Source organism: Eleutherodactylus coqui, chromosome 1 (genome assembly GCF_035609145.1).
Source record: "Eleutherodactylus coqui strain aEleCoq1 chromosome 1, aEleCoq1.hap1, whole genome shotgun sequence".
NCBI classification, from domain to species: Eukaryota; Metazoa; Chordata; class Amphibia; order Anura; family Eleutherodactylidae; genus Eleutherodactylus; species Eleutherodactylus coqui.
In genome coordinates, this window is record NC_089837.1 from 30,463,612 (window position 1) to 30,535,700 (window position 72,089).

The following is a 72,089-nucleotide window of genomic DNA, read 5'->3' on the forward strand; positions in this document are numbered from 1 at the left end:
GAGCAGGCATAAAAATGCAGTTGCTGTTTATGCGCTCGTGTGAAAGAGCCCCAAGGCTATATTTGATTTTCTACGAAAATAGCTGCTTTTGACACCATTTCAGGGTTTGTTATTACTAGATAGAGATTGCACAAGTATCTCTAAAAATTATTATTGCTAGGGTTGCTAAATCCTTTTTTGGATCTGTACAGCAGTTAACTTTTTAGCTACTTAAAAATAACGACATTTAACGGAATATTACTAACTTGATAACACTATTTGGTTACTAATCTTCATCCTCTATGTATATTCATAGCTATCAAATGCTTACTAAAATAAATACGCATACTCAAGTCACATTATTATGACCACTAGTTAATATCCAAAGTAACCTTTGTGCGCAGCACGGATAGCAGCTGGAGAGGCTGGGAATGACTCAATAAGGTGCTGATAGGTGGTGGTAGGTAAATGAAGCCATGCTGACTGCAGTGCATCCCACTATCCTGAAGCGTGAATGTTGGAGTATCCATAGAGCAAACACAATGATCATTGTGGTCCCATAAATACTCAATTGGGTTCAAGTCTTGAAAATTAGGGAACCAGAGAAGTATTTGGAAGTCTTGGTTATGCTTTTCCAACCACTGTTGGACATTTCTAGCCATGTGATATGCTTCTTTTGTCTTGCTGGAAGATGCTATCTACCCCAGAGAAGACAAACAGCATGGGCGTACGTGATCTGCAAGGATGGAATCATAACTAAATTGGTTCAGAATGCCTTCCACATGGATGAGTGGGCCCAGAGAATGCTACAAAATAATTCCCCAGACCATAATTCTGCTGCCAACAGTGTGTGTTCTTCCATCAATGGTTGTAGGATGTTTGTTATCTGATGGTTCTCGCCTGACATGCCAACATCCATCCATACAATGAAGCAGACAAAATGAATGATCGGAGAAGGTAGTTCTTTACTAGAGATGAGCGAGCGTACTTGTCCGAGCTTGATGCTCGTTCGAGTATTAGGGTACTCGAGATGTTCGATACTTGAGACGAGCACCACACGGTGTTCGAGTCACTTCCATTTTCTTCCCAGAAATGTTTGCGCCGTCTTCTGGCCAATAGAAACACAGGGAAGGCATTACAACTTCCTCCTGTAAAGTTCCAGCCCTATCCCATACCCCTGCAGTGAGTGGCTGGGGAGATCAGGTGACACCCGAGTATCTAAACTGGGGCCGGCCGCGGCTCGCCACAGAAGCACGCTGAGAGACATTAGGTAAAGTGCCGTCCTGCTGTAGCTGCTATAGGGAGAGTGTTAGGCTGTTATCTTCGTCTCCAAGAACCCCAACGGTCCTTCTTAGGGCCACATCTGACCGTGTGCAGTACTGTTGAGGCTGTTTTTAGCAGTTTTGCACATTTTTTTTTTTTTGTATATCGGGCGTGCAAACCATAGCATCCTCAGTCTGCAGTCATTTTACTGAGTATAGGGGCAGTACTGGTGAGGCAGGGACAGTGGTACGGGGAAAGAGATATACTGGCTATATAGGCAGTGGGCTTTTTCAAAAAAATTGGAAAAAAAAATCTTTCGGCTGCCTGTGACCGTGTTCAGTTTACTGCATGTTTGCTGGGGGTAGTAGTCGCTCATTAATACCCAGCCTTGCGCACAATTTTTTCTGGCTGCACTGTGCTTTCAATAACCACAGTCATCCTCCAACAGGGAAATCCATATACAGGCTATATAGGCAGTGGGCTTTTTCCCAAAAATTGGAAAAAAATACTATATTTGGGCTGCCTGTGACCGTCTTCAGTTTACTGCGTGTCTGCTGGGGGTAGTAGTCGCTGATTATTACCCAGCCAAGCCTGTGACCGTCTTCAGTTTACTGCGTGTCTGCTGGGGGTAGTAGTCGCTCATTATTACCCAGCTAAGCGTTATAGCAGGCTTGCGCATAATTGTTTCCTGGCTCTGCTGTGTCCATTACATGATCGCTGTCATCCCGCCAGAGGGAAACAGTATACATATATACGCTGCATACGGTGTCTGTCTGGTTTTTCACCTCACCATTTTAAAAAATTGAAGCAAAATACTTAAAGGAGATGTCCCGCGCCGAAACGGGTTTTTTTTTTTTTAAACCCCCCCCCCGTTCGGCGCGAGACAACCCCGATGCAGGGGTTAAAAAAACCACCCGCACAGCGCTTACCTGAATCCCGGCGGTCCGGTGACTTCAATACTTACCGCTGAAGATGGCCGCCGGGATCCTCTATCTTCGTGGACCGCAGCTCTTCTGTGCGGTCCACTGCCGATTCCAGCCTCCTGATTGGCTGGAATCGGCACGTGACGGGGCGGAGCTACACGGAGCTACACGGAGCCCCATAGAGAACAGCAGAAGACCCGGACTGCGCAAGCGCGGCTAATTTGGCCATCGGAGGCCAAAAATTAGTCGGCACCATGGAGACCAGGACGCTAGCAACGGAGCAGGTAAGTAAAAAACTTTTTATAACTTCTGTATGGCTCATAATTAATGCACAATGTATATTACAAAGTGCATTATTATGGCCATACAGAAGTGTATAACCCCACTTGCTGCCTCGGGACATCTCCTTTAAGGCCTACTACTGGCCTTTGGCCACTTGACTGGTTCTGCCCTGTGAATTCCAGTAGCTCAGTCATACGCACCTAGGTCTCACTACAGGCTTGCGCATAATTGTTACTCGGGCCTGTCTTGACTGCTACTATTACTGGAATGGAACTAAGACTGTGCTCCCCCTATACCGCTGCTAGTGATATGTTACTGGGGCCTGTCTAGACTGCTACTACTACTGAAATGGAACTAATACTGTGCTCCCCCTATACTGCTGCTTTGGAATTGTTACTGGGGCCTGTCTTGACTGCTACTATTACTGAAATGAGCGGTTGGGCAGCATGTTACCCAGGAGAAGTGTCAGCGGAGTGTGATGCAGGCAGTGATTGTGCTTGGTTGGAGGTAGTGTGGTGCTTAGCTAAGGTATGCCTTGCTAATGAGGGCTTTTCAGAAATAAAAATTGTTGGGGGGGGGGGGCACTCTTGCCGCTATTGTGGCTTAATAGTGGGACCTGGGAACTTGAGATGCAGCCCAACATGTAGCCCCTCGCCTGCCCTATCCGTTTCTGTGTCGTTCCCATCACTTTCTTGAATTTCCCAGATTTTCACAAATGAAAACCTTAGCAGAGTATAGGTCCCATACAAAAATGCTCGGGTCGCCCATTGACTTCAATGGGGTTCATTACTCGAAACGAACCCTCTAGCGTCGCGGGGAGTTCGACTCGAGTAACTAGCACCCGAGCATTTTGGTGCTCGCTCATCTCTATTCTTTACCAATCAGCAGTGGTACAATTCTGATACTGCAATGCAAATTGAAGCTTTTTATTCCGAAACATCCTTGTTAGCGTAGATCCAGTGACCATCTGTCTGCCTCAGAGCTGGGTCCATAGGGGCCGAAGATAGGTGAATGTATTATTTTGCTTTTTTATTTATCTTATAATTACATGACCCCTTTAATGAAACCAAACCTCTGCAGTATAATACAGGATCAAGTATATATACAGTGACTTTACCAGCAGAGTAGTAAGTGCAGCTCTGGAGTATATTGCAGGATGTAACTCAGGATCAGTGCAGGATAAGTAATGTATGTACACAGTTACTCCACCAGCAGAATAGTGAGTGCAGCACTGCAGTATAATACAGGGTATAACTCAGGATCAGTACAGGATAAGTAATGTATGTACACAGGGACTCCAGCAGCAGAATAGTGAGTACAGCTCTGGAGTATAATACAGGATATAACTCAGGATCAGTACAGGATAAGTAATGTATGTACACAGTTACTCCACCAGCAGAATAGTGAGTGCAGCACTGCAGTATAATACAGGATATAACTCAGGATCAGTACAGGATAAGTAATGTATGTACACAGGGACTCCAGCAGCAGAATAGTGAGTACAGCTCTGGAGTATAATACAGGATATAACTCAGGATCAGTACAGGATAAGTAACATATATATACATTGACTCCACCAGTAGAATAGTGAGTGCAGCTCTGGAGTATAATACATGATGTAAGTTGGGGTCAGTGCAGGATAAGTAATGTCATATATTTAGAAACTGATGCAAGCAGTGAACATATCATTTTACTGTTTCCTTCTGTGTTTTAGCTGTAAATTGATACATTTATGTTATCTGATACATTGCCTATGTAGGCCGTTCCAGTTCAGAGTCTCTGTGATGTCATCTGTATTTCCAATGTAAATATGTCCACATTTAAATAAATGACAAAAAGTTGGTCATAAAACCTTTGGTACAAACTCTGTGCTCTCAGATCCTCAGGAAAAGGAGACATGTCTGATTCTACAGAGGGTTACACTGATGTCCAGTATCTGTGTCTCCTGGTCCTGGCACTGATTACTTTCATAGCTGGACTGGTGATACATTCATTTATTATAGGAGTCAATGTCACTGACTGGTGGAAAGGAAGATCAGTGACTCCTGTTGACCACATTGTAACTTCTCTTGGGATTTCAAGGATGGGCACTCAGTGTGCTAATATTCTATATTTTTTTATGGACACATTCTTGCGGAGCAGCCTGCATGCACAATTAAATCTGTTTTTTATAGGCCCAATTTTTGATCTCTTTTCTCATACCAATATTTGGCTAACATCTCTGCTCTCCATTGTCCTCTGCCTGAAGATCTCCAACTTCCACACCAGACTGTTCCTTTATCTGAGGGGGGTGATAGTACACTGGACTGTTTATCTCATTGGAGCCTCCATACTTCTCTCTGCTGTAAATAGTTTGATAACCTTGTTGTTGGCTATCACTGAGATCTCCAGTAGTGAAACACACAATACAACCATGACTAATCTAGTCACAGATTGCATGTATACTAATTCTGTATACCATGCTACTATTGTAGTCTTCTTCCCATTTCTTTCCTATTGCATCTCTTCAGTCCTCCTCTTCACCTCGTTGTATCATCATATAAAAAAGATGAAGATGAGCAGTAATTTATCCATCAATTTAGAGACATATTACTCAGTGATGAAATTAGTATCCTTCACTTTTCTGTGTAACACTATGTACATCATTGGCCATTTTGCTAGTCCCTTTTATTATTACTTTCATTGTGTGATCCTTATTTGGCTTCATGTTGTCATGGAATTTTTCCCAGTTCTACATTCCTCCTACCTGATCTACAGAACAACTAAACTCAGGAGTCAGATGTCCAAGGTCCTTCAGAGTGTAACTGATTTCTTATTTCAAAGGAAAGATACAGAAACCAGAGAGAACATAGAAGTAGTAGCTCTATGAGGCTAATATACAAAGATTGGCCATCAAAGTTGGACACCCACCAGAACTAAAGGAAACAGGGCTTGTACACTTGCACCTCCACCGGTTTGGTGGCATTCTTAGAAGCATATGATTATATCTATACTCCTTTCCAGTTCGCCTAAGATACAATAGTAAGAGTTATCACGTGTACATCAGATGTGCATAGTGTCCGTTTGGAGTGGGCTTGAGAGCCACAGTTGAATTTTATTAATGCAATCATTGTGATGCACATATGGTGTATGGAAAACCTATACATTATTTTTTGGTTGGGTGTGGGGGAGGAGTAGCAAATGTATCATTCTTTTTTGGAGATTTTTTTTCTGGGGTCCACCATGCATCACAAGTAATGATTGACCGAATAACAATAAAAGTTATATAGCACCAACATATTTAGCAGCACTGTACATTTTATAAGGCAGCATAGAAAATAAATGATACATTATGGATTAGCATACTAAATAACAATTCAAGTGATTAGTGATTTAGCAGCCTAAATGTTCTTATACACGGGGCAATTAATGTCTCAATTCCCACTGGACACAGTGAGTCCAGTTGATAATTGACCTGTGTACACGCAGCCGCTGACAGGACACTGAGCGAGAAATCTCCCTTCTTGGAGTCACTTGGGTTTTAGTAAAACTAAAAACCAAGCAACTATTGGCCCGTGTAAACAGGAGCCGCTCAATGCTTGAGCATTTCCCATTTACTGTGAATTTGGGGTGGGGGGTGGGGGGGTGGAATGATTCTTGACCGCTCTGCCTCCATTCATTTGAACATCTTAACACTTCTCTGTAAGCACAGCAACTATAGCTGGGTGGTAGTCCATTGGACGGCTCTCAGGCACTTAAAGGTATCTTTTAGTTAGCTGCTGGTCTCTGTTTTGAGAGCATAAAATAAGTACTGGTGTAAATTATTAAGCTTCATATGTATATTGTGTCTGTAGTGTTCTACTGATTCTTACTGTTTATTCATTTTACTATAAACATAGCTGCTTTCTCTTTTTTTTTGAATCAAGTTTTTTATTACGATTTTTGGTTTTCCATATTGTTTTCAGAACATACAAATCAGTCAAACATTTCTTTTTTAAGCTTGTACGTACAACGTTTAACGTTTGTCCTTGCTGCAACAGCTAAGAACTAATACAGTAAGGCGGTAAAACAGTAATCTACGGGAGGGTCTCTCGTGCCGGGTCAACCAGGTCTTCCTAATTTCTATAAGGGATTCTAGACTCCTCCAGCAGAGGCCAGGTGAGTCGTGCGTTTCCAGTAAGTCCCGGGCAGTGTCTTACTGACAGCTGCCCGTCCCTTCCATGTTAGCCCTGGTTGGTGGCCCGAGCGACGGCTCCCGTCTACAGCATCCTCGGTAGTAATATAGACACGACTTGGGCTGTTAAGTAACTTGGCACTTGCTACATCAGTTCACTGCCCCAGTATGTCAAACAAATTAAACATGTAAGGGGGGGGGAGGTGGGTATGGGGGGAATGGGTGCAGGAGATACATACCAAGGAAGAACAGAGAGAAAGACGAAAAAAAAAGGGGGGAGGGGGGGGAAGAGATAGGAAGGGGGGGGGCGGGTTAGTAAAGGAGGGATAGTCTGGTTACCGGTAGTGCTCCCGGAAGGCTGTATACCAAGCTCTTGTTCACCCGGTTCATTCTCTTCCCTCCGCTCCGGCTCCCCTCAGCGGGAGGGCGCGGATGTGTTTCCGTGTTCAACGCCCCGGGGTCCTTCTCGTCCGTCCCTGCCAGAGCTTCCTTTGCTAAAAGGAATTATCGACTATATCTTTGTAATGTGGTTTGTTCCCCACAGGGGAGCTTTCTGTAAGCTTAGTGGTCCTTCCTGGCCTCTCTCCTGGGGTGCCAGGTTGAAATAAAGTCTTCATTAGTCCCCCTGTTCCAGCTTGTTAGCTCTTCCATACAGCATATCATAGCTGCTTTCTCTGTGCCGTTTCATGGTTTGGTATAACTAGATGTAATGTGTGCAAATAATTGTAAAAATTGTAAATAATATCACTAAGGTCACTGAATCCTTTTCAGATACTTACAGTAGTGACACTTTATCTCTTTAAGGCCTCGTCCAGATTAATGTTGTTTTTCACTGCTAGGCAGCGCTCAAAACATGAATCTATAGGAACCAATAGGTTCCTATAGAAGCATTCACCTGGACGATTGTTAGATGCGCTAAATTAGAGCATCTAACAAAGTTAGGACGTGTTGCTATAATGTCAGCATGGCAGTTCCATGCTGTGCAAAAAGATAGGACCTGTCCTATCTTTGGTGCACAATGTGCAGGACTTTGCATTGACTCCTATGGGAACAGGAGTTTATGGAAACTCCTGAGCAGGAAAATAGATTCCACACTGCTTACAGCAGGACATCTAAAACCTGCTGCCCAGAAGCACATTTTAAATGTCCCGCTGCAAACTCCTGTTAGTCCCCGCAAGGCTGAGGAAACTTCCTGAGGGTTCCGTTAATCCCTGCGAGGACTAACAGGAATTTACAATGCGACTTTTAAAATGTGCTTCTGGGCAACACCTTTTAAATGCCCTGCTGTAAGCAGCGGGGTATTCCTCCTGCCCCCTTGCTGGGCAATTCCCCAGCAGTGGGGGTAAGTAGGGGACTCCCTACACCACTCTCCCCAAGGGAATTTGCTATAGCTGGGGGAGAAAGGGGCTGCATTAGAGGGCTTCCCCTGAGAGCATGGGATGAGGGAGCGGGGCTAGAGGGATCTGCTCTCTGGCCCTGTCCCTCTAGCCCTGCCCCCTCTATCTTTGCTATGGGGAATCTCTGTGAAAATCCCTATAGCCCTGCCTTTCTCTATAGCACCACTATCTGTCTCTGCGCTATGGGGATCCCCAGAGCAGGGAGAGAGAGACAGGCTATGGGTTAATCCCCTGTAGCCCAGCTCTCTATCTCCCTGCTATTGGGAAGTCCTGAAACCCTGTGGAGTTTCATCTGTCTCCTGCTGGAGCAGCTGCCCATTCACACAATTTTTAGCGCAGTATAGGTACGCTTTTTTGCGCACCTATACTGTGCTAAAACAGCGCTCATCTGAGCGAGGCCTAAAAGTAAAGAAATATTATTTGATATTACTAAGGTGATGATGTTCTAAGGAATGCCCTTTGAAGTCAAGTGATTGGTTAGTAATCTTCTTCCTCTTATGTACTTTCATAAGTATAAAATGCTTCATAAAGCTAATACATTTATATCAATAGAGATTGTTGTTTGTCAGGTCAGTTGTACACAATATCAGGTTCTTAAAATGCTTAATTTTCGTCAGTCAAAGTGAGTAAATATGAAAATACAAGCAAGGTGTCAACATATGTAGTAACACAACTGGACCACAAACTTGTCTACTGAAAGCCGCCACTTCCAGAAGCAAATATACCCACCTGAGCCCTTTGATTTCTGCCCAACAAACAACTAAAAAGGAAACACCAAAATTAAACCTCTGTGCAGCTGGATAAATGAGGGAGTCACTAATGATCCAAACTTGGAATTGTACTAAGCATGTATAACGCAAAGAACAATCACAACAGGACAAACATAAAAACTATATTAGCTTATTAATGCTATCTATACCCATCTCCGACATCCGCCTCAGAGGCTGCCCCTGTAGGAAAGGAATGTGTGTCAAACTCAGATAAATGTACCCCAGTCTTACGCAAACCAGCCTTGAACACTGCCTTAAGTTGGTAACACATACAACAAAAAGTCATGAATGTGAACCAATAATTCAGAACCCACTCCCCTCTGCAAAAGCTGGTGGGCTATAAATTATTTTAAAGTTAGACATTGCTTTATATCTCATTAAAGGTTTATGAGAAGTATCATGATCAATTCTTGACTCTAAAACTACCATATTGTTCAAAATTGGACACCCAAACTGTTTGGTGACACCAATTCCTCAATTTGCAGAGCAACAAAAAAAACTATGGAAAATGTTGTCCTAAATATAATGCTTCCATTCTCTAAAACAAAAAGCAGATGAAGCTCATCCAATCTGGAGCTTTGCTAATGAAAATCAAACCCGTCTTCTACAGTGCTTTCTGATCCTGTCTTCCTTCCAACTAATAAATGTTTATTAGCCATTGCAGCCAGTGCATGCACAACCCAAAAGTGTGATGAATAATCCAAACTCCAGTCTTAATGTATTTCAGAACTAGATGAGTACTCCGAAATCAAAATTCTGCAGTGCAATACACGATGCACGTAATGTTTTTATCCAGTGACTCTACCAGCAGAATACTGAGTGCAGCTCTGGAGTATAATGCAGAGGGTAATTCAAAACCAAGAGAAGATAAATAATTACATATTTGCAAAGTGACTTTACGAGTAGAGATGAGCGAGCACCAAAATGCTCGGGTGCTCGTTACTCGAGTCGAACTTCCCGCGATGCTCGAGGGTTCGTTTCGAGTGACGAACCCCATTGAAGTCAATGGGCGACTCAAGCATTTTTGTATATGGCCGATGCTCGCTAAGGTTTTCATTTGTGAAAATCTGGGAAATTCAAGAAAGTGATGGGAACGACACAGAAACGGATAGGGCAGGCGAGGGGCTACATGTTGGGCTGCATCTCAAGTTCCCAGGTCCCACTATTAAACCACAATAGCGGCAAGAGTGCCCCCCCCCCAACAATTGTTACTTCTGACAAACCCTCATTAGCAAGGCATACCTTAGCTAAGCACCACACTAACTCCAACAAAGCACAATCGCTGCCTGCATGACACTCCACTGCCACTTCTCCTGGGTTACATGCTGCCCAACCTCCCCGCTTGACCCAGTGTCCACAGCGCACACCAAAGTGTCCCTGCGCAGCCTTCAGCTGCCCTCATGCCACACGCTGGCCTCATAGCAACACCACCCTCATGTCTATTTATAAGTGCGTCTGCCATGAGGAGAAACCGGAGGCACACACTGCAGAGGGTTGGCAGGGCCAGGCAGCGACCCTCTTTAAAAGGGGCGGGGCGATAGCCCACAATGCTGTACAGAAGCAATGAGAACTCCAATCCTGTGCCACCTCCGTCAGGAGCTGCAAACGTGGGCATAGCAATGGGGAATCCATGGGCCACACAGTAATCATTCTGTCAAGGTGTCGCATAGCTCAATCCACACTGCAAGGGGAAAGCCGTCTGCGCTCTGCCCCCTACCCAAGTCAGTCAGTGCCTTTGTGCCAGACAGGTCAAACACCGCAATGGGAACAACAGCATAGGTGGGTCCTAGGAAACCCAAGACATCAACCAAAAATTGATCTGAGCGGCCAAACATGGCAGACTTGCACCGCGCCCACGGCATAGGCCTCGGCCCACAGATTCAGCAATCCTAGGCTGGAAGCGGACTTTCACTGCACCCAGGACATAGGCCTCTGCACAAACCCTCAGCAATCGCATGCCTACAGCGGACTCCAATGCTAGCGTAGTTGTGCACATCTCATTAGCGCTGTATTGCTCCTGTAGTTTGTCCCAATGCAGTGCCCTGGATAGTAGAGCTAACGTCAGATTAAATACAGGTGGGCTTCGGCCCACCCTGCATGCCCCAGTCAGACTGGGGTTCTTTTTAAATAGACACAGACAGGTACAACTCCGTGTGGACCGACAGCATGGGTGGGTCCCAGGAAGCCACCGGCGTTACATAAATAAATCCCATTGCATTGCCCAGCACGGCTGAGGTAACGTCAGATTTAACGCAGGTAGGCTTTGGCCCACACTGCATGCCCCAGTCAGACTGTTTTTTTTTTTTATAAGTAGACACAGGCAGGTACAACTGCCTATTGTGAAGTCCGTGTGGACCCAAAGCATGGGTGGCTCCCTGGAACCCACCAGCGATACATAAACAAATCCCATTGCAGTGCCCAGCACAGCTGAGGTAACGTCAGATTAAATGCAGGTGGGCTTCTGCCCACACTGCATGCCCCAGTCTGACCGGGGTTTTTAATACATAGACACAGGCAGGTACAAATCCGTAATGTGAAGTCCCTGTGGAGCCACAGCATAGGTGGCTCCCTGGAACCCACCAGCGGTACATAAATGTATCCCATTGCAGTGCCCTGCTCAGCAGAGCTAACGTCGGATACAATACAGGTGGGCCTCAGCCCACAGTGCATGCCCCAGTCAGACTGGTAATATGTACCATAACAGTAACCGCGTTGGTGGGAATGTGGTCGCGACTGCGGACCTAGTAGCGCGGTTTTATTTAGTTGGTTTTCGGAATGTGGCCAGGATTAAGTGGGCCTTGGCAGGGGGATGGTGGGGGGGCTCTCTTGTTGAGCCGTTAAAGGTGAAATTCTTGGACTGCCACCAGACGGACCAATGCAAAGGTATTTGCCAAGAATGTTTTCATTGTTGGAGGAGGAGGGGGATGTTTTTGAGGCACTACGTGTCCTCTTTACGTGTCCGTGGTTATATGCACCTTAACAGTAACCACGTTGGTGGGAAATGGCCTCGCCGCCATCATGTCTTTGGGAAGCCTCCGTTTCCACACCCCAGTGACATAGCATTAGCAGCGGTATAGGCAGAGCCCAGAATTAGTAACATTTCAGCGGTAGCATTGGGGACAGGCCCCAGTAACATATCACTAGCAGCAGTATAGGGGGAGCACAGAATTAGTAACATTTCAGCGGTAGCATTAGGGACAGGCCCCAGTAACATATCACTAGCAGCAGTATAGGGGGAGCACAGTATTAGTTCCATTTCAGTAGTAGTAGTAGCAGTCTGGACAGGCCCCAGTAACATATCACTAGCAGCAGTATAGGGGGAGCACAGTATTAGTTCCATTTCAGTAGTAGTAGCAGTCTGGACAGGCCCCAGTATCATATCACTAGCAGCAGTATAGGGGAAGCACAGTATTAGTTCCATTTCAGTAGTAGTTGCAGTCTAGACAGGCCCCAGTAACATATCACTAGCAGCAGTATAGGGGGAGCACGTCCTCTAGGCCTACCCCTACCCCTCAGCATGGTGTATTACGAGTAGAGCAGAAACAGAATGCTGTAATTTAATGTGCCGCTTATTGGCCTGTGGTTGGAGGCTGACTTCGCTTACGGAGCGCACAGTAGAGCCAGGAAACAATTATGCGCAAGCCTGTAGTGAGACCTAGGTGCGTATGACTGAGCTACTGGAATTCACAGCGAAGAACCAGTCAAGTGGCCAAAGGCCAGTGGTAGGCCTTAAGTATTTTGCTTCAATTTTTTTAAATGGTGAGGTGAGAAACCAGACAGACACCGTATGCAGCGTATATATGTATACTGTTTCCCTCTGGCGGGATGACGGCGATCATGTAACGGACACAGCAGAGCCAGGAAACAATTATGCGCAAGCCTGCTGTAACGCTTAGCTGGGTAATAATGAGCGACTACTAGTACCCCTAGCAGACACGCAGTAAACTGAAGACGGTCACAGGCAGCCCAAATATTGGGGTTTTTTTTCCAATTTTTGGGAAAAAGCACACTGCCTATATAGCCTGTATATGGATTTCCCTGTTGGAGGATGACTGTGGTTATTGAAAGCACAGTGCAGCCAGAAAAAATTATGCGCAAGGCTGCAGTAACACCTAGCTGGGTAATAAGTGAGCGACTACTACCCCCAGCAGACACGGAGTAAACTGAAGACGGTCACAGGCAGCCCAAAGATTTTTTTTTCCAATTTTTTTTGAAAAAGCCCACTGCCTATATAGCCAGTATACCTCTTTCCCTGTACCACTGTCCCTGCCTCACCAGTACTGCCCCTATACTCAGTAAAATGACTGCAAACTGAGGACGCTATGGTCTGCACACTCGATATACAAAAAAAAAAGTGCAACACTGCTAAAAGCAGCCTCAACAGTACTGCACACGGTCAGATGTGGCCCTAAGAAGGACCGTTGGGGTTCTTGAAGACGAATATAACAGCCTAACACTCTCCCTATAGCAGCTACAGCAAGACGGCACTTTCCCTAATGTCTCTCAGCGTGCATCTGTGGCGAGCCGCGGCCGGCCCCAGTTTAGATACTCGGGTGTCACCTGATCTCCCCAGCCACTCACTGCAGGGGGGTGGGATAGGGCTGGAACTTCACAGGAGGAAGTTGTAATGCCTTCCCTGTGTTACTATTGGCCAGAAAACGGCGCAAAATTTTCTGGGAAGAAAATGAAAGTGACTCGAACACCGCGTGGTGCTCGTCTCGAGTAACGAGCATCTCGAGTACCCTAATACTCGAACGAGTATCAAGCTCGGACGAGTACGCTCACTCATCTCTATTTACGAGTGAAAATGCATTTTCTGTTGTGCTAACTGTAAAATGATTTTCATGTTTGGTAATCTGCTTTGCAGGCGTAGACATTTGAATAAATGATAAAAAGTTTATCATCAAATCTTTGATAAAGCCTCATTGTGTTATCAGGATCCTCACTCAGAGAGACAGCGTATTCTACAGAGAATGACTCTAGCATCCTGTATCTAGGTCTCCTGGTCCCGGCACCGATTGTTCTCATAGCTGGAATGGGGATATATCCAATTATTATTCATAGTCAATGTCACCAACAGGTGGAAAGGAAAATCAGTGACTCCTGTTGGCCACATGCTAACGTTTCTAGTAATTTCAAGAATGTGCACTCAGTATGCTAATACTCTATTTTTTTTCTTTTTGGAGAGAATCTTCCTGAGAAGCTTCGATTCACATGTAATTCTGCTTATCATAAGCTGAGTTTATTATTTATTTTCTTACCATTTTTTGTCTAACTTCTCTGCTTTCCATTGTCTTCTGCCTAAAGATTTCCAAGTTCCACCCTAGCCTGTTCTTGTATCTGAGGAGGATAATATAACAGAGGACTAATTATATCATTCGAAACTCCGTAGTTCTCTCTGCTGTAAATAGATTGATAAAGATGTTGTTGGCTAGCAGTGATGAAAGATATAATACAGCGATGAATGGCATGTTCATTAATTCTGTATACCAAGCAACTACTGAATATCCTCCCATTTATTTTCTCTTGCATCTCCTCAGTCCTCCTCTTCAACTCGTTGTATCATCACAGTACAAAGATGAAGATGAGCAGTAATTTATCCATCAGTTTGGGGACATATTACTCATCATTGAAATTTGTAGTCTAGTCTAGTCAGCAGCTCTGTCTGCTGAGCCATCCAGCCCTTGGACAGCTCCCCAGCTGAACCTTAGCCTTGTTCTTGTGTTCCTCATCAAGTCCCTGTTTGGCTCCACCCTACTTGCTAAATGGACATGCCACAAAAGCCTGTCCCTTCCACCAGTTCCTTGTGTGATTATTGTGCCCCACTGCCTTGATGAAGCTTCATTTCCTAAACCTGCTCCTCTCCTGTAAACTGTGAGTACCTGTTGACTGCCTCTGGCTTCTTCCCGGCCACTTTCTTGTCCCACATGGCTACTACACCCGCACCTCCAATCTAGCACCAGAAACACTACAAGTCTTCACTTTCCTGTACTACACTATGTACTTCATTAAAACTTTTACTGATCCCATATTTTACTATTTTTAAGGTGTCTACCTTCCGTGGCTTTACATTGTCTTGGACTTTCTCCCAGTTTTACATTCCTCCAGTCTGAGCTACAGAACAGCCAAACTTAGGAGTCAGATGTCCAAAGCTCTTCAGAATGTAACTGATTTCTTATTCCAAAGAAAAGATACAGAAACCAGAGAGAACAAGAAATAGCAGCTCTATGAAGCAAATATATAGGATGGGTTATCAGTATACTGTATGATAATTAGAGGTCCAGAACCAGCACTGATCAGCACAATGGTTGTGACTGTGATCGGAACTAAAGTTCAGTGTATTCAAGTAAAAGTGGTAAATGGAGCTGAGCTGCATAGTACTGTGCCTAGAAAGTCTTTAGAATGCTTGCTGGTGCCCCTTCACTCTGCTCACTGATGGTCCCAGAAGTTGAACTCCCACTAGGGCCATAGAGAAAATAATGGCCATATAATCTGGACCTTAGCACACAGTCAAATCTGTTCAATTACCTCACCTGGTCCACAGCATGCTTGGAAAGGATTCAGAAAACAAACGTAATGCAAAGAAATGGAAGAAGAAAGATCTTAATTTCAGCCTGAACTTCATTAAAACCTCCTTCTTTATTCGTACTTCTTTAAAATCCAGAGCATAGTATACTTCTCAACATGGTGAGCTGCTATGCATATGGCATACCCTTCAATAAACCCACAGTCCCACTTAATCTACTACAAACATCCATTAAAAAAATCCAATCACAGATTAACAGAGAAAAAGCACAATTTTTAAACCTTAGAGCTTTATTTCTCAATCCACAAATGTGATGAAATCCTATATAATATTCAACTCATTTGGAGCCCTACTTTTTAATCCCCAAATCCATCTTGCCTTTCTGTTACAAAGTTTTTGTGATGATCACCTCCTTTAATTGGTCTCCTAATTTTTTTTATTCCTTGAAAAAAAACCTCCATCAGTTAGCCTGCATGTTGTTCTGACATTTTTTGGAAATTGCTGGCCTCCACACCCCTCCGTGATTACCCACATCAGATAGATGCCAACATATTGCAAATTGCAATGCTTACTTGTGATCAAATATACCAAAGTGGAATTACAATTCATGTGTGCTCTGATATTATACTTCTTACCAGTAACTACAAAAGCTATCTGATTTATGTGCAAATTGATAAATTTACTAGTTTTATGGCCACATGGAAATAAACCATGCACTGTCAACTAACTTATTACCCAAGTGTCTGAAATAAAGAGATTCTGAGAAATCGTCCAAACAGGTTGAATACTATACAGGATTTGAGAACAAACATGCAATATTTCATATCTCGAAACTCTGATGTGATGGGCAAAATCAGATTTACATAATGTGTTGTAAAACTTTAATTTTAATGATTACAATGATACCAAGTTTATGTGGATTTTTTTTTTATTCTTTACTACTTTTGCAAATCTAAACATGTTTTTAAAGAAAAACTATTGAATCTGCATTGCCCCATTTTAAGACCCATAACTTTTATTTTTCTAGTAACGGAGCTTTGTGAGGAGTTGACGTTTTTATTGGTACCATTCTGAGGTGCATGTGACTTTTGGATTGCTTTTATTATGTTTTTGGGGAAAAGAATAAAAGTAATATAGCAATTTTAGCATTGCTTTTTAAAATTATTTTTAACAGAGTTCACTATGCGAAAATGCAAAAATAGAAGTCAGATGTGTACCTATCTAGCAACTCCACCGGACCACAAACTTGTCTACTATTAGCCACCACTTCCAGCAGCAACTCCACTCACCTGAACCCTTTAATACCCTGCCAATAAAAATCTGAACAGAAAATGCCCAAATCAGACGAAAGAGGGTAATGTGTTGCTCACAGTGAAGCTTAATGAAACAAGGATTATCCAACTATCCTAATTTAGGGTCACTGGGCATCTATAATACAAAAGGACAATCATAACAATAGGTCAGGATGAACATTAAAACTATATGGACCCAACGTACATCCAAGGTTGCCAACCATCCAGAAATTCCTGGACAGTCTGTAAAATTAAGGCACTTATTCCAGTGTTTTCGAAAAAAAGATAGAGGCATGCCTCATTTTTCTGAGGCTATTGGTACTTTAGCTGGTTGTTTTGACTGTATCTCATCATTTTATAACTCATAGTAAATGTTTGTAATGAATTCATGAGTTTATGATCAATACATATTAGAGATGAGCGAGCAACAAAATGCTCGTGTGCTCGTTGCTCGAGTCGAGCTTTCCGCGATGCTCGAGGGTTCGTTTCGAGTAACGAACCCCATTGAAGTCAATGGGCGACTCGAGCATTTTTGTATATGACTGATGCTCGCTCAGGTTTTTATTTGTGAAAATCTGGAAAACCTACGAAAGTGATGGAAACGACACAGAAACGGATAGGGCAGGCAACGCAAGGGAAAAAACATCTGCACTCTGCACCCTACCCAAGTCTGTCAGTGTTTTGGGGACAGACAGGTACAACTCCGCTATGGCAAGTCTGTGTGCACCCACAGCATGGGTGGCTAGCAGGAACACACAGACGGTACATAAAGAAATCCCATTGCAGTGCCCCGGATAGCTGTGGTAACGTGAGAAGGAATACATGTTGGCTGCGGCCCACACGCCATGCCCTAGACATTCTGTTTTTTTTCAAAAGTGCCAGGCAGGTACGACTCCGCTGTGGCAAGTCTATGTGCACCCGCAGCATGGGTGGCTAGCAGGAACACACAGACGGTACATAAAGAAATTCCATTGCAGTGCCCCGGATAGCTGAGGTTACGTGAGAGGGAATACATGTTGGCTGCGGCCCACACGCCATGCCCTAGACATTCTGGGTTTTTTTTAAAAGTGCAGGCAGGTACAACTCCGCTGTGGCAAGTCTGTGTGCACCCGCAGCATCGGTGGCTAGCAGGAACACAGACGGTACAGAAAGAAATCCCATTGCAGTGCCCCGTATAGCTGAGGTTACGTGAGGGGAAATACATGTTGGCTGCGGCCCACACGCCATGCCCTAGACATTCTGTTTTTTTTTTTTAAAGTGCCAGGCAGGTACAACTCCGCTGTGGCAAGTCTGTGTGCACCCGCAGCATGGCTGGCTAGCGGGAACACAGATGGTACATAAAGAAATCCCATTGCAGTGCCCGGGATAGCTGAGGTTACGTGAGGGGAAATACATGTTGGCTGCGGCCCACACGCTATGCCCTAGACATTCTGGTTTTTTTTTAAAGTGCCAGGCAGGTACAACTCCGCTGTGGCAAGTCTGTGTGCACCCGCAGCATGGCTGGCTAGCAGGAACACAGACGGTAGAGAAAGAAATCCCATTGCAGTGCCCCGGATAGCTGAGGTTACGTGAGAGGAAATACATGTTGGCTGCGGCCCACACGCTATGCCCTAGACATTCGTTTTGTTTTTTAAAGTGCCAGGCAGGTACAACTCCACTGTGGCAAGTCTGTGTGCACCCGCAGCATGGCTGGCTAGCAGGAACACAGACGGTAGAGAAAGAAATCCCATTGCAGTGCCCCGGATAGCTGAGGTTACGTGAGAGGAAATACATGTTGGCTGCGGCCCACACGCTATGCCCTAGACATTCTGTTTTTTTTTAAAAAGTGCCAGGCAGGTACAACTCCGCTATGGCAAGTCTGTGTGCACCCGCATCATGGGTGGCTAGCAGGAACACACAGACGGTACATAAAGAAATCCCATTGCAGTGCCCCGGATAGCTGAGGTTACGTGAGAGGAAATACATGTTGGCTGCGGCCCACAATCTATGCCCTAGTCAGTCGGGTTTTTTGGTGGGGCCAGATAGGTAGAACACTGCGATGAGAAGACTTAGTGCACCCATAGTATACACAGACACCTGTAATATTCCAGTAGCAAAGGTATAAGCTGACCCCAGTAACAGTTATGTTGCAGAAGTCTAGGGAGACCCCAGTAACATTTCTGTAGTAACAGTATAGACAGACCCCAGTAACATTTCATTAGCAGAAGTATAGGCAGACCCCAGTAACGTTTCTGTAGCAACAGTATAGGCAGACCCCTGTAACATTTATGTAACAGCAGTATTGGCACACCCCTTTAACATTTATGTAGCAGCAGTATTGGCACACCCCTGTAACATTTCAGTAGCAGCAGTATATGCATACCGCTGTAACATTTCAGTAGCAGCAATATATGCAGACCCCTGTAACATTTCAGTAGCAGCAGTACAGGCAGAGCCCAGTATTTGTAACATTGCAGTAGTAACATTATAGACAGACCCCAGTAACATTTCTGTTGTAACATCATAGACAGAGCCGAGTAACATTTCTGTAGTAACAGTATAGGTAGACCCAAGTAACGTTTCTGTAGCAGCAGTATAGGCAGACCCCTGTAACATTTATGTAGCAGCAGTATTGGCACACCCCTATAACATTTATGTAGCAGCAGTATTGGCACACCCCTGTAACATTTCAGTAGCAGCAGTATATGTTGACCCCTGTAACAATTCAGTAGCAGCAGTACAGGCAGAGCCCAGTATTTATAACATTTCAGTAGTAACATTATAGACAGACCCCAGTAACATTTCTGTTGTAACAGCATAGACAGAGCCGAGTAACATTTCTGTAGTAATAGTATAGGTAGACCCAAGTAACGTTTCTGTAGCAGCAGTATAGGCAGACCCCTGTAACATTTATGTAGCAGCAGTATTGGCACACCCCTGTAACATTTATGTAGCAGCAGTATTGGCACACCCCTGTAACTTTTCAGTAGCAGCAGTATATGCAGACCCCTGTAACATTTCAGTAGCAGCAGTATAGGCAAACCCCACTACCATGTCTGTTGTTAAAGTATAGGCAGACCCCAGTAACATTTTTGTAGCAGAAGTATACGCAGACCCCTGTATCATTTCAGTAGTAACACTATAGACAGATGCCAGTAACAGTTCTGTAGCAGAAGTATAGGCAGACCCCAGTAACATTTTTGTAGCAGAAGTAACACTATAGACAGATGCCAGTAACAGTTCTGTAGCAGAAGTATAGGCAGACCCCTGTAACATTCAAGTGGCAGCGGTATAGGCAGACCCCTGTAACATGTAAGTGGCAGCAGTATAGGCAAACCCCTGTAACTTTCTTATAGCAGAAGTATAGGCAGGCAGGCAGACCATCTTTTTACAGTGCTCCCTCCGACTCAGTCTTGACTGGGGAGTGTTGACGCAGTCTTGCTGGGGAGCCATAAAGCTGGCAAAGGCCTTGGAGAGTGTTCCCCTGCCTGCGCTGAACATGCTGCCTGATCTCCACGCCTCCCCTGCTATTTGGCCCTAGGAACTGCGCCTTCTGCCGCTAGCGCTGTCAGATGGGAAGTTTACAATCAGTTTGTCCACTAGGGCCCTGTGGTATTGCATGATTCTCGAACCCCTTTCCTCTTCGGGAATGAGAGTGGAAAGGTTCTCCTTATAACGGGGGTCGAGAAGGGTGTATACCCAGTAATCCATAGTGACCAGAATGCGTTTAACGCGAGGGTCACGAGAAAGGCAGCCTACATGAAGTCAGCCATGTGTGCCAGGGTACCAGTACTCAAGACATGGCTGTCCTCACTAGGAAGATCACTTTCAGGATCCTCCTCCTCCTCCTCGTCCACAGGCCATACAAGCTGAAAAGATGGGAGGCAAGCAGCATGGGTACCCTCTGCAGTGGGCCCAGCTGTCTCTTCCCCTTCCTCTCCTCCTCCTCCAAAATGCGCTGAGATATAGACATGAGGGTGCTCTGACTGGACTTACAGGATGTAATCAAGCGACATACTCTCTTCCCCCGTCTCCTGTTCCGACCGCAAAGCGTCAGCCTTTATGCTTTGCAGCAAACGTCTAAGCCGGCATAGCAGAGGAATGGTGACGCTAATGATTGCAGCATCACCGCTCACCATCTGGGAAGACTCCTCAAAGTTTCTGGGGACCTGGCAGATGTCTGCCATCCAGGCCCACTCCTCGGTAAAGAATTGAAGAGGCTGAGTGTAGAATTCCACCGTGTGGGCACGTCGCACAGCAGCCGCTGCTCTGGCAGATTAAACCGATGTTGCAGGGACCGCAGGGTGGCAGCGTCTGTGGTGGACTTGCGGAAATGTGCGCAGACGCGGCACACCTTGCTGAGCAGGTCTAACAAGTGTGGGTAGTTTTTCAAAAAATGCTGAACCACCAGATTGGAAACGTGGGCCGGGCATGGCACGTGTGTGAGGCTGCCGAGCTGCAGAGCCGCCACCAGGTTACGGCCGTTGTCACACACGACCATGCCCAGTTGGAGGCTCAGCGGCGAAAGCCAGATGTCGGTCTGCTCAGTCAGACCCTGCAACAGCTCAGGGGCCATGTGCCTCTTGTCACCTAGGCTAAGTAGTTTCAGCACGGCCTGCTGACGCTTGCCCACGGCTGTGCTGCCGCATCGCGCCACACTGACTGCTGGCGATGTGCTGCTCACACTTCTTAATTGAGAGGTAGAGGTTGCGTAGGAAGAGGAGGGGGAGGGTTTACAGGAGGTGGCATACACTGCCGCAGATATCAGAACCGAGGAAGGACCCGCAATTCTGGGTGTGAGTGGGACGTGTGCAGTCCCAGGCTCTGACTCGGTCCCAGCCTCCACCAAATTCACCCAATGTGCCGTCAGGGAGATATAGTGGCCTTCCTGCCAGTACTTGTCCACGTGTCCGTGGTTAAGTGGACCTTCCCAGTAACCGCGTTGGTGAGGGCAAGATTGAGGTTGTGGGAGACGTGCTGGTGTAGGACTGGGACGGTACACCGGGTAAAATAGTGGCGACTGGGGACCGCCGCCGCCATCATGTTTTTGAAATCCTCCGTTTCCACAAGCCTGTACGGCAGCATCTCCAGACTGATCAATTTCGCAATGTGCACGTTTAAAGCTTGAGCGTGCGTGTGCGTGGCGGCGTATTTGCGCTTGCGCTAGCCACAGCTGGATGCTGCGCTGAGAGACATTGCTGGATGGGGCCGAGGACAGTGGAGGTGAGGGTTTGGGTGCAGGCCGGGAGGCGCTTGTGCCTGTGTCCTGATAGGGGGGTTGGATCTGAGTGGCAGGATGGGGCACAGGGGGAGAGGCAGTGATGCGATCCGGAGGCGATGAACGGCCTTTGTCCCACCTTGTGGGGTGCTTTTGGAAACTTTCCAAAAGTTGGGCATCGGTCACGACAAACTCCTCAGCTGAGAGAGGAACCATTTTTTCCCAATCAAGGCAGGGGCCCGAGAACATTTCCTGGGAGTCTGTCTGCTCATCAGAATGTGTCATTTTCATGGAGTGAGGAGGCTGGGAGGAAGGAGGAGCAGCAGCGAGAGGATTCAGAGTTGCAGCAGTGGACGGCATAGAAGACTGGGTGGTCGATACATTGCTGGATGCATTTTCTGTCATCCACGACAGGACCTGCTCACACTGCTCATTTTGTAATAAAGGTCTACCACGTGGACCCAAAAATTGTGATATAAAGCTGGGGATCCCAGAAACTGTCCTCTCTCCTAATCCCGCAGCAGCCGGTTGTGATTGACCTGGACCAGGAGCTCGGCCTGTGCCCACACCCTTACTTTGACCTCCGCATCCTCGTCCGCGTCCACGGCCACATCCTCTAGGCCTGCCCCTACCCCTCAGCATGCTGTATTACCAACAGAGCAGACACAGAGTGGTCTGAATAATTATGCAATTAGTGGAGTGCAGTTGGAGGCTGACAGCGGTTATGTTAGGCACATTGCAGTCCGCAAAAAATTATACGCTAGGCTGCAAAAAGGCCGAGCTGGGTAATAGTGAGCCACTTAAACTCCCAGCGTCCATGCAGTAAAATGCACACGGTCACAGGTAGCCCTAAGAAGGGGCTTTTTTTCAATTTTTTTTGAAAACGTAAACAGCCTAGATAGCGTGTATTTGTCTTTCCCTCTATCAGTGGCTGTGGGCGTACGCTGTGCGTGAAGTTGACGGGACGCACAGAGCAGTGTAAAAAATTAGGCAATTATTGGCCTGCACTTGGAGGGTCACAGCGGTTATGTAACGCGCACTGTAGGTCGAAAAAATTATACGCTGGGCTACACAAAGGACTAGCTGGCTAATAGTGAGCCACTACAACAGTAATACACACGGTCACAGGTAGCCCTAAGAAGGAGTTTTTTTTCAGAGTTTTTTGAAGAAACCAGCAGCCTAGATAGCGTGTATATGTCTTTCCCTCTATTAGCAGCTGTTGGCGTACGCTGTGCGTGAAGTTGAGGAGACGCACAGAGCGTTGTAAATAATTAGGCAATTATTGGCCTGCACTTGGAGGGTCACAGCGGTTATGTAACGCACACTGTAGGCTGAAAAAAATATATGCTGGGCTGCAGAAAGGCCTAGCTGACTAATAGTGAGCCACTACAACAGTAATGCACACGGTCACAGGTAGCCCTAAGGAGGAGCTTTTCTGGGATACTTGTTGACAGGATTCCACACTACCACTGTCCCTGCCTGACCAGTACTGCCCCTATACTCTGTATAATTGGCTGCAGACTGAGAATGCTATAGTCTTCATAGCCCAAGATGAAAAAAAAAAAAATTGCAAAACTGCTCCCAGCAGCCACAACAGTAATGCACACGGTCAGATGTGGCCCTTAGAAGACCGTTGGGGTTCTTAAAGATGCCAACACTCTAACTATAGCACCAGCAGCACCCTCCCTAATCTCTGCCGGCGTGTTTCTGAGGCGAGCAGAGGGCGGGGCTGCTTTATATACTCGGCGGTCACTTGATCTCGCCAGCCACTCACTGCAGGGTGGTGGGCTAGGGCTGGCACGTCACAGGAGGAAGTTGTAATGCCTTCTCTGCATGTCTATTGGCCAGAAAATGGTGCAAAACATGCAGGGAAGGAATTGGAATTGACTCGAGTACCGCGTGGTGCTCGTCTCGAGTAACGAGCATCTCGAGTACGCTAATACTCGAGCGAGCATCAAGCTCGGACGAGTACGTTCGCTCATCTCAAATAAACATGTATCACTCATAATCTTTATCATTCATTATGGCTTTCCAATGTGTCCGTAAAAATGTCAACTGTCTGTAATTTTTGGATAAGTTGTGCAGAAAAAAAAAAAAAATCTTGTTGACAATCCTGCTTCTTTCTCCACTGCTTCTTAATGATTTTTCACCCATCCTCAACAGATCAGCCTTAGAGGTTGCTCCTATATCAATGAAACGTGTGGCAATCTCAGAGAAATTTATCCCAATCTTATGTGAACATGCTTTGAACACTGCTTCGAATTGGTAATACAAAATGGTCTTGACCAAAAGGCTGCGAGTAAGGTGCGAGCCTTTAATGGACATGCACATACACAAGAGTTTTCAAGTTTTATTGATAATGCTGGCATTCATATATCTAGCTACGGGTTGAATTTTTCCTGCATTGGCTGCAGCTGGCCACATAGCTCTCTCATCACTTCAACATTTGGATACCCAAATAGGACAAAGAGCATCTCACCTTCAGTGCACCTGGCCTTGACTGAGCTAGCTTCACTCCCTTTTCTGCAGCATATTCTGTATCGAATTCGCAACATGTCAATGGAAGGCCATAACTGTTAACCAAAAAAATGTGTACCCGCTCCCCTCCCTATCTGCTGCACATTTACATCCTGGAGGTTTGTGTTCTATATAGAGTGGGATCAGGTGTTCGATTCCACTCCATACAATGTGGGTGCCAGCTGTTAATTACAGCAGACACGTGCCTGCAAGAGCTCTGAACAGCAGCATGGCTGATTGGAGCTGCCCACCCTTTAAATGCCACCTTAATTCTTACAGTTGCATTGAAATGCCTCGATTGATGTTTGGGCGGCCTCGGGGGCTGCCATGCAAGATTACCTATCAAGCCTTGCCTGCTGGGTCACAATACAACATACGGCAGTAGCAGGCCATCAATAGTTTACAACTGGACAACCCTCTAATGAAACCAAACCAAAACTTTGCAGTATCATTCAGGGTGGAAGTAAACTGTGACTTCACCAGAACAATACAGTGCAGCTCGAAAGTATATTACAGGATGTAGTTCGGGGTAAGTAGTGTATGTATACAGTGATTCAACCAAAAGAATAGTGAGTTCAGCTCTAGAGTATAATACAGGATTGTCAGGTTGTGCTCCTGTGACTTGCAGTTCTATGAGATTCCAGGAGCACATTTTGACAGGTGTGGAATGTTTGAGCTGGCTGAGTGTGGAATTCTCCAGCCAGCCACTCACCACAGCTTTACTGCACATAAATATTAGCCCCTCTGGTTAGAAGTTGCTGGTTTCTTCATTTCCCTTCCAGTATTCTTTGGGTTTCCATTCTTGCATGTTTTTGCTTTGGGTGTGAAAAGCGACATGTTATGTGTCCCTGTGCAGGTGGCCGGGCATGAGGTGAACAGTCCTGTTCATGGTGTATTAGTGTGAACAGCCACATTTTTGTTCAGGTAGACATGTGGTGTGAACAATCCTGTTCCATGTGGTATGCATTTCATTGTGTGTTGGTGTGAACTGTATCCTGTTCTGCTTGGATCGTTTTCCATCTAGGGTGAACTAAGCCTTTAGATTCCAGTGTGAGGCTGTCTCTATTGGGACGATCACCTTGCTTGCAGGCTGGACTCATGGGGTAGTTGTATTCTTAGAGCAGGTGCCCATGAGACAACAAGAACCCTTATTGCAAGCTCGTGGGCTTAAGTTGATTGGCCAAAATATGTACCATAGCAATTCCATCTGTTTATGTGTGCATGTATGTTAGGTGTTTTGGGTGTTTGTCAGTCAATGTGTTATGTCTGCTCGCGAGTCTCATTTGCAGTTCACTAGTTCACTTTATTTTGGTGTTTAGCATATGTGCAGTTGTGTGAGTATCTTAGGGTTATGGATCGAGCGCATTCTGTTTGGACATGACAAAGATGTGATTCAGGATCAATATAGGATAAGTAATGTATGTACACAGTGACTCCACCAGCAGAATAGTGAGTGCAGCTCTGGAGCAAAATACAGGATGTAACTCAGGATCAGTACAGGATAAATAATGTATGTACATGGTGACTCCAGCAGCAGAATTGAGTGCAGATCTGGAGTGTAATGCAGAGTAATTTTGGTCTAAGACAAGATAAATAATTATATATTTACCAATTGATTCAACATTTTCATTTTTTTAGCTGTATAATGATCTTTCTATGTTATGTGATCTGCTTTGCAGGTGTAGATCTGCTCTAGCTCACAGTCTGTGATGTTGTCTGCATTTCCATTCTAAATATTGCCATATTTGAATACATGAATAAAGTCTATCATTAAATTTTGATAAAGCCTTGCTGTATTATCAGGATTCTCACAAGCAGGAGAGATGGCTGATTCTACTGAGGGTGACATTGATGCCCAGTATCTGGGTCTCCTGGTATTGGCACTAACTGGTCTCATAGCTGGACTGCTGATACATTCCTTTATTATAGGAGTCAATGTCACCGACTGGTGGAAAGGAAGATCAGTGACTCTTGTTGACCACATTGTGACTTCTGTTGAGATTTCAAGGATGTGCATTCAGTGTGCTGATGTACTATGTTTTTTTATGTACATATTCACCATGAGTAGTCTGGATTTACATGTATCTCTGTTTATTATAAGATCGGTTTATGATTTATTTTCCCATGTCAATTTCTGGTTAACATCTCTGCTCTCCATTGTCCTCTGTCTGAAGATCTCCAACATCCACACCAGACTGTTCCTGTATTTGAGATGGATGATAGCACACAGAACTGTTTACTTCATTGGAGCCTCAATACTTCTCTCTGCTGTAAATAGCTTGATAACATTGTTGTTGGTTATCACTGAGATCTCCAATGGTGAAACATATAATAAAACGACAGATTGTACGTATATTGATTCTATATACCATGCAACTATCGGAATCCTCTTTCCATTTATTTTCTCTTCCACATCCTCAGTCCTCCTCTTCACCTCATTGTATCATCACATAAAAAAGATGAAGAGGAACAGTAATTTATCCATCAGTTTGGAGACATATTACTCAGCATTGAAATTAGTATTCTTCACTTTTCTGTATAACACTATATACTCCATTGGCCATTTTGTTGGTCCCATCTTATACAATTTTTACTGTGTAAAACTTCAATGGCTTTATATTGTCTTGGACTTTCTCCCAGTTCTTCATTCCTCCTACCTGATCTATAGAACAGCTAAACTCAGGAGTCAGATGTCCAAGGTTCTTCAGAGTGTAATGAATTTCTTCTTACAAAGAAAAGATACAGAAACCAGGGAGAACATAGAAGTTTTAGCTCTATGATGCAAATACATAGAATGGGCCATCAAAGTACTGTATGAGCAAAATGGTTGTGACTTTGATTGGACTTGTAAATGGGGCTGAGCTGTATAGTGATGTGCCTCTGTGTTTCTAGAGTTTGAAAACCCACCATGACTGTAGAGAAAATGAGGCTCATACATTGGGAATTCCACCACCCTGTTAAAAAATCAAATCTGTTTAATCAGACCCTCTGAGGCTCTCCTTACCCTCACCGACATCCTCCTTAGATGGAGAGGAACAGGAAGAGGGGTCCTGCTGAGTGTTCGACCATTACAAAAAATTGTGGCTTAGCAAGGGGACTAAATTAGCGAGAGGCCCCACCCAATGGCAGGCCAAAAATGGACTCAAGCCCCAATAATTGCAGCCTAAGCAAAACTGTTCAGAATGACCCTCCATACACTGTCCTCCTCTTCTCCCCCTTGATTACTGGGAGTTCTCTCCGGCAACTGGTGCTGACCCACATTTTGGGGACCAAATTCCAGTGAAGACATCAATATGCTCCAATTACCCCACAAACATCTAGGTGCCTGTTGGGGCACCCTAATGCACCCTCTCCCCTTACTAGGACTGAGTGAATACAGACCAGGGCAGTGGCAGAACCTCTCTCCCCTCTCTAACAAAGTTACCATCACTGACAAAACGACGTATCGTGACTATCACCAAGATGACGCTGAAGAATGAGGTGAATACTATGCACAAATAATTTTTTCCGCATCGCCAAAGGGAACCATAGAAACCTACAGAATATTTAAAAATGGAAAGAAATAAAATAAAGAAATAAAGACCTCCTTAATACACCAAAATCTTCCAAGAGCCAAGCGGACTTAGACAAATATTTAAAGAAAAAGCAAACCTCGCCCTCTGAACAAACAGAGGACCCAGATCAAGGCTGACCTCACGATCCTTTATAAAAAAAAAAGATCCTTGCACAGCATTTCTCATCAGTAATGAAAGAATTGACAGACATAAAATCTGACCTGACGTACATAGGCCCTAAAATAGAAACCCTGGAAGACATGGAACATACCCTACTCCAATACAGTAGTAACACACAAGGAAATCTAATTACTCAACAAGAACATTTGAACAAAGTCCTACTTATTGCTGGAAAACGAGGAGAATATAACCCAACACAAAAATATCGGACGTCATTGTCTCTCATAATCTGTAGCCAATGAGGCACTGCGTGCATCAGGATGCCAGTACTTCCAATCTCTGCTGGGTGATGAGGACAGAAACCATGTTGCGCCCCAAACCTTCTGCCTCTGACCCACCCAAAGATACATTTGTGGCCTCTTAAGTTACGTTGACTTAAGTTAAGTTACCTCCGCTATACTCCAAAAAGCAAGAAATAATTAAAAGGCACCAAAATTACTTTATACCAAGACCTATTCCCAATTCACAATAAACAAAAGGCACATCTTCCAACCTTTAACGGATATTCTCAAAGCCAAAAAGTTCCCAATCAGATGGCTCTTCCCCTTCAGACTGCCGATTGTCAAAGATGGCAACTAAATTACCATTAGAACACCTGATGACTTAAGCAAATCCTGGGAGAAACTGGGCATTCCACCCATTGACATCCCATTGTGGATGCCAACCCACCTCAATAACTAATTTCTAGTCCTTCCACCACCAGAAAATTGGAAACTTCACTCCAAATTTAAGACTCCAATGAACATATAATCATCCTCGACACAAGAACATTTCCATTTAAATGTATACTTCTATTTTCTTTCTTTCCCTTTTTTGCCAGGTTATCCAGTCAAACTCTCTGAATAATTTAGCTCAAACCAGGGTAGAATTTGGTTCTTATGCAATACTACTGTAATTATAAGTTATCTATGCAATGCACCCTCACCTTACCCAAAAGATGCTTCATATGGCATACACATTTGGGGTTTCTCCCAAGGCCTTGCTTGCATTGCTGGCCCTGGCATATGAGCCAATTGTTAATGGCCATGTAGGAGGTGTGGAGGTGTAACCAGGGTGGAGTCCCATTTAATTCCCTACCTTTTCCAACCCACCCTTTTTTCTCCTTTTTACCCCTCTAAACACAGTGCACCCAAACTATGCTGGCACAACTTTTGGGGTCCCCTGGGGCCCCTTCCTCCGCTGTCAGCCTTGCACACAGGCAGGTGGCTCGGTCCATGATGGAGGCAGGACCTGAGTGGATTCTTAGCACACACTCACATTACTCCACCCCCAATAATGATGCAATGCTCTATAAATGTTGCCGAACATTCAAACTTCATCTTACAACACTCCTCAAATAAAAGTGTTGTAGATGCAGACCATACACATGATATCTCACATCCCTATATGGTATCACTGCAATACCGTAACTCTCGCTGTTATGTTAGTTAACAAGGATGGATATATTTTTAGCCTCCCCAATATTCACTTGCATAATGGCAACTTATGCACCCGCTAGCAGGAATCAGCTGACGCTGCATTGAATGTCTCTGGGACTTCTCTCTTCAGTCTCAAGTTTAAAATTTATGCACACGGGGACAATTGTACCAAAGCAATGTCTAGATTAATTAACCCTTTAAGGGCAAGGCTGTTTTCTACCTTAAGGACCAGATACTTTTTAGGGATTTTAGCCATGTGGTAGTTTCACTGCCCTATTTTTTTTCCTTTAGCCACCAAAACTATGTTTTCAGCATTTTTTTCCCTGTGACATATAAGGCTATTTTTTTTCATATCTTTTTCACTGACTTTTTTTTCACATTTTTTATTTGGGGGTTGTCTTACCTGCTCAAGATTTTGGCAATTTTTTAACCTCATTAACATACCCGTTAAGCACACAGTCTGAGGTAAGACAAATATAAAACACAAGTTTATTTACTCTTTAGTATATGTAAGTAAAATAGTTAATTAACATATAGGCATTGAGATCACATGGGTAACAAAGTTAAGCATCAATACGTCACCGGATATTGTAGCATCACTCCGCAATCGGGGGATCTCCAGGTACGATTGTCAAGAGGATCCGGGAGTACGCCGGTACGTCTAACGGCCACAAGATGAGTCCCGACTCTTCCCTGAAGATCACTGCTATTTATGCCGTTCTTACACTACGTGGCATATCTGCTTCTGCGCAGTTATGGGTATATACGTCATTCTAATATGGCTATTCAGGTTCTAGACATGCGTAGTAGATGATTGGCAACACAATATATTGAATATTTTGTCCATGAAGTTATCACATCTGTGTTATATTATGAGTCATTCTTGCTGTCTTACCATATATGTCGATAATATTCTGCATTGAGCAGAATATTCAGACAGGTCATTAGTTCATTGAAGTTCTGGTTAACTCATACGGCAACTAGTTATTTGATTACACAATCATCCAGTTCAATCGTATCCCATACGTGTCACAATCGGTCCTTAATCATTCACTATTTGCCGTATGATACCATTAAAACTTTTGGTTTTCTACAGAATACCTTATATGCCATGAAACAATTCCATAGCGATAAAAGTATTACAACTATGGCCAATACCAAAACAGGATGTATTAGCCAATTAAGAGTGGTTTGTGCAGATGATGAATAACCCATAAAGATGTCATACCAATGGTGTGACGTGGCATCAGCAATAGCCGATCCCATCTTTACAATTTTGCCAGCTATTACAGTAGTACTTACAATATGCGTTGCCAAAGATCTATTAAGCAATTTAATATGTTGCTGTACTTCTTCTGTGTCTTCTAACAACTTTTTGAATTTGGTCAAATTTAGATCCCAATTTGACACATTTAAAGGCAGTGGTTGCCAATTGACAGCCACTGTCTTGTCTTGTTCGGGTAATAACACAAAGGTCTCATTTTCCCAAACAAGTGCAGATACGTTTCGCAAGCATCCTGAAAATGGGACAACCATCCCAGGTACAACAGGTTGATTACTTGCCAAACATACCTCCTGTGGGGCTATTTCAACCATCATCTTAAAAGTGAGTGGCAGCACAGTCCATTCACATACATTGATCGTATTTTGTAATAAGCATGGTTCATAAACAGCCGATTGGACCTTGCATATGGTCCCTTCTAATGTATCATCACACAATGATAAATCATGAGTTCTATTTTGGTCATCAATGTAAATCCCGTTAAATCTAGGTACCCAGAAATGCATATCTTCTGGAACACCTATAAGTAAGGGGAGAACTACAAACTTACACATCACATTCTTTTTAGTAACATTGTATATGAATATGGTCCCTTTACATAATATATCATTGCAAACCATTTTCTGCGCCTCCAACTGTATCCAATCAGTCTCAGTTATAGTCTGATTGAACACGGTCCTCCACACTTGCTCATTGCCAGTCATGAGCATAGTTTGAAGTGTGTTCTTTTGTTGTTGCTGATAAATGGTCTGCAAGGTACATATTGACCAATTAACATAGTTAGATATGTTAGAATTTATTTCATATGAAAACCTATTAGATGCATCTTGCAAATCAAGCATTATTGTGTCCACATCCGTTTGCATACTAAAGGGCTGCCATATAGTGGGCATCCAGTTAGCCTGCAATGTGAGCACATCTTTAATACCACTTCCCGCGTTATGCATTCGATTAGCTAAAGTCTCTATATCAAAACCATTAATAGTCCCAGAAAGCGCTCCGTAGCCTCCGAGTAAGGTATCATACCAAGCTCGACGGGAACGCTTGGTAGGACAAGTCCTTGAGGGTGGAAACTGCACGGAGGCTTGTATAACAGTCTTTTGAGCATCTCGTCCCACCAGGCGACAGGTGGATGGAACCCTTTTTATATGTCCAGGATCTATTTTAGAAGCATTAATGTTCACGAATACCAGGAACTGGCCCCACATGGCCCGATTCTCGATCTCCGTTGCATTCCCACACGTAATTACTTCTGTCTCATTTAAGGGAAATGAAAACTGCACTCCCGTATTTGTACAATTCTGAACATATTGTATCACCAGGGAGTAATTGAGATATGGCAACTCTTTTGGTCTCTGACAGCAGGACACTTTCACAAGTGACGTAATGTTTATTTGTCCCGTTGCCTTATGCAGTGCATATGAAGGACGGTAGGTCGAACTTATATGCGATAATGGATTTCCACTCCAGATAGTCCCATCAAAGGTAATATTCACGATATAACATTTCTGGTTGGCTTCACAAGTGAAGTTGTCTTGCTTCCTGGTTCGGGTTGAATTCCTCCAGCCCCACGAATAATCATTCCTTCCGGTGTCATTGACGCGGATCCCTGGCGTCCACGCATCACCTACTGCGAACACCGAACACATGACGCCAAGGATTCCAAAAATGATTATGTGATTCTAGAGAAGGCAAGGAAACAAGCATTATTCCCGCAAATAGCACTTTTCTTGTGGGACATATTCCCATTTCTCTACTCCGGGTCGCATAATAAGCAAAGTTCGATCTTTCCCCACAGCAATAACCTCTGCCGGGGAGGGCGGTCCTTGGTGATTCTGAACCCATATTTTGGCCCCTACATTAGTAACATTAGTTGAGCCAAAACCTTTATCTCCTCTTACAGTAAGTTCAGTGGGGGCCACCCCTTCTTCCACTTGTGTCAGATACACTGGTATTAATAGCAGCTGTGCCATGCGCTCCTTTTTCCCTATTATCAGAGGATCTGTTCCTAAATTTATCATGATTACTTTAATTTCCCCCTGATAATCTGCATCTATGACTCCGCCTAGGACTACTGCACTTCTCAGAGCAAAACTCGATCTAGTGGCTATCTGCCCGAAGTGATTCTCCGGGATCTTGCATCCTATCCCTGTGGGAATAGTACTCACCTTTCCCGGGGCTATCACCACCGTATCAAGAGCGTATAGATCCAACCCTGCAGCGGCAGGAGTGGCTCTATAAGGTGCCTGCGCATCTGGATTAATTTTCCAGTATAAGATTGTCTCTACCTTAGCTACATCTATACTGAGATTGGGTGTTAGCATGCGCATTAAGGGTGTCATAGAATCAGTGATGGGCCTGTTGTTGATAATCTGTAAAGCAGCAGTCAGATTATCTCTCCATTGACCATATTTGTCGGTCTCAGTGAGCTTCTTCAGGGTAGATTTTAATAACCCATTCATTCGTTCCACCAGGCCCGCGGCCTGTGGATAGTAGGGCATATGATATACCCATTCTATGTTGTTTTTACTGGCATACTCTTTTACCTGATTTCCGGTAAAATGTGAACCATTGTCTGTCTGGATCTGCAGGGGAGTCCCATAATACTGGGTAATAACTTCCAGAGTACGTAAAGTACTCCATTGTGTTGCTGTTTTACATGGGAATCCCACCATCAGACCTGAGAATGTATCTACTGCTGTACAAATATACTTACATCCTCTGCTCTCAGGGAGGGGCCCTACAAAATCCATCTGCCAAATCTGCGCTGGCAACTGGCCTCTCCCTATGTGTCCCATTACTGTATGAGGCACTTCTCGTTTTTGCACATGTTGACATACTGGACATTGCGCGATTACTTGTTTGATCATGTCCACCGTCAATGGGATACCTCTTTCTTGTGCCCACCTGTAAGTGGCCTTCTCTCCCAAGTGTCCACTTTTTTGGTGAGCCCAAACAGCTGTACCTTGAAGCCATGCTTCCTTTTCCTTGTCAGGTTCTTGTATGGCAACAGAAATCGATGCTGCCGCATCTGCTTGAGAATTAAATAAACGTTCCAATGAGTCAAGAGGGACATGAGCATCAACATGAAACACTGTACTTTTGGTACTCCTAATGAATTCCTCTATGTCTTGCCAAAGCTCTTTCCCCCACAATTCCTTACCATGAATGTTCCAGTCGTTCTTCTTCCATCCCATGATCCAAGTGGCCAAACCATTGGCAACTGACCATGAGTCCGTATACAAATGACATTCTTGCCCTTGTTCCTGCTTCAGAGCTAAGAATACTGCACAAAGTTCTGCATATTGACTACTCTTACCTTCTCCTTCCATGACCAACGTCTTGTCTAATTTTGGATTAAAGGCTACACTTTTCCATCTACGTCTTCCACTGATATACTTGGCCGAACCATCCGTGAACCAAGCATGCTCTTTTTGGGAGTCTGTCAACTCAGAGTAAGGTATTCCCCACTTTACTGGGGATTCCTCCATTTGCGCTACTGGTGTAACCTGACCATCTGGAGGGATATCAGCTATCTTTTCATGCAGGGCAGCTATCCCTCCTTCACCTTTTTTCGCTCTTTCCGAGATGTACCATTTCCACTTAATGATACTCTGCTCCTGGGCATGTCCTATCCGATTGGACTTTGGATTAGATAATACCCAACTCATGATGGGTATTTGCGGCCTTAGAAGGACTATGTGTCCTGTCGTCAATTGTTCAGTATCCACCAGGGCCCAATAACATGCCAACAGCTGTTGCTCCAGTGGAGTGTATTTTTCTCCTGCATCTGGTAATTTCCGATTCCAGAAGCCTAGTGGCACTCTTTTGCCCCCTTGCTTCTGCCACAATGACCAGTTTGCATACATATGCTGAACTGATACATGAAGTTCTATCTCACCATCTTGTAAAGGCCATAAATCTACAGCCTGTTGTATGGCTTCTTTTACTGCCTCAAATGCAACCTGTTGCTCTTCTCCCCACGTGAACTCGTACTTCTTGCGAGTCACCTTGTAAAGAGGAGCAAGAAGCTGCCCCAGATGCGGAATGTGTTGTCTCCAGAATCCAAACAATCCTATGTAGGATTGTGTTTCCTTCTTGTCTTTCGGAGTGGGAAAATTTAAGATTTTCTGCCTTGCCTTAGGGAGAATCTCCCTATGGCCCTTATTCCATTGAATTCCTAAGAATTTCACCGTCTGAGAGGGGCCTTGCACCTTGCTATCATTTATTTCCCATCCTTTTTCTCGCAGATGATGTAACAATCCGTCCAATTGTTTCTTTACAGATTGTTCATCCAGTCCCTGAATCATTATATCATCGATATAATGTGAAAACTGCATTTCTGATGGTAAATCAAACTCATCCAAATGTTCTGCCACCGTCCGGTGACAGATGGTTGGACTATGTATCCAACCTTGTGGCAATCGAGTGAACGTATATTGACGTCCTTGCCACGTAAAGGCAAACTGATCTTGCGCCTTTTCTTCTATTGGAATTGTGAAGAACGCTTGTGCGATATCAATCACAGCGTACCATTGTCCACTGTGACTTTGAATCTGCTCCACAATTGTAATGGTGTCTGGGACAGCTGCCGTCAAGGGAGGTGTTTGTTTATTCAATTCCCTGTAATCGACAGTCATCCTCCAAGACCCATCACTCTTCTTCACAGGCCATACCGGATTGTTCCATGCTGTGGTTGCAGGCCTCACAACCCCAGCATCGACCGAATCCTTAATGGTTTCTCCTATTTCCTTGTGACCTCCAGGAATTCTGTATTGCTTCATAGCAACCAGTTTTCCTGCAGGAGGGATGTGTACGGGTGGCATTTTGACCTTTCCCACCGTAACTGGACAAGCTTTTATCCCTATTTTCCTTACGCCAAAGGCAAACTTACCATCTTCGAGGTGTAGTGTCAATCCTTTCAGAATATCTATGCCAATGATATATTCCGGAATAGGTACTACTAACACCGTGTATTTACGTAAGGGCAAATTGCCCAATTTCAAAGTTACCTGTGTCTGTACTCCTTCGGTAACTTTTCCTCCCAATCCTGAAATATTAACTTTTGGACCTTTAAACTTTTTGGGATTTCCATAAATCAGAGTAGCCTCCGCCCCTGTATCTACTAAAGCTGGGACCCTTTGGACATTACCCCCTTTCCAATGTATGGCTAGCGGGACATAGGGTCTGTCATCCCGCCTAACCCAAACAGGGGCTTGGCTTGCTACCTATGCGGAATCAGAATCTGATTCCTCCAGGAGCGGAGCAGATGGCTTCATATGGTCCTGCACTTGGCTAGCTACCATTGCAGCCATCTCCTTCCATGGATAGATCTTTTGAAAATCCTCCCATTCTAATTTCTTAGGTTCTAAATTAGTGACCTGCTTCTCTCTCTTTTTAGAAGCTTTTGGGGCCACTGAATCTTCCCTTTTATCCACCTTTTTGTTGGATAATACCTTCTGTTTATAAAGACGCCACAAATCACCTGTATCTTTTCCATCAATGGCGTCCTTGGAGACTCCAGCTTTCAGGAGAGCCTGAAACATATCTCTACGAGATACCCTTGGCACTCCTGAATCACCAGTCCCCTGGGAACTAGGATTCCTAGACCTATCACGATCTGTTCGCTTTTCCTCTCTATCCCAGTTTCCCATATCTTGCAATTCCCGCATTCTAGCCACAACCGCAGACATTGGCTCATTAGTCATGGATAGAAGTAGGGTCATCATCACGGCTTTATAAGCCGAAGGTGCAGTCTTAATTAAACGATTTCTAACTCCTGCTGTCAGCCGAGTCTCCAAATAATCTTCCATATGCTCGATGATAATTAATGAGACCCTCATAGCTTCCTCCTTCAACCTTTCAATGCCATCCCTGATAGTGTACCAAGGTTTGTCATTGATTGGAATGTCTGCCTCTGTTGGGAATTTATTAAGAAACCCATTGGTTACTATATTAAACAGGGAAATAGCACTTTCTCCTTGATGATTAGGAAAATATTCTCTAAAATTTCTACTGATTACTGGATCTCTAGTTAGAGTAACAAATCTCATTGCATCTTTTGGATCCAACATTACCCCAGTCGCCCCGTGCTCAAATAGACGGACCAACCATGGTATGTCAGATTCCCCAGGCCTTTGCCTAAATCTACTCAGTATATCATCAACTTCTGACTGAGAAAAATCCTCTAGGGTAAGCCTGGTGCGCCTATGTGGCACCAATTCTTCTTGCACCAACAGTCTCCCATCGGCATCGTACATATAGTTTCCCTGATCGTCATACCTGGGCAACCTTTGCCCATCATGACCTACGATAGGCTGGGTATCGGGTCCATATTCAGTAGTTTCCTTCCTTCTGCTAATGGGCTGGGCACGTTTTAAAGCAGGTGGATCAATTATTGGATTGGGTGGGTCTTCCCAATCCCCCTTATGCCAGTCCTCCTCCCCCGAAGAAGATGAGGAATCCCATAAGTCTCCATCCCACTTATCTGGGTCCCAGTTCACAGAAGCAGAAGCTATAGCTTTCGATACCTTTCGCTTATCAACTTTACCTTTACGCCCCTTATATTTATTCTGAGCAACTTTTACAACAGCCTTTTCTGCAATATTCTGGTAATGTTCTATTTTTTCCTTTATCAGCCTTTGGTTACATTCCAACACCACTCTCTTTCCTTCAGATTCTACTAACTTTTGTTCCGTCTGATTAAGTTTTCTTATTAGTTGGGACTTCTTCTTATGGATATTCCTATAGGCTGAGGCCAATACCCAATTTCTCCTACCCAACTGAACTGCGTCACCTGCCTTGGCAGGGGTCTCCTCGAGTACCTTAACGACATCGAGGGGCTCTGAATCTTTTAGCTTACTATCCCATGATTCTGCAAGCCCACTATGCATCAACTCCTGAGCTAATATATCATAGGGACCCTCGGACCAGCCGGGGATGTCTATTTTCTGAACGATTTTAGTTTTATCTTTCTTGGTTCTTTTTCTAAACATATTGTTGTCTTATTGGCAAAATGCCAATTGGTGAAACTTTTTGCGCAGAGTTCCCCCTTACAGAACTCACAAAATTTTGGCAACTTGCCAATTGGTGAAACTTTGCACAGAGGTCCCCTTTACTGCGAGAAACCACCCTGCAAATTGGCACCAATTTCCCAAGTCCTGTCTCAAAGTTACAGAACTCCGAAAGTTTTGGCAACGTGCCAATTTGGTGAAACTCTGCACAGAGTTCCCCTTTACAAAATTTTGGCAACGTGCCAATCTGGTGAAACTTTGCACAGAGGTCCCCTTTACGGCGAGGCACCACCCTGCAAACTGGCACCGATTTCCCGAGTCCTGCCTCAAAGTTACAGAACTCTGAAAATTCTGGCAACGTGCCAATTGGTGAAATTTTGCACAGAGTTCCCCTTTACAAAATTTTGGCAACGTGCCAATCTGGTGAAACTTTGCACAGAGGTCCCCTTTACGGCGAGGCACCACCCTGCAAACTGGCACCGATTTCCCGAGTCCTGCCTCAAAGTTACAGAACTCTGAAAATTTTGGCAACGTGCCAATTGGTGAAATTTTGCACAGCGGTCCCCTTTACTGCTAGACACCACCGTGCAAACTGGCACCAATCTCCCAAGTCCTGCTTCAAAGTTACAGAACTTATAATATTTTGGCAGTATGCCAATGGGTTCAACAAGGACTACTTACTGCAACTATCAATTTGTATTTACTATTATTACTCTATCACCTATCAAAGCAAAGTTATAACCATTTGAACCCCTTGGCAATGGGCCAAAAATCTAATATGGCGACAGCAACCCCCCCGTGCACTGAGAAGCACTGTCACAATACCAAATTATACAGTAATATAACCTTACCAAAGACAACAATATCCTGCCAGACTACGCCAATTTATGTCTTACCTGCTCAAGATTTTGGCAATTTTTTAACCTCATTAACATACCCGTTAAGCACACAGTCTGAGGTAAGACAAATATAAAACACAAGTTTATTTACTCTTTAGTATATGTAAGTAAAATAGTTAATTAACATATAGGCATTGAGATCACATGGGTAACAAAGTTAAGCATCAATACGTCACCGGATATTGTAGCATCACTCCGCAATCGGGGGATCTCCAGGTACGATTGTCAAGAGGATCCGGGAGTACGCCGGTACGTCTAACGGCCACAAGATGAGTCCCGACTCTTCCCTGAAGATCACTGCTATTTATGCCGTTCTTACACTACGTGGCATATCTGCTTCTGCGCAGTTATGGGTATATACGTCATTCTAATATGGCTATTCAGGTTCTAGACATGCGTAGTAGATGATTGGCAACACAATATATTGAATATTTTGTCCATGAAGTTATCACATCTGTGTTATATTATGAGTCATTCTTGCTGTCTTACCATATATGTCGATAATATTCTGCATTGAGCAGAATATTCAGACAGGTCATTAGTTCATTGAAGTTCTGGTTAACTCATACGGCAACTAGTTATTTGATTACACAATCATCCAGTTCAATCGTATCCCATACGTGTCACAGGGGTAAAAAGCTAAAAAAAAAAAAGATTTTTTTTAACATATGTAGTTATTTTTTTTAAATTAGTATATTTTCGCTAAAATAAAGTATGGGAGTGAGTTCCTCATTTTGTTTTGGATTTAAAAAAAATAATATGTATAGTTTTGGATTACAAGGCGCATATAGCAATGGTTTTGGTTGGCGTTTGCTTTGGGCTATTTTCTTTCTTATGTATATATTGCTGTTTTATGCTGTAATTTGCTTTACTTACTTATGTATTTATGTTTTTTACTATCTATGTCCCCCATGATGTCATATAAGACCTCAGGGGGACATTCACATGTTTTGTTTTATTTGATACTTTCCCACTATAGCTGGGTCATCCATAGGAGCCCCAATTACAAGGGATAACATCCCCTGTAGTGGCAATAGTCCCTGATAGAGCTACAAATGGTCTGCTGTGACACTGCAGCTCTGCTCTAGCAGGGAATCCCGGTGGTCACGTGACTGTCGGGCTCACGTAATGGAAGAAACACTTCCACTTTCACTTTAGTACATATTGCTCATTGAGCAATGTGTACTGAAGAAAGGAGGAGGCAGAAAGGGTTAAAACTCACTCTCCCTCCTTGAGTTATCAGCTGTGACTAACAGCTGACAACCCGTCCTGCTTCTGATTGATTACAGAAGCAGAAGGCTTTAAACCCCGTCACAATTTTACATACAGCTGGGCTTTAAGCCCCGAAACAATCACCATATATTTACAGTGCTTGGTCCTAAATGGGTTAAGAAACAAAGATAAAAAAAATGCTTATTTGTAAAATTAAAACAGTATCTGAGAATACCCTGACCTCAACATTAGATATCAATCACCGCTCAATTGAAAACATATCATGAAACGCTATATATCTTAATCAAAAATGACAAGACAAACTGTACTCCATCAAACATTTCCCCTACAATCTCATTCCTGGACTCCTTACACCTGCACTTTCGCCAGAGGGTAGATCACAGTTATGAAAACCTTTCACAATCCAGGAAGTAACCCAAGCACTGGCGTCCATTCCCAATGGTAAGAGCCCCAGCCCAGATGGATTATCCATGAGTTAGCACAAAAAATTCTTAGAAGTTCTTCCACCACATTTTGTTAACCTCTGCAGCTCATTAATGATGGGAGTACACCTACCCAAGCAAGCCTTAGAAGCAAATATAAAACTGATCCCAAAGGAAGTGAAAAACCACAAACAATGCAGTAATTATTGTCCTATTTCTCTATTAAATACAGACTTCAAGCTATGGGCAAAATTTATCTCTCATGGTATCTCCCCCATCCTCCCCAAACTGATACATCCTGACCAAGTAGGATTTGTCCCAAGCAGATGAGGGAAACACAACACATCTCATTTTGTGTGCTCTTGGCATGTTTTACATAAATTTTGCATCTGGCAACATGTCAAATATATCCAATTTAAGTTTTAAGCTAATGTGGGGTCGATATTCAAAAATGAGTCTAAGAGCAAATCTGAAAAACTATAGGCCAGTAGGTATAGCTTCTATTGTGTGTAAAATGTTTGAGGGATTTCTAAGAGATGCTTTCCTGGAGTACATCAATGAAAATAGCTGTAATATTCCATATCAGCACGGGTTTATGAGGGGTGGCTCCTGTCAAACCAATCTGAACAGCTCCTACAATGAGGTAAATTCAAGACTGCACCAGGGTGACTCATTGAATCTTGTATTAAGTTTTTGTTACTGGGCTGCTTAAAGGTTGGTCTATAAAATGAGGATGCTTGGACTGGGCAAGAATGTGTGTAAGTGGGTAAGTATCCGTCTCTATAATAGAAAGCAGAGGGTGGTTATTAATGGCACATACTGTGATTGAGTCACCATTACTAGTGGTGTACCATATAGGGCAGTATTGGAGGGGGTCACTATTACAAGTGGGTACCACAGGGGGTAGTATTAGGCCTTATTATTTTTCATATATTTATTAATGACCTGGTAGAAGGATTGCACAGTAAAATATATTTATTTGCAGATGATACAAAACTATATAAAGTAATTAAATACAGGAGAGTATACAGGTACATATAGATCTGCCATGTCAGTGTGGCAGTTATGATTGTTTGCAAAGTACATGATTCTCAGAACAGACTACTAAGGTGCTGACCTTTACAATATGAGCAATGATAAGTATGGGTGAACATTCTGTCTCCCAGAAGCCATCATCTTACTTGGGCTTGCCATAATCAGATGATGTGGGAGCCTTGGGCTGAAATATTTGTTGAAAACAGACAAACAGCATGTGCATAAATTAATGCTAACAACTGTTATGATTGGTTTCATGCTAATAGGTTAGTATTATATGCTAAAACGGTGATGCAATGCAGGTTATGATTGGTTGTATTTTATCATAGAACTTGCTATTCTTGTGATTAGCCCATTGTAGGGCATTGTTTCCATTCAACATAATAAATAACTACTCAACAATAAACACAGGCAGGAATCTGTTTGCTATCTCCATCATTGAGTCACGTGTCTTATTCTTCGAGCTTGATATACTTATACCTATGTATTTGGATACCCATGACATGTTGGCAGCATGCATTGCGCTAACAATAGTTACATATAAATCTGTATATGGTTACAAATGGATCTGAATAAACTGAGGGCTTTGGAAGAAAAGTGGCAAATGAGGTTTAACCCTTTCCAATCCAATTTTGGATTCAGGTTTCCTAAGGGGCTTTTCCTTTCTGATATTATACAATGGCGCCGTCTGCTGGCTAGAGGCAGTACTGTGGTATGGGACATGCTGGTGAGGTCCCCCGACAATATAGCGGCCAGTAATATACAGTAAGAATACCCTGCTGGACGTCTTCCGACATCGGAGCTGTACAGCCTTCAATCAGAATGTCTTCAGACGTCAGACAGTGGATTGGAAAGGGTTAACACTGGTAAATGTAATGTTATGAACACGGTCAGGGAAAATCCATGTCACCATTACACACGAAATGGGAAAATTATGACATGGAATATGACTTGGGGATTTTAATTAACTGTAAACTCAACTGGAGCAACCAGTGTCAGGCAGCTGCTGCCAAGGCAAATAGGATCATGGGATGCATCAAAAGAGATCTAGGGGCACATGACAAGAACATTGTTCTTCCTCTTTACAAATCACTGGTCAGACCACACATGGTATATTGTGTACAGTTTTGGACACCAGTACTTAGGGAGGACATATTTGAGCTTGAGAGGGTTCAAAGGCGGGCAACTAAATAAATAAATGGAATTGGCAGACTACAATAGCCAGAGAGGTTATCAATACTCGGATTATTTAGTTTACAAAAAAAACTGGCAGAGGAGCTACCTAATAACTATGTATAAATATATCAGGGGACATTACAGATAACTCCCATCAACTATTTATACTCAGGACTGTGACTTAGAGACGAGCCAACATGCTCGTCCGAGCTTGACGCTCGTTTGAGCAGTAGCAAACTCAAAGGTGCTCGTTACTCGAGCAAGCACCACTCACTGCTAGAAAAAAAATTCATCCTCCCCTCTCCACATGTTTAGCGCCATTTTTTAGCCAATAAACATGCAGGGAAGGCTTTGTCACCTCCTGTTGTGATGTGCCGACCCTGTGCACGTCTATAGCAGTGACTGGCTGGCCTGATCAGGTGACCTACGAGTATAAAAACTCTGGTCACCGGAGGCTCGCCTCACATGCATGCTGCATTAGCTGAGGGACAGACCTGTTGCTATTCAGGGAAAGTGAAAGTGTAGGGTACAGGTTGCGGTTAGACAGGGATCTTTGTTCCAAGAACCCAACAGTCCTTTCTAGGACTACAACTCTTCTCATTGTGTGCATCAGCAGTTTGGCTGGCTTGGAGCAGTAGTGCGCACAAAGTATTCTCAAGCATCCCGGCTGTATACTGCATACAGTTACTGGTTTTATGCAGTATACTGCTAGTGGTGTAAAGAGAGTAGATAGGAATTAACAAAACTCCTATCATTTTTCATTTTTTTATTTTTTAATGGGGCTTTAATTGTACGCTATATACCCCTGTGTGTGTCCTGTCAATCCATGCTATCTAACAAGACTAGATGCTGTTTCCTGTGTATATTTTGGGGCTAAAAGTGTACACTATATACCCCTGTGTGCGTCCTGTCAATCCACGCTATCTAACTTGACTGTACGCAGTTTGCATTTTTGGGGGGGAGGGGGGGGGGCTGAAAGCGTACGCTATATACCCCTGTGTGCATCCCTTCATTCCACGCTATCTAACAACAGTATACACTGTTTATTGTGTCTATTTTGGCCTATAAGCATATGCAAAATAACTCGCGATCAAGTGATGACGTGGATAGCGGATAACACGTACAGTAATTTATCTAACACCCAGTCTTCTATGCAGTCCACTCACGCTAGCTAAGGCACTGAACCTCTGAATCCTCAGGCTACTCCTCCTTCCTCCCAGCCTGGTCACTTTAGGAAAAGGAGAGATTCAGAACAGGCATACTCCCAGGAACTGTTCTGGGGTCCCTTCCCTGAGTCGGAAAAAACGGTTCATCAGCCACCTGAGAAGTTTGTCATGACCAATGCCCAAAATCTGATCCTTTCACAGTCTCAGGGTAATGAGGGTGGGGACTTACAGGTAGTCTCTCAAGAGGTGTTTGTAGATGATGATGAGACATAGTTGTCTATCAGTGAGGTTGTTGTTAGGGCAGTAGTTCTGAGGGAGGAGCAGACTCAGGATTCAGAGGAGGAGCTGGTGGATGATGAGGTGACTGACCTGACCTGTGTTGGTAAGCTTACTGAAGACAGCGCTTCAGAGAGGGAGGCAAGTACAGCACCAAAACAGGTTGGAAGAGGCAGTGGGGTGGCCAGAGGGAGAAGCAGGGCCAGAGCAAGTAATCCCCCAACTGTTCCCCACAGCAACTCCTCGCGGCAGGCTCCCGTACAGAGGGCTAGGTGTTCGAAGGTCTAGAGGTTTTTCAATGAGAGCACGGATGACTGGTGAACAGTGGTGTGCAAGATCTGCAGGGGAGCTACCACTAACAGCCTGACCACCACCTGCATGCGCAGGCATATGATAGCTAACCACCCGATGAGGGGGAACGAAGGCCATTCACCGCCTGTGGGTCACACAACTGCCTCTTCCCCTGAGTCACATCCTGGCACTGAGATGTGTTCCCCCTCCGAGTATGCAGGCACGAGCATCTCCCGGCAAGCACCCACCCTTTCACCTCCTCGTCCTCTACTGCCTCCCCGATGTGTCCCAGCGCAGTGTTCAGCTGTCTATAACCCAAGCATTGGAGTGCAAGCGCAAGTATGTGGCCACCCACCTGCATGCACAACCGCTAAACCTACATATCTCCAAACTACTCAGCCAGGAGATGCTGCCATATAGGCTGGTGGAAATAGAGGCTTTCCGCAACCTCATGGTAGCAGCCGTCCCTCGGTACTCGGTCTCCAGTCGCCACTATTTTTCCCGCTGCGCCGTCCCCACTCTACACCAGCTCATGTCACGGAATGTAAACCGTGCTCTCACCAATGCAGTTGCTGGGAAGATTTACTTAACCACCTACACGTGGACAAGTGCTGGCGGGCAGGGACACTACATCTCCCTGACGGCATATTGGGTTAACCTGGTGGAGACTGGGACCGAGTCTGACCCTGGGTCCGCTGACGTGCTACCCACACCGAGGATTGCGGCTCCTACCAGGGTCATGGTTTCTCCGACTTATTATGCTATTTCCTCCAAACCCCCCCCCCCCCCTTCCACCTCTCAATTACCATCTGTGAGCATGACGTCTTCAGTCGGTAGCTGGCGGCACTGCAGCACTGTTGTGGGGAAGCATCAGCAGGCCGTGCTGAAACTCCTGAGCTTAGGTGACAAGAGGCACACCGCCCAAGAGCTGTTACAGGGTTTGACAGAGCAGACAGATCTGTGGCTTTCGCCGCTGAACCTCCAACCAGGCATGGTCTTGTGTGACAATGGACATAACCTGGTGGCGGCTCTGCAGCTTGGCAGACTAACACACGTGCCATGCTTGGCCCACATGTTCATAAGTCCACCGCATTTGCTGCCGCCCTCAGGACACTGCAATATCACTTCCAGCTGCTAGTGTACCGACTGTTGTGTGACATGCCCAAATGCTGGAATTCAACATTGGACATGTTGGCCAGGGTTTACGAGCAGCTTAGAGCAATTGTAGAATACTAGCTGCAACTTGACCATCAAAGTGGTAGTCAGCCCCGCAGTTCTTCAAAGAGGAGTGGGCATGGATGTCTGACATCTGTCAGGTGTTAGCAAGCTTTGAGGAGTCAACACAAATGGTGAGCTGCGATGCGGCAATCATTAGCGTTACCATCCCGCTGCTTTGCCTGCTGAGAAGGTCGCTGCTAAGCATTAGGGACGACGCTTTGTGGATAGAAAGGAGATGGAGGATGACAATACATCGCTTGACCACCGTCACGTCTGTTTCTCTGTGCGTATTGGAAAAGGAGAAGGAGGAGGAGGGGGAAGAGATTGCTGCCCACACTGCAGAGGGTACCCATGCTACTTCCTTCACATCTGTTCAGCATGTATGGGCTGAAGAGGAGGAGGAGGAGACTGAGAGTCATCCTCCTAGTGAGGAAACGGATGTGTTGCGTACTGGGACTCTGGCACACATAGCTAACTTCATGTTAAGCTGCCTTACCCGTGACCTTCACATTAGACGCATTTTGGCCAACACAGATTACTGGGTGTTTACTCTTCTGGACCCACAGTATAAGGAGAACCTTTACACTCTCATTCCAGAAGAGGAAAGCAGTACGGGAGGAATGCAATACCACATGGCCTTTGAGGAAAAGCTAATACTAACCCCTTAACGACCAGCCCATAGTGTTTTTACGTCCTCCCGAAGTGGGCTTTATTCTCTGAGGACGTAAAAACATGTTTCCTGTAGAGAATAAAGCCCCTCGGGCTCTGGACGTGACAGCTCCATGCTGTCGGTGTCTGCAGGTAGCCGACAGCATGGAGCTGCCATCCCGGGCTGTACGGACCCCCCCCCCCCCCTCCGGCATTGCGATCGGCGCTATCCAATGGATAGCGCCGATCGCAAAAAAGTAAATAAAAGTTGAAAAAAAGTTACATATTCAGCTGCCCCAATATTCAGCTGCCCTGATAGATCGGATCCATTGGGGCAGCTGAAATTACTCACCCGGGTCCAGCACGCTGCTCCCCGCTCTCCCGATGCTCCGGGCCCCGTAGCCGTCCTTCTGCGCATGCGCGCCAGGCGGCATTACGTCAGCCGCATGCGCAGAAGGCTCCGCGGCGCGGGAAATTTAAAATCTCCTGGCTCCCGGCTCCTGTAGGTAGCCGGGAGGCAGGAGAAGTCAGCAGGGACTGTGGTGAGCGGTCCCCGGTGCCGCGATCGCCGTTATGCAATGGATAACGGCGATCGCGGAAAAGTAAACAAAGATGTTAAAAAAAGAAAAGTTTCACCTCCCCTCATGGATCGGATCCATGAGGGAAGGTGAAAATACTCGCCCCGCTTCCTCCATGTCGTCCGGCCGGTCTCCGGACCCCCTGCTGGCTTCTGCGATGTGCCGATGTGGCACGCATGCGCAGAAGGCCGGCGAGCCCGGCAAATTCAAAATCTCCCTGCACCCGGCTGTCACAGTTAGCCGAGTGCAGGGAAATATGACTGGGGACCCCTATATGCGGTTTCCAGTCATATGATCACCGGATAACGGTGATCATATAAAGTTAAAAAGTAAAAAAAAAGTTAAAAGTTTATAAAGTTAAAGTTTCATCTCCCCTTACGGATCATATCCGTAAGGGGGATGAAATTACGTACCCAAGGTCCCGGATTTGTTCCCTGATGGGATGTTCATCCGCGGATCTTACCCCAGCTTCTGCGCATGCGCCCATCAGCATGATGGCGGACGCATGTGCAAAAGTGAAAGATTGCCCAAGAAATTTAAAATCTCTCTGCTGCTGGCTACCAAAGGTAGCCAAGAGCCTGGAGATGTCACGGGGAGCTGCGGTATGCGGTTACTGGTCACGTGATCGCCGTTATCCAATCCATAATGGCGATCACGTAAAAGTTCTTTAAAAAGTGGCAGTTTCATCTCCCCTCACCGATGCGATCGGTGAGGGGAGATGAAACATCTTCTCGGAGGCTTCCGCATTTGAATCCAGATGCGATTATCCTCCATGGACCCTTCCGGCTGCTGCGCATGCGCCCACCGGCAAAATGCCGGACACATTCGCAGGAGCCGGGGAGCCCAGGAAATTTTAAATCTCCTTCGGTCGCTGAGTGCTTGGAGCAGTGACCGGCGGCCTTGTTGAGCGGTCCCTGATCACGTGACAAATTAGCGATATAACATTAGGCCGGTCACGCATGACCGGAGAGGAATTACGGGTTCTGCATGCGCTTGATCAGCGGTAATCCACGGATCAATCGCATGCATTGGAGTACACAATTCCCCCAATTAGTGGGTCGGAATTACGTAATCCAGTCGCAGAAACAGAAAACGGCATGCTATATTTTACCGCGGATATCCGCGACCTAGAGCCCATTGTGCTCTATGACCGCGGATATACCCGCAGCCCATATGCAAACACATTGTGTACGGGCTGCAGGTACCTGGGTCATCTGTAAGCGACGGCGCGGGAAACAAACAACGGTGTACTGCGCGTGACCGCCTGTGTGAATAGACAGTTATGCACAGTACATTACGCAGCCGTATGCAGGGTCACGGCCGGTTCACAGATGGGATCCGCTGCGGGCCTCCATGTGCCCAACCCAACCAGCCTCCGTAATTACCCCTGTCTTCGGACATAAAACACAGTTTATATTATTACCATTATCTAATATTTAGGGAATGCCAAAAAATGGGGATGGCAGGGGGGGGGGGGGGGATTATTTTTAGGAAGTCAATTTTTTCTCCGTATAAGTGGGCAATGGGGCCTGGAATTTATTCAGTTCTGCCCTGAAATCCAGCGGGCATTCCCTCCATTATGGGCCTAGCGATGGGTCCTGTAAGTAGATTAGGGCCACAATGGATATGTTTCTGAACACGGGACAAACGGGGGTATCCAATTTGGGGTGAACGTCTTCATTCCCATGTACACTGTCCAAAAGAAAAACAGTTTTTAAATTGACAAAATTGCCAAAAAAATGAAAATCGTAATTTTTTTCCTTCTGCTTTGCTTAGATTTGTTCAAATACTGTGGGGTCAAAATACGCAGTAAAACTCTAGATGAATTTGTTAAGGGTCTAGTTCTCAAAATGGGGTCATTTGTGGGGGTTCTCTAGCGTTTTGGCCGCTCAAGGGCTCTACAAGTGGACAATGGGGCCTGGAATTTATTCCGTTGTACCCTGAAATCCAACGGGTGCTCCTTCCATTATAGGCCTAGCCATGTTTTCTTTAAGTAGATTAGGGCCACAGTGGGTTTCTAAACACAGGACAAATGGGGGTATCCATTTTGGGGTGAACATCTTCATTCCTATGTACACTGGACAAAAAAACCTGTTTTTAAATTGACACAATTGCCAAAAAAATGAAAATCATAATTTTTTCCTTCTGCTTGGCTTAGATTTATTCAAAAACTGTGAAGTCAAAAAAGTCATCGTACCCCTAGATAAATTCGTTGAGGGGTCTACTTTTTAAAATGGGGTCACTTGTGGGGGTTCTCCATCGTTTTGGTCACTCAATGGCTCTACAAGTGGGCAATGGGGACTAAATCTCCTTCAAGCAAAATTTCTGTTCCGAAAGCCACCGGTTGCTCCCTTCATTTTGGGCCACATTGTGCATACAGACGTAATACTAGGACCACAATTGGTATGTTTCTGAGCACAGGACAAACAGGGGTAACCATTTTGGGGTGCAAGTCTTCATTTATATATGTGTTGTACAAAAAAAACTGCTTTTGAAATGACAGAATTACCAAAAAAATGAAAACCGTTATTTTTTTCCTTCGGCTTGGCTTAGATTCATTCAAAAACTGTGAAGTCAAAAAAGTCATCGTACCTCTAGATAAATTCATTAAGGGGTCTACTTTTCATAATGGAGTCACTTGTGGGGGTTCTCCATCGTTTTGCTTACTCAATGGCTCTACAAGTGTGCAATAGGGCCTAAATCTCCTTCTAGCAAAATTTCTGTTCCGAAAGCCACCGGTTGCTCCTTTCATTTTCGGCCCCATTGTGCATACAGACGTAATACTAGGGCCACAATGGGTATGTTTCTGAGCATGGGACAAACAGGCTTATCCATTCTGGGGTGCAAATCCTCATTTTCATGTGTACTATAGAAAAAAGTCCTGTCTTTAAAATGACATAAGTAGTATACGTCCATACAACATGTCAAGCCGCCCACTTTTGGAAAGTGACAGGTGCCACGCCCCCTTCCCATGACCTTTGACCCTCCATCCCTTCGGCGCAGCAGCTGGCCATCTGTGACGTGTATCAGGGGCACTCATCCGCATTACAAGCCTGTGACACATCACAAGACACACTTTAGAATACAGTGTGTGTCATGATAATCAAGGGGCTTATTATATGTATAGACTGACTCAATGTTATATACCAATCAAGTCGGCTTATGAGTATAAGGGTTAATATATAGAATGCATTTCAAGCCACTAACAGATTTTTTCATCATTGCAGCCCCTCATGCTAATAAGGCTGAACAGGATATAGAGAACACAAAGGCCTTATTATATGTATAGCCTGAGTTGGTGTTATCTACCATTCAAGTCATACTCCAATCAATGGCCTTATTATGTGTATAGGCTGAGTCGATGTTATATATCAATCAAGTCAGTCTATGAGTATAAGGAAGTTAATATATAGAAAGAGCACAAAGTCAGACAAAAATGCAAAGTTTTATAAACTTTATTGAGTGCCCAGAATATATAAACGATGCGCTGTAAATAAAAAAAAAAAATACAGAATATAGAGTTATTACATAAAGGAATGCATAAGAATGATTACATAGATATGTATAACACTGTATAATGGTAAAAGAAATATAGTTACAATTTTACAATCTCTTACAAAGTTAACCACGACATGGGGAGCACTGGTGTTGGTCGCTTTTTAGGCAGCAGGCTCCCCTGTGTTATTCCATGTGGGGTTGGGGAGAAAGTCAGGATTTTGTTTTTGGGGGTACCAGGTGCAAAGCCGGGGTCCGAGCCTGTTTTCAAATCCTGGAGAATTTCTCTAGTACTGTGGCTGCCAATGACCGTAGAAGGCATATTAACTTCGGCCATTGCTTGTATAAAAATGTCCCAGCCCACAGGGTGATTTTTCTTGGTAGCGCTATGGCTCTGCGTAGCATGACGGATCAAGTCCAAAATGTTTGACCCATTAATCGGCTCCCCTTTATAAACAAACTCGTCGCGCAAATTCCACGATGTAATATCGCCATTCTGCGACAGTCTGTGGTTAGCATAATGTAGCAAGTGCCATATGTTTGAGGGGAGTAACAGTACAAAAATCTTTCCGAGTTAAAGTTTTAGATCCATCATGGACTTTATTAAAAAATCCATCTTCAAAGATTCCACCAACTCACGAGTAGTGGCGTCTGCAGCGACATCGCTAGGTACATTAGCCTCCGCTATTGCATGCATAAAAATGCTCCACCCCAAAGGTATACTTCTTCTCACGAAGGTGTGACTTTGCGTCGTATGTCTGATCAGCGCTATACCAGTTCGTGCTTATCGTTCCATGTGATAATATTCCGGTGATTGAGTAGAAGCGGACAGCAATCGCTCCGTGTTTTTCTTGCACGATTGTGGAAGGTCCCAGCGTCGAATGACATTAGCTATTTCAGCTTCATAACGCGATCGTTCGGCAGCATGCACGGCTGGAATAGCGTAGTCTGACTCCATATTAAAGTCTTTATCACCTCGGTTTAGCTACGAGCTCAGTCTTGGTATGATTCCTCTCGCAGAGTTCAATAGGTCGCTTTAGTGTAACGAGCCACTTTGAACTAGTTGGGGGCAACCACTAATGATTTCTGTCTGTTGACTTCAAGAAGCTCTTGTTACTGTGATCAGCTGACTGTCACTCATGTCCAGGCCCCGCAGAATAGGGATGTGTGGCAGTGAATGGGATGCGGCTTGAATTAGTTACGCCTTTTTACAATCAGTAGCTAATTAGTTCCAGATCGGAAAGGGTGTCAGCATAGTGATGAATGATGGTGTCTATTATTACACAGTTAGAATCAAAGATTACGCTGTTAACAGTTAACACAGGTATCTATCTCTCTATTTTATTATACTTCATGTACCTAACGATTATATAAAGATGCACAGATCATATTAAAAACACAAGGGATCTGACATCTGTAATGACGGTCACAAAACTTATCTTTTATAAATTGATTTACAAAATTATCATTTTTTTTTTTAAATCTGGCGTAAAGAAACATAAAATACTCTCATAAGATAATCCACGGGCTATGTAATATAATACAAACACACAGTAATGCCCACAAAATACACTGTCGGTATCCTGAATTTGGTTATCCTGATATATGTACCTAGCGCAGTTTCTTTTTAAAAACTCTATAAAAGCCGCGGGAAAAATTGGACTATCCGGTGCTAGGCCGTAACTATCAAGAAAGACCGCTCTCTCCAAGTCACATAGTACAATTAACACCCAGTGTCGTCCTCGTTGAGTTGAATCATCAGTATTAATTATATAAGCCGATGGTCTTTTATCCACATTGAATTGGGGTAGGAAGTCACTCGGGTATACGCCAGCAAAAATTCGCAAAGTATAACGATCGGATTTAAGGAGATTCGTGAGTTGAAGTGTGTTCATAATTTAATTGTAATCGTACAGAACTTCTCTTCTGTGATTTATTTCCAGAATAGCGGGATTTGACGCATAGACAAGCATGTTAACTGTGTGAGGGGTAGGGACTGAGAAGCGTACTTCCGCACGCAGGTTTCCAGTTTTAACGAGCGAGAAGTGCGTGCCGGGCTCCATGTCCGGTGACAGGTCGAATGCAAAAAATGTGTATCCGCTAACGAACTAATTTCTGTCAATCGAAATCGAGTTGTCTGCTCGTTGCTTTCCGGAGATATGCACGAGAGCCATAAATTCACTAATAGCTAATTCGGCCTCAAAATCAGGCTGAAAAGGACTGGCCGGAATCTGTTGACCATCCAGATACAAGGCGGCGTGGTTTACGGAATAATGGTGAAAACAGAGAGGATTTTTTGGGAAGCTACCACTAAAGGCTTCATTGTCCACAAAGGCTAATATCACAGTTTTAGGTATCTGGCCCAGGAACAAATGTTCATGGGTTGCTATACGGCTCCCGATTGCTATGCTGAAGACTTTGAGACTCGTCCTATCCAAAGTATATTTAGCGGAGGTCACTAGTAGCGCCTGGCTGTGGCCTATGCATACGGCTGGGGATACTTGTACTCTCTTGATGAAAATTGAAGCCTAAAGGATTTGAACTTTAAATCCATCAGGGTCTGCTGACATCAAGCAGAACGAGTCTTTATTCCTTGTCAGTTTTATCTTTAAATCCAGACCGTTCAAGATAAGCTTCGGTTGGTTAAATAGATCGCCATAAATAGGCCCCAGAAGCTCCACAGTTTTAGAGCGCTGTGTTGCTGCAGCTCTTTTAGCGAAGCCTAAATTTGGGCCATCGAGTGTCCTTTCATGGTGGTGACCTGCCAAATCCTTGTAAAACAGGCCGGCTGTAAATTGGGATGCGAGCGTTTGACCGCTATAATTTAAAATTGTCTCAATGAATGCTCTATAGCTATAAAGATTATCGGATTGTGAGATTAGTCGATCCCCCAATGTGATGTCCACTTGATTAAAAAGTGTGGCTACAGGGTAATTAATAAAACCCACACGTGCACCATCGGGAATGGGTGTGTTATCTTGTTTAACTATACGACAGGTTAAGTGCAGGAGGGTGTTATTTAAGTCGTAGTAATATTCGCTGCTAACCGATATGAAGAATTCCAACGGCGTGTTGTCAGTGAGGGCTGCGATAGGCAGGACTTCAACAAATAAAGATTTTTCAATACTTGTCTGCGTTGGCGGTATGGTGAAAATATCCAACACAGATTTGGTGCACTCTACAGAACCGTCGTGTATGAACGCCATGTTAGAGAATTAAAAGATGTTGTCTGCTGCGCGTCTAGCGGGTTTCAGACGGCGTCATCTTTTGCGTGAAGGAGTCTTATCCATGAGGAGCGGGTGAAATCGTGCTACGATTCGTCTTTTTCTTTTACGGGGGTTTTTTACAACAGAAACAAGGCCGGAGCTGCGCTGTTCTTGACGCGACTGATTGAGTCTGTCCAAAACAGCTGATGAAACAGAAGTGACGGCGTCTGTAGCGATATTTTTGACAGCCGTCTTTACATGAGGCTTTACTAATTCTAGACCTTTTCTGAAAAGAGGCAAGGCCCTTCGGAAGAGTAACCTGAAGATGCCCCCAATTCCGCCGCCAATCATATACTCATCTCTGTGAAATCCATCTCGCTGAGACAACATGTTTTAATGCTGCGAATCGTTACGCGGTCTAAAGTGTAATAGCACTATACTTTTCCCATACCTGAATTAACAAGGCGTGTTCTGGTCTGATAAAATCGAGATTGTAATCGTGTCAAAATGTTGTTTACACACCGGCACGTAATCAGGGCGATTGTACTGAATTGTGACAATGTCGCTGTTTTTACCGCTGATTTCTACATTCTTAACAGCTGCACATAGCTATCTCCTACAAACTAATGATTGATAATATCCATATACACGTACAATGTATAGAAACCGCCTTTTATGTCAGCAAAATGTCGCCTCTTGTCCGGGATATTCCCAGCTAAAGCGGCGTTATATTCAGGCAGACCTAGCAGAACAGACAACTTATGACCCGGAGCAAAGTGTAGCGTTGGCGAATCGGTAACTCTAACAATTCTTTTTACTTCATCATAGCGTAGCTTAAAGACCTCGTTTGTTAGCCTTAAATACTCAATTCTGTCATTTATCGCACGCGTCAAATCTGTTAGAGAGGAATAAAATCCAGACTTGACAAAATATTCCTGGTATATACTGCCATGTTTAGCGATGAAAAAGTTTCCCTCGGTCGCCGCAATCGAGTCCCATGTGTGCGGATACTGAATTTCGGTTAGCGCCACATCGTAAGCGCCTTCGAGCTGAATCGGCTTCGCTAGTTTCGTAGTGTACGTAGAAATTGAGTTTTCGGGGTAGATTCTGGACGATGCATTACTAGGAAGAGTTATATAAAATGAGCCCGACTCCATGCTCTATGCGGGTGACAGTTGATTTTCAGCCACTCAGCTGTTAAATTTTGTAGGGTACCCGAGCCACTTCACAAAATAATGCTCCGTTCCGCTGATGCGCCTTTTCTTTAATATTTTCTCGATCCTGTAGACGCGGTTCTCGTCAGCGGGTACCAGCTGTATTTCCTCTTTATAAAATGACCCCTCTATAGCTTCGCCGCTCAGGTCGATTAATTTATATAGTGGTTTTTGAAATCGCGTATTAATAGACTCTATGACGAAAATTTCATCAGTGTAAGTTTGCTCATAGCCTTTCGTAAATGTTCCTTTATGTTGAGAAATCCTCACATGATCGCCTATTTTTAAAGAAGTCTTTTCATGCTTTGAGTTCAGAATATCACTGTAGATATTTCGCCAAATTGTTAAGGAGTTCTTTTTCGTGACATCCACAGGTCGGCATCGGATAATACGGTGGTAAGTTCGGTTATAACTGTATACCAGCGCTGGTAAAATATCGATATAGCGAAATGTGTTATGATGGGTGAGATAACGCCACATTCGTGATTCTAAAGTGCGATTAAAGCGCTCAACCACCGCAGCCTTTACGTTGTTGCTCGTAAAGTAATGGTGTATGTTGTATCTTTTACAAACGCGCTTCATGTGTTGATTCATGAATTCTTTCCCGCGATCAGTGAGTATTTTTCGCCGTACACGATCGCTATTCTCAAATATCAGCTCGAAGGCTCTTGCGATGTGGCGCTAACCGAAATTCAGTATCCGCACACATGGGACATGATTGCGGCGACCGAGGGAAACTTTTTCATCGCTAAACATGGCAGTATATACCAGGAATATTTTGTCAAGTCTGGATTTTTTTCCACCCTAACAGATTTGACGCGTGCGATAAATGACAGAATTGAGTCTTTAAGGCTAACAAATGAGGTCTTTAAGCTACGCTATGATGAAGTAAAAGGAATTGTTACAGTTACCGATTCGCCAACGCTACACTTTGCTCCGGGTCACAAGTTGTCCGTTCTGCTAGGTCTGCCTGAATATAACACCGCTTTAGCTGGGAATATCCCGGACAAGAGGCGACATTTTGCGGACATAAAAGGCGGCTTCTATACATTGTACGTGTATACGGATATTATCAATCATTAGTTTGTAGGAGATAGCTATGTGCAGCTGTTAAGAACATAGAAATCAGCGGTAAAAACAGCGACATTGTCACAATTCAGTACAATCGCCCTGATTACGTGCCGTTGTGTAAACAACATTTTAACACGATTACAATCTCGATTTTATCAGACCAGAACACGTCTGTTAAATTCAGGTACGGGAAACGTATAGTGCGATTACACTTTAGACCGCGTAACGATTCACAGCATTAAAACATGTTGTCTCAGCGAGTGTACGGAGATCCTGCGCTCTATGTGAAACATTATTTGACGCAGAGTGGAAACGGAAAAATAGATGGATTTCACGGAGATGAGTATATGATTGGCGGCGTAATTGGGGGCATCTTCAGGTCACTATTCCAAAGGGCCTTGCCTCTTTTCAGAAAAGGTCTAGAATTAGTAAAGCCTCATGTAAAGACGGCTGTCAAAAATATCGCTAGAGACGCCATCACTTCTGTTTCGTCAGCTGTTTTGGACAGACTCAATCAGTCGCGTCAAGAACAGCGCGGCTCCGGCCTTGTTTCTGTTGTAAAAAACCCCGTAAAAGAAAAAGACGAATCGTAGCACGATTTCACCCGCTCCTCATGGATAAGACTCCTTCACGCAAAAGACGACGCCGTCTGAAACCCGCTAGATGTTCAGCAGACGACATCTTTTAATTCTCTAACATGGCGTTCATACACAACGGTTCTGTAGAGTGCACCAAATCTGAGTTGGATATTTTCATCATACCGCCAACGCAGACAAGTATTGAAAAATCTTTATTTGTTGAAGTCCTGCCTATCGCAGCCCTCACTGAAAACACGCCGTTGGAATTCTTCATATCGGGTAGCAGCGAATATTACTACGACTTAAATAACACCCTCCTGCACTTAACCTGTCGTATAGTTAAACAAGATAACACACCCATCCCCGATGGTGCACGTGTGGGTTTTATTAATTACCCTGTAGCCACACTTTTTAATCAAGTGGACATCACATTGGGGGATCGACTATTCTCACAATCCGATAATCTTTATAGCTATAGAGCATTCATTGAGAAAATTTTAAATTATAGCGGTCAAACGCTCGCATCCCAATTTACAGCCGGCCTGTTTTACAAGGATTTGGCAGGTCACCACCATGAAAGGACACTCGATGGCCCAAATTTAGGCTTCGCTAAAAGAGCTGCAGCAACACAGCGCTCTAAAACTGTGGAGCTTCTGGGGCCTATTTATGGCGATATATTTAACCAACCGAAGCTTATCTTGAACGGTCTGGATTTTAAGATAAATTTGACAAGGAATAAAGACACGTTCTGCTTGATGTCAGCAGACCCTGATGGATTTAAAGTTCAAATCCTTTAGGCTTCAATTTTCATCAAGAGAGTACAAGTATCCCCAGCCGTATGCATAGGCCACAGCCAGGCGCTACTAGCGACCACCGCTAAATATACTTTGAATAGGACGAGTCTCAAAGTCTTCAGCATAGCAATCGGGAGCCGTATAGCAACCCATGAACATTTGTTCCTGGGCCAGATACCTAAAACTGTGATATTAGCCTTTGTGGACAATGAAGCCTTTAGCGGTAGCTTCCCAAAAAATCCTCTCTGTTTTCACCATTATTCCGTAAACCACGCCGCCTTGTATATGCATGGTCAACAGATTCCGGCCAGGCCTTTTCAGCCTGATTTTGAGGCCGAATTAGCTATTAGGGAATACATGGCTCTCATGCATATCTCCGGAAAGCAACGAGCAGACAACTCGATTTCGATTGACAGAAATGAGTTCGTTAGCGGATACACATTTTTTGCATTCGACCTGTCACCGGACAAGGAGCCCGGCACGCACTTCTCGCTCGTTAAAACTGGGAACCTGCGTGCGGAAGTACGCTTCTCAGTCCCTACCCCTTACACGGTTAACATGCTTGTCTATGCGTCAAGTCCCGCTATTCTGGAAATAAATCACAGAAGAGAAGTTCTGTACGATTACAATTAACTTATGAACACACTTCAACTCACGAATCTCCCTAAATCCGATCGTTATACTTTGCGAATTTTTGCTGGCGTATACCCGAGTGACTTCCTACCCCAATTCAATGTGGATAAAAGACCATCGGCTTATATAATTAATACTGATGATTCAACTCAACGAGGACGACACTGGGTGTTAATTGTACTATGTGACTCAGAGAGAGTGGTCTATTTTGATAGTTACGGCCTAGCACCGGATAGTCCCATTTTTCCCGCGGCTTTTATAGAGTTTTTAAAAAGAAACTGCGCTAGGTACATATATCAGGATAACCAAATTCAGGATACCGACAGTGTATTTTGTGGGCATTACTGTGTGTTTGTATTATATTACATAGTCCGTGGATTATTTTATGAGAGTATTTTACGCTTCTTTACGCCAGATTTAAAAAAAAAATGATAATTTTGTAAATCAATTTATAAAAGATAAGTTTTGTGACCGTCATTACAGATGTCGGATCCCTTGTATTTTTAATATGATCTGTGCATCTTTATATAATCGTTAGATACATGAAGTATAATAAAATAGAGAGATAGATACCTGTGTTAACTGTTAACAGCCTAATCTTTGATTCTAACTGTGCAATAATAGACACCATCATTCATCACTATGCTGACACCCTTTCCGATCTGGAACTAATTGGCTACTGATTGTAAAAATGCGTAACTAATTCAAGCCGCATCCCATTCACCGCCACACATTCCTATCCTGCAGGGCCTGGACATGAGTAATAGTCAGCTGATCACAGTAACGAGAGCTTCTTGAAGTCAACAGACAGAAATCATTAGTGGTTGCCCCCAACTATTTCAAAGTGGCTCGTTACAATAAAGCGACCTATTGAACTCTGCGAGAGGAATCATATCAAGACTGAGCTCGTAGCTAAACCGAGGTGATAAAGACTTTAATATGAAGTCAGACTACGCTATTCCAGCCGTGCATGCTTCCGAACGATCGCTTTATGAAGCTGAAATAGCTAATGTCATTCGACGCTGGGACCTTCCACAATCGTGCAAGAAAAACTTAGAGCGATTGCTGTCCGCTCTACTCAATCACCGGAATATTATCACATGGAACGATAAGCACGAACTGGTATATAAAAACGTCGTAATTCACGGAACCAATTTCCCCGCGCTGATCAGACATACGACGCAGAGTCACACCTTCGTGAGAAGAAGTATACCTTTGGGGTGGAACATTTTTATGCATGCAATAGCGGAAGCTAATGTACCTAGCGATGTCGCTGCAGACGCCACTACTCGTGAGTTGGTGGAATCTTTGAAGATGGATTTTTTAATAAAGTCCATGATGGATCTAAAACTTTAACTCGGAAAGACTTTTGTACTGTTACTCCCCTCAAACATATGGCACTTGCTACATTATGCTAACCACAGACTGTCGCAGAATGGCGATATTACATTGTGGAATTTGTGCGACGAGTTGAGTTTGTTTATTAAGGGGAGACGATTAATGGGTCAAACATTTTGGACTTGATCCGTCATGCTACGCAGAGCCATAGCGCTACCAAGAAAAATCACCCTCTGGGCTGGGACATTTTTATGCGAGCAATGGCCGAAGTTAATATGCCTTCTACGGTCATTGGCAGCCACAGTACTAGAGAAATTCTCCAGGATTTGAAAACAGGCTCGGCCCCCGGCTTTGTACCTGGTACCCCCAAAAACAAAATCCTGACTTTCTCCCCAACCCCACATGGAATAACACAGGGGAGCCTGCTGCCTAAAAAGCGACCGACACCAGTGCTCCCCATGTCGTAGTTAAGTTTGTAAAGGATTGTAAAAATGTAACTATATTTCTTTTACCATTATACAGTGTTATACATATCTATGTAATCATTCTTATGCATTACTTTATGTCATAACTCTATATTCTGTTTTTTTTTTTTTTTTTACAGCGCATAGTTTATATATTCTGGGCACTCAATAAAGTTTATAAAACTTTGCATTTTTGTCTTACTTTGTGCTCTTTCTATATATTAACTTCCTTATACTCATAGACTGACTTGATTGATATATAAACATCGACTCAGCCTATACACATAATAAGGCCATTGATTGGAGTATGACTTGAATGGTAGATAACACCAACTCAGGCTATACATGTAATAAGGCCTTTGTGTTCTCTATATCCTGCTCAGCCTTATTAGGATGAGGGGCTGCAATGATGAAAAAATCTGTTAGTGGCTTGAAATGCATTCTATATATTAACCCTTATACTCATAAGCTGACTTGATTGGTATATAACATCGAGTCAGTCTATACATATAATAAGCCCGTGTCGTCTGTTTTAACGAAAACGCGCAAAATAACATCACAAAAACGACGTACAGTCAACTATACCAGGCTTCTTTAGCTAAAAAGCGCTATTTACAGCAGCAGGGGTACACTTTAAGCATCTTATGGGAGCATGAATGGCGTGAAATGGTTGAGACTAGAGATGAGCGAGCACCAAACTGCTCGGGTGCTCGTTACTCGGGACGAAATTATCGCGATGCTCGGGGGTTCGTTTCGAGTAACGAACCCCATTGAATTCAATGGGCGACCCGAGCATTTTTGTATATCACCGATGCTCGCTAAGGTTTCCATTTGTGAAAATCGGGGCAATTCAAGAAAGTGATGGGAACGACACAGAAACGGATAGAGCAGGCGAGGGGCTACATGTTGGGCTGCATCTCAAGTTCCCAGGTCCCACTATTAAGCCACAATAGCGGCAAGAGTGCCCCCCCCTCCCAACAACTTTTACTTCTGAAAAGCCCTCATTAGTAATACATACCTTAGCTAAGCACCACACTACCTCCAAGAAAGCACAATCACTGCCTGCATGACACTCCGCTGCCACTTCTCCTGGGTTACATGGTGCCCAACCCCCCCCCCCCCCCCCCGCACGACGCAGTGTCCACAGTGCACACCAAAGTGTCCCTGCGCAGCCTTCAGCTGCACTGCTTCAGGTCTATTTATAAGTGCGTCTGCCATGAGGAGGAACCGCAGGCATACACTGCAGAGGGTTGGCACGGCTAGGCTGCGACCCTCTTTAAAAGGGGCAGGGCGATAGCCCACAATGCTGTACAGAAGCAATGAGAAATATAATCCTGTGCCACCGCCATCAGGAGCTGCACACGTGGGCATAGCAATGGGGAACCTATGTGCCACACACTATTCATTCTGTCAAGGTGTCTGCATGCCCCAGTCAGACCACGGTTTTTTATAAATAGTCACAGGCAGGTACAACTCCGCAATGGGAATGCCGTGTGCACCCACAGCATGGGTGGCTCCCTGGAACCCACCAGCTGTACATTAATGTATCCCATTGCAGTACCCATCACATCTGAGGTAACGTCCGATTAAATGCAGGTGGGCTTCGGCCCACACTGCATGCCCCAACCTGACCGGGCTTTTTATTTCATAGACACAGGCAGGTACAACTCCCTATTGTGAAGTCCCTGTGGACCGACAGCATGGGTGGGTGCCAGGAAGCCACCGGCGGCACATAAATATATCCCATAGCATTGCCCATCACAGCTGAGGTAATGTCATGTTAAATGCAGGTGGGCTTCGGCCCACACTGCATGCCCCAGTCACACTGGGGTTCTTTAGAAACTTACACATGTAGTTACAACTCCGTGTGGACCAACAGCATGGGTGGCTCCCTGGAACCCACCGGCGGTACATAAATGTATCCCATTGCAGTGCCCAGCACAGCTTATGTAACATCAGCTGTGATGCAGGTGGGCAAAAAATTAATTGGATTACACTGTAGGCGAGGGCCCCAAAAAATTGGTGAATTGGTTAATGTGGCTTAATTTGTAACTAGGCCTGGAGGCAGCCCAGTTAAAATAAAAATTGGTTCAGGTGCAAGTTTCAACGCTTTAATGAGCATTGAAACGTATAAAAATTGTTTAGAAAAATTATTTGACTAAGCCTTGTGGGCCTAAGAAAAATTGCCCGTTCGGCGTGATTATGTGAGGTTTCAGGAGGAGGAGCAGGAGGAGGAGGAGGAATATTATACACAGATTGATGAAGCAAAAATGTCCCTGTTTTTGATGGTGATAGAAAACGATGCTTCCATCCGCGGGTGCAGCATACGTATTGCTTAGGTATCGCTGCTGTCCGCTAGTAAAGAAGAGAAGTCTGGGGAAATCCAGGCTTTGTTCATTTTGATGAGTGTAAGCCTGTCGGCACTGTCGGTTGACAGGCGGGTACGCTTATCCGTGATGATTCCCCCAGCCGCACTAAACACCCTCTCTGACAAGACGCTAGCCGCAAGACAAGCAAGCACCTCCAGGGCATACAGCGCGAGTTCAGGCCACGTGTCCAGCTTCGACACCCAGTAGTTGTAGGGGGCAGAGGCGTCACCGAGGACGGTCGTGCGATCGGCTACGTACTCCCTCACAATCCTTTTACAGTGCTCCCGCCGACTCAGCCTTGACTGAACAGCGGTGACACAGTTTTGCTGGGGAGCCATAAAGCTGGCAAAGGCCTTGGAGAGTGTTCCCCTGCCTGCGCTGTACATGCTGCCTGATCGCTGCGCCTCCCCTGCTACCTGGCCCTCGGAACTGCGCCTTCGGCCACTAGCGCTGTCGGATGGGAAGTTTACCATCATATTGTCCACCAGCGCCCTGTGGTATAGCATCATTCTCGAACCCCTTTCACGAGAAAGGCATCCTAACATGAAGTCAGCCATGTGTGCCAGGGTACCTGTACGCCACACATGGCTGTCCTCACTAGGAAGATCACTTTCATGATCCTCCTCCTCCTCCTCCTCTGGCCATACACGCTGAAAGGATGACAGGCAAGCAGCATGTGTACTCTCAGCAGTGGGCCAAGCTGTCTCTTCCCCCTCCTCCTTATGCTCCTCCCCCTCCTCCTCCTCCTCAACGCGCTGAGATATAGACATGAGGGTGCTCTGACTATCCAGCGACATACTGTCTTCCCCCGGCTCTGTTTCCGAGTGCAAAGCGTCTGCCTTTATGCTTTGCAGGAAACTTCTCAAGAGGCATAGCAGAGGAATGGTGACGCTAATGTTTGCAGCATCCCCGCTCACCATCTGGGTAGACTCGTCAAAGTTTCCAAGGACCTGGCAGATGTCTGCCAACCAGGCCCACTCTTCTGTAAAGAATTGAGGAGGCTGACTCCCACTACACCGCCCATGTTGGAGTTGGTATTCCAATATAGCTCTACGCTGCTCATAGAGCCTGGCCAACATGTGGAGCGTAGAGTTCCACCGTGTGGGCACGTCGCACAGCGGTCGGTGCACTGGCAGATTAAACCGATGTTGCAGGGTCCGCAGGGTGGCAGCGTCCGTCTTGGAGTTGCGGAAATGTGCGCTGACCCGGCGCACCTTTCCGAGCAGGAATGACAAGTGTGGGTAGCTTTTCAGAAAGCACTGAACCACCAAATTAAAGACATGGGCCAGGCATGGCACGTGCGTGAGGCTGCCGAGCTGCAGAGCCGCCACCAGGTTACGGCCGTTGTCACACACGACCATGCCCGGTTGGAGGCTCAGTGGCGCAAGCCAGCGGTCGGTCTGCTCTGTCAGACCCTGCAGCAGTTCGTGGGCCGTGTGCCTCTTATCTCCTAAGCTGAGTAGTTTCAGCACGGCCTGCTGACGCTTGCCCACCGCTGTGCTGCCACGCCGCGCGACAACGACTGCTGGCGACGTGCTGCTGCTTGCACATCTTGATTGCGAGACAGAGGTTGCGCTGGAGGAGGAGCGTGGTTTAGTGGAGGCAGCATACACCGCCGCAGATACCAGCACCGAGCTGGGGCCCGCAATTCTGGGGGTGGGTAGGACGTGAGCGGTCCCAGGCTCTGACTCTGTCCCAGCCTCCACTAAATTCACCCAATGTGCCGTCAGGGAGATATAGTGGCCCTGCCCGCCTGTGCTTGTCCACGTGTCCGTTGTTAAGTGGACCTTGGCAGTAACCGCGTTGGTGAGGGCGCCTACAATGTTGCGGGAGACGTGGTCGTGCAGGCCTGGGACGGCACATCGGGAAAAGTAGTGGCAACTGGGAACCGAGTAGCGCGGGGCCGCCGCCACATCATGCTTTTGAAAGCCTCCGTTTCCACAAGCCTATACGGCAGCATCTCCAGGCTGATCAATTTGGCAATGTGCACGTTTAACGCTTGAGCGTGCGGGTGCGTGGCGGCGTACTTGCGCTTGTGCTCAACAGTGGCGCTAGCGACGTCTGGACGCTGCGCTGAGAGACATTGCTGGATGGGGCCGAGGACAGCGGAGGTGAGGGTGTGGGTGCAGGCCAGGAGACGGTACTGCCTGTGTCCTCAGAGGGGGGTTGGATCTCAGTGGCAGGTTGGGGCACAGGGGAAGAGGCAGTGGTGCAAACCGGAGGCGGTGAACGGTTATCGTCCCACCTTGTGGGGTGCTTGGCCATCATATGCCTGCGCATGCTGGTGGTGGTGGCTCCCCAGCTGATCTTGGCGCGACAAAGGTTGCCCACCACTGTTCGACGGTCGTCAGGCGTCTCTGTGAAAAACTGCCACACCGTAGAGCACCTTGACCTCTGCAGGGTGGCATGGCGCGAGGGGGCGCTTTGGGAAACAGTTGGTGGATTATTCGGTCTGGCCCTGCCTCTACCCCTGGCCACCGCACTGGCTCGGCCTGTGCCCACACCCTGACTTGGGCCTCCGCGTCCTCGCCTGCGTCCACGTCCTATAGGCCTACCCCTACCCATCAGCGTGGTGTACTACCAGTAGTGCAGAAACAGAACGCTGTAATTAAATGTGCCGCTTATTGGCCTGTAGTTGGAGGCTCACTTCGCTTACCGAACGCACAGCAGAGCCAGGAAATAATTTTGCGCAAGCCTGCTGTAACACTTAGCTGGCTGCGTATGAATTAGGAGGACAACTACACCCAGCACAGACCCAGTACACTGAGGACAGTCACAGGCAGCCCAAATAGATTTTTTTTCCCAAATGTTTTTGGAAAGGCCCACTGCCTATATTCAATAAATATATGTCTTCTGTCCCTGCCTCACCACCACTACTGGCCCTGGAGTATGTATAATTACTGCAGGGCGCAATGCTCTGCACGGCCGATATACCAAAAAAAAAAAAATGTGCAACACTGCAAAGAGCAGCCTCCACACTACTGCACACGGTTAGATGTGGCCCTAAGAAGGATCGTTGGGGTTCTTGAAGCCTAAAATACTCCTAACACTCTCCCTATAGCAGCTCTGGCACCAACAGCACTTTCCCTCCTCTATGTCAGAATAAATCTGTGGCGAGCCGCGGGAGGGGCCGATTTTTATACTCGGGTGACACCTGATCTCGCCAGCCACTCACTGCAGGGGGGTGGTATAGGGCTTGAACGTCGCAGGGGGAAGTTGTAATGCCTTCCCTGTCTTTCTATTGGCCAGAAAAGCGCGCTAACGTCTCAGAGATGAAAGTGAAAGTAACTCGAACATCGCGTGGTACTCGTCACGAGTAACGAGCATCTCAAACACGCTAATACTCGAACGAGTATCAAGCTCGGACGAGTACGTTCGCTCATCTCTAGTTGAGACCAATTCAGACCTTCAGGCTTTTCTTCTTAAAATGCAGTTCCCAGTACCACTAGAGCCGCATGACGCTCTTTACGGGGGTCGAACTAACGCAATAAAGCTATATAACAGGTTGGCCGATGGTGAGACGATAAATTATTATGATTTCACTAGTCTATATCCTTTCGTCAACAAAACAAAGACGTACCCTATAGGTCACCCGTAGAGATGAGCGAACGTACTCGTCCGAGCTTGATACTCATTCGAGTATTAGCGTGTTCGAGATGCTCGTTACTCGTAACGAGTACCACGCAATGTTCGGGTTACTTTCACTTTCATCTCTGAGACGTTAGCGCGCTTTTCTGGCCAATTGAAAGATAGGGAAGGCATTACAACTTCCCCCTGCGACGTTCAAGCCCTATACCACCCCCCTGCAGTGAGTGGCTGGGGAGATCAGGTGTCACCCGAGTATAAAAATCGGCCCCTCCCGCGGCTCGCCTCAGATGCGTTGTGAGATAGCTGAGGGACAGTGGTATCGTGTTGGAGCTGCTGTAGGGAGAGTGTTAGGAGTTAGTGTAGGCTTCAAGAACCCCAACGGTCCTTCTTAGGGCCACATCTAACCGTGTGCAGTAGTGTGGAGGCTGCTTTTAGCAGTGTTGCACATTTTTTTTTTTTTGGTATATCGGCCGTGCAGAGCATTGCGCCCCGCAGTAATAGTCCAGGGACAGAAGTGTGGAGGCAGGGAGAGCGTTAGGAGTTATTGTAGGCTTCAAGAACCCCAACGGTCCTTCTTAGGGCCACATCTAACCGTGTGCAGTACTGTGGAGGCTGCTTTTAGCAGTGCTGCATTTTTTTTTTTTTGTTGGTATATTGGCCGTGCAGAGCATTGCGCCCTGCAGTAATACTCCAGGGACAGAATTGTGTAGGCAGGGCCAGAAGACATATATTATAGATTGAATATATGCAGTGGTCCTTTTGAAAAAAATATTGAAAAAAAATCTATTTGGCCTGCCTGTCACTGTGCTCAGTGTTCTGGGTCTGTGTCTGCTGGGGGTAGTATTTCTCCAAATAAATACGCAGCCAGCTAAGTGTTACAGCAGGCTTGCGCCAAATTATTTCCTGGCTCTGAAATCACCGGTCTGTTGCAGTTAATAACACTGCAGCACTGCAGTTCCGTGACACACACATCAGGGACAGAATTGTGTAGGCAGGGCCAGAAGACATATATTATAGATTGAATATACGCAGTGGTTATTTTGAAAAAAATATTGAAAAAAAATCTATTTGGCCTGCCTGTCACTGTGCTCAGTGTTCTGGGTCCGTGTCTGCTGGGGGTAGTAGTTCTCCAAATAAATACGCAGCCAGCTAAGTGTTACAGCAGGCTTGCACCAAATTATTTCCTGGGGTTCCGTAAACGAAGTCAGCCTCCAACCACAGGCCAATAAGCGGCACATTTAATTACAGCGTTCTGTTTCTGCACTACTGCTAATACACCATGCTGAGGAGTAGGGGTAGGCCTATAGGACGTGGTCGCGGGCGAGGACGCGGAGGCCCAAGTCAGGGTGTGGGCACAGGGCGAGCCAGTGCGGTGGCCAGGGGTAGAGGCAGGGCCAGACCGAATAATCCACCAACTGGTTCCCAAAACGCCCCCTCGCGCCATGCCACCCTGCAGAGGTCAAGGTGCTCTACGGTGTGGCAGTTTTTCACAGAGACGCCTGACGACCGTCAAAAAGTGGTGTGCAACCTTTGTCGCGCCAAGATCAGCTGGGGAGCCACCACCACCAGCATGCGCAGGCATATGATGGCCAAGCACCCCACAAGGTGGGACGATGCCTGTTCACCGCCTCCGGTTTGCACCACTGCCTCTCCCCCTGTGCCCCAACCTGCCACTGAGATCCAACCCCCCTCTGAGGACACAGGCAGTACCGTCTCCTGGCCTGCACCCACACCCTCACCTCCGCTGTCCTCGGCCCCATCCAGCAATGTCTCTCAGCGTAGCGTCCAGACGTCGCTAGCGCCACAGTTTGAGCACAAGCGCAAGTACGCCGCCACGCACCCGCACGCTCAAGCGTTAAACGTGCACATTGCAAAATTGATCAGCCTAGAGATGCTGCCGTATAGGCTTGTGGAAACGGAGGCTTTCAAAAGCATGATGGCGGCGGCGGCCCCGCGCTACTCGGTTCCCAGTTGCCACTACTTTTCCCGATGTGCCGTCCCAGGCCTGCACGACCACGTCTCCCGCAACATTGTACGCGCCCTCACCAACGCGGTTACTGCCAAGGTCCACTTAACAACAGACACGTGGACAAGCACAGGCGGGCAGGGCCACTATATCTCCCTGACGACACATTGGGTGAATTTAGTGGAGGCTGGGACAGAGTCAGAGCCTGGGACCGCTCACGTCCTACCCACGCCCCGAATTGCGTGCCCCAGCTCGGTGGTGGTATCTGCGGGGGTGTATGCTTCCTCCACTAAACCACCCTCCTCCTCCTCCTATGCAACCTCTGTCTCGCAATCAAGATGTGTCACCAGCAGCAGCACGTCGCCAGCAGTCGTTGTCACGCGGCGTGGCAGCACAGCGGTGGGCAAGCGTCAGCAGACCGTGCTGAAACTACTCAGCTTAGAAGAGAAGAGCCAAACGGCCCACGAACTGCTGCAGGGTCTGACAGAGCAGACCGACCGCTGGCTTGCGCCGCTGAGGCTCCAACTGGGCATGGTCGTGTGTGACAACGGTCGTAACCTGGTGGCGGCTCTGCAGCTCGGCAGCCTCACGCACGTGCCATGCCTGGCCCATGTCTTTAATTTGGTGGTTCAGTGCTTTCTGAAAAGCTACCCCCACTTGTCATACCTGCTCGGAAAGGTGTGCCAGCTCTGAGCACATTTCCGCAAATCCCACACGCACGCTGCCACCCTGCGGACCCTGCAACATCGGTTTAATCTGCCAGTGCACCGACTGCTGTGCGACGTGCCCACACAGTGGAACTCTACGCTCCACATGTTGGCCAGACTCTATGAGCAGCGTAGAGCTATAGTGGAATACCAACTCCAAATTGAGCGGCGCAGTGGGAGTCAACCTCCTCAATTATTTACAGAAGAGTGGGCCTGGTTGGCAGCCATCTGCCAGGTCCTTGGAAAATTTGACGAGTCTACCCAGATGGTGAGCGGGGATGCTGCAAACATTAGCGTCACCATTCCTCTGCTATGCCTCTTGAGAAGTTCCCTGCAAAGCATAAAGGCAGACGCTTTGGAATCAGAAATGGAGGCGGGGGAAGACAGTATGTCGCTGGATAGTCAAAGCAACCTCATGTCTATATCTCAGCGCGTTGAGGAGGAGGGGGAGGAGCATGAGGAGGAGGGGGAAGAGACAGCTTGGCCCACTGCTGAGGGGACAGATGCTGCTTGCCTGTCATCCTTTCAGCGTGTATGGCCAGAGGAGGAGGAGGAGGAGGAGGGGGAGGAGCATGAGGAGGAGGGGGAAGAGACAGCTTGGCCCACTGCTGAGGGTACAGATGCAGCTTGCCTGTCATCCTTTCAGCGTGTATGGCCAGAGGAGGAGGAGGAGGAGGATCCTGAAAGTGATCTTCCGAGTGAGGACAGCCATGTGTTGCGTACAGGTACCCTGGCACACATGGCTGACTTCATGTTAGGATGCCTTTCTCGTGACCCTCGCGTTACACGCATGCTGGCCACTACGGATTACTGGGTGTACACACTGCTCGATCCACGGTATAAGGAGAGCCTTTGCACTCTCATTTCCGAGGAGGAAAGGGGTTCGAGAATGATGCTATACCACAGGGCGCTGGTGGACAAACTGATGGTAAACTTCCCATCCGACAGCGCTAGTGGCCGAAGGCGCAGTTCCGCGGCCCAGGTAGCAGGGGAGGCGCAGAGATCAGGCAGCATGTACAGCGCAGGCAGGGGAACACTCTCTAAGGCCTTTGACAGCTTCATGGCTCCCCAGCAAGACTGTGTCACCGGTCCCCAGTCAAGGCTGAGTTGGCGGGAGCACTGTAAAAGGATGGTGAGGGAGTACGTAGCCGATTGCAGCACCGTCCTCGGTGACGCCTCTGCCCCCTACAACTTCTGGGTGTCGAAGCTGGACACGTGGCCTGAACTCGCGCTGTATGCCCTGGAGGTGCTTGCTTGTCCTGCGGCTAGCGTCTTGTCAGAGAGTGTGTTTAGTGTGGCTGGGGGAATCATCACGGATAAGCGTACCCACCTGTCAACCGACAGTGCCGACAGGCTTACACTCATCAAGATGAACAAAGACTGGATTTCACCAGACTTCTCTTCTCCACCAGTGGACAGCAGCGATACCTAAGCAATACGTAGGCTGCACCCGCAGATGGAAGCATCGTTCTCTATCACCATCCAAAACGGGCACCTTTTTGCTTCATCAATCTGTGTATAATATTCATCCTGCTCCTCCTCCTGAAACCTCACGTAATCACGCCGAACGTGCAATTTTTCTTAGGCTCACAAGGCTCAGTCATATAATTTTTCTAAACAATTTTTATACGTTTCAATGCTCATTAAAGCGTTGAAACTTTCACCTCAACCAATTTTTATTTTAACTGGGCTGCCTCCAGGCCTAGTTACCAATTAAGCCACATTAACCAAAGCCATTAATGGGTTTCACCTGCCCTCTCGGTTGGGCATGGGCAATGTTTCTCAGGTACATTAGTACTGTTGGTACACCAATTTTGTGGGCCCTCGCCTACTGTGTAATCCAATAAATTTTTGGCCCACCTGCATTACAGCTGACATAACATGAGCTGTGATTGGCAATGCAATGGGATATATTTATGTACCGCCGGTGGGTTCCTGGCACCCACCCATGCTGTGGGTCCACAGGGAGTTGTAAATGCATCTGTTTCCACTTCTAAAGAACCCCAGTCTGACTGGGGCATGCAGTGTGGGCCGAAGCCCACCTGCATTAAACATGACATTACTACCTCAGCTGTGTTGGTCAATGCAATGGGATATATTTATGTACCGCCGGTGGGTTCCTGGCACCCACCCATGCTGTGGGTCCACAGGGAGTTGTAAATGCATCTGTTTCCACTTCTAAAGAACCCCAGTCTGACTGGGGCATGCAGTGTGGGCCGAAGCCCACCTGCATTAAACATGACATTACTACCTCAGCTGTGTTGGTCAATGCAATGGGATATATTTATGTACCGCTGGTGGCTTCCTGGCACCCACCCATGCTGTGGGTCCACAGGGAGTTGTAAATGCATCTGTTTCCACTTCTAAAGAACCCCAGTCTGACTGGGGCATGCAGTGTGGGCCGAAGCCCACCTGCATTAAACATGACAATACTACCTCAGTTGTGATGGGCAATGCAATGGGATATTTTTATGTACCGCCGGTGGGTTCCAGGGAGCCACCCATGCTGTGGGTCCACAGGGAGTTGTAAATGCATCTGTTTCCACTTCTAAAGAACCCCAGTCTGACTGGGGCATGCAGTGTGGGCCGAAGCCCACCTGCATTAAGCACGACATTACATCAGCTGTGATGGGCACTGCAATGGGATATATTTATGCACACGGAATTCCCATTGCGGAGTTGTACCTGCCTGTGACTATATATAAAAAAATGCTGTCTGACTGGGGCATGCAGACACCTTGACAGAATGAATAGTGTGTGGCACATAGGTTCCCCATTGCTATGCCCACGTGTGCAGCTCCAGATGGAGGTAGCACAGGATTGGATTTCTCATTGCTTCTGTACAGCATTGTGGGCTATCGCCCCGCCCCTTTTAAAGAGGGTCGCTACCTAGCCGTGCCAACCCTCTGCAGTGTATGCCTGCTTTTCCTGTGGCAGACGCACTTATAAATAGACATGAGGGTGGCGTGGCATGAGGGCAGCTGAAGGCTGGGCAGGGACAGTTTGGTGTGCGCTGTGGACACTGGGTCGTGGGGGGGGGGGGGAGGGGGGGGTTGGCAGCATGTAACCCAGGAGAAGTGGCAGCGGAGTGTCATGCAGGCAGTGATTGTGCTTTGTTGGAGGTAGTGTGGTGCTTAGCTAAGGTATGCATTGCTAATGAGGGCTTTTCAGATGTAAAAGTTGTTGGGAGGGGGGAGCACTCCTGCTGCTATTGTGGCTTAATAGTGGGACCTGGGAACTTGAGATGCAGCCCAACATGTAGCCCCTCGCCTGCCCTATCCGTTGCTGTGTTGTTCCCATCACTTTCTTGAATTGCCCCGATTTTCACAAATGAAAATCTTAGCGAGCATTGGCGATATACAAAAGTGCTCGAGTCGCCCATTGACTTCAATGGGGTTCGTTACTCAAAACGAACCCTCGAGCATCGCGAAAAATTCGTCTCGAGTAACGAGCACCCAAGCATTTTGGTGCTCGCTCATCTCTAGTCACCCGACGATTATTTATGAAAATTTTAGCTACATCAAAAATTACTTTGGTATCGCAAAAGTTAAAGTGTACCCGCCGCGCAATTTATTTTTCCCGGTGCTACCGGTGAAAATGAATCATATGTTGATGTTTCCGCTGTGTTACACATGCGCTTTAAATTCACAGTGCGACCCTTGTAGTCATACCGATGAAGAGAGGTCTATTGTTGGCACATGGTGTACGATAGAACTCGAGATGGCTGTAGAGAAAGGCTACAGGATAGCACACACCTACGAAATATGGCACTTTCCAGAAACATCGGATAATCTATTCGCATGTTACATCAAGTTGCATCTTAGGGATAAGCAAGAGGCTTCAGGGTATCCTACTTGGTGCACTGACGATGATAAGAAAAATGAGAATATTGACTCCTTTCTTCAAAAAGAAGGTGTTCAATTGCGTAAGGAGGAAATAGGCGTAAACCCTGCTAAACGCCAAATCTCCAAGCCTTTC